Here is a 72,089-nt window from a genome sequence, read left to right as displayed (position 1 = left end):
CAGAAATTACCTCAAAAGAGACAAGATCCTGGGAAGTGTTCAATACCTTGTACCATAGGCACCATGACCTTTAAGAAGGCTCTGTGTGACTTAGGGTCAAGTGTAAACCTCATGCCTCTCTCTGTAATGGAGAAGCTAGGGATCTTTGAGGAACAAGCTGCAAGAATCTCACTAGAGATGGCAGACAATTCAAGAAAACAAGCTTATGGACTTGTAGAGGATGTTTTGGTGAAGATTGAAGACCATTACATCCCTGTTGATTTCATAGTCCTAGAGACTGGGAAGTGCATGGATGAATCCATCATCCTTGGCAGACCCTTCCTAGCCACAGCAAAGGCTATGATTAATGTGGACAGAGGAGAATTGATCATTCAAGTGAATGAAGAATCCTTTGTGTTTAAGGCTCAAGGATATCCCTCTGTCACCATGGAGAGGAAGCATGAAGAGCTTCTCTCAAAACAGAGCCAAACAGAGCCCCCACAGTCAAACTCTAAGTTTGGTGTTGGGAGGCCACAACCAAACTCTAAGTTTGGTGTTGAACCCCCACATTCAAACTCTAAGTTTGGTGTTGGGAGGTTCCAACATTGCTCTGAGAATCTGTGAGGCTCCATGAGGGCCCTCTGTCAAGCTACTAACATTAAAGAAGCGCTTGTTGGGAGGCAACCCAATGTTATATTTATCTATTTTCCTTTGTTATTTTATGTTTTCTGTAGGTTGATGATCATGAGAAGTCACAAAATCAATTGAAAAAGCAAAAACAGAATGAAAAATAGAAAGAAAAACAGCACACCCTGGAGGAGAGCTTGCTGGCGTTTAAACGCCAGTAAGGGTAGCAGTTGGGCGTTTAACGCCCAGTCTGGCACCATTCTGGGCATTTAACGCCAGAAAGGGCACCAGACTGGCGTTAAACACCAGGAAAGGGCAAGAAGCTGGCGTTAAACGCCAGAAATGGGCACCAGCCCGGCGTTTAACGCCAGAATTGGCACAAAGAGCAATTTTGCTCGCCACTTGGTGCAGGGATGACTTTTCCTTGACACCTCAGGATCTGTGGACCCCACAGGATCCCCACCTACCCCACCACCCTCTCTCTTCTTCACCTGTTCACCAATCACCTCAACACCTCTTCCCCAAAAACCCTTCACCTATCAAATCCCATCTTTCTTTTAACCACTCACATCCATCCTTCATAAAACCCCACCTACCCCACCATTCAAATTCAAACCACTTTTCCTCCCAAACCCACCCTCACATAACCGAACCCTACCACTCTCTCCACCCCTATATAAACCCATCTTCACTCCTTCATTTTCACACACCCTAAACATTACTTCTCCCCCCTTTGGCCGAACCATAAGCCATCTCCATCTCCTCTATTTCTTCTTCTTCTACTCTCTTCTTTCTTCTTTTGCTCGAGGACGAGCAAACCTTTTAAGTTTGGTGTGGTAAAAGCATTGATTTTTGTTTTTCCATAACTATTTATGGCATCCAAGGCTGGAGAAACCTCTAGAAAGAGGAAAGGGAAGGCAAAAGCTTCCACCTCCGAGTCATGGGAGATGGAGAGATTCATCTCAAGGGTGCATCAAGACCACTTTTATGAAGTTGTGGCCTTGAAAAAGTTGATCCCCGAGGTCCCTTTCAAACTCAAAAAGAGTGAATATCCGGAGATCCGACATGAGATCCGAAGAAGAGGTTGGGAAGTTCTTACCAACCCTATTCAACAAGTCGGGATCTTAATGGTTCAAGAGTTCTATGCCAATGCATGGATCACCAAGAACCATGATCAAAGTGTGAACCCGGACCCAAAGAATTGGCTTACAATGGTTCGGGGGAAATACTTAGATTTTAGTCCGGAAAATGTAAGGTTGGCATTTAACTTGCCCATGACGCAAGGAGATGAACACCCTTACACTAGAAGGGTCAACTTTGATCAAAGGTTGGACCAAGTCCTCATAGACATTTGTGAAGAGGGCGCCCAATGGAAGAGAGATTCAAGAGGGAAGCCGGTTCAACTGAGAAGGCACGACCTCAAGCCCATGGCTAGGGGATGGTTGGAGTTTATCCAACGCTCAATCATTCCCACTAGCAACCGGTCCGAAGTTACTATAGACCGGGCCATCATGATTCATAGCATCATGATTGGAGAAGAAGTAGAAGTTCATGAGGTCATAGCCCAAGAACTTTATATGGTGGCGGACAAGTCCTCTACCTTGGCAAGGTTAGCCTTTCCTCATCTCATTTGTCACCTCTGTTATTCAGTTGGAGTGGACATAGAAGGAGACATCCTCGTTGATGAGGACAAGCCCATCACTAAGAAAAGGATGGAGCAAACAAGAGATCCCACTCACCATGAAATCCCTGAGATACCTCAAGGGATGCACTTTCCTCCACAAAACTATTGGGAGCAAATCAACACCTCCCTAGGAGAATTGAGTTCCAACATGGGACAACTAAGGGTGGAGCACCAAGAACATTCCATCCTCCTCCATGAAATTAAAGAAGATCAAAGAATCATGAGAGAGGAGCAACAAAGGCAAGGAAGAGACATTGAGGAGCTCAAGCACTCCATAAGATCTTCAAGAGGAAGAACAAGCCGCCATCACTAAGGTGGACCCGTTCTTTAATTTCCTTGTTCTTTATTTTTTTGTTTTTCGAAAATTTTATGCTTATGTTTATCTATGTTTGTGTCTTATGATCATTAGTATCTTAGTGTCTATGCCTTAAAGTTATGAATGTCCTATGAATCCATCACCTTTCTTAAATTAAAAATGTTCTTAATTGAAAAAGAGAAGAATTGCATGAATTTCAGATTTTATAACAGATTCATTAATTTGATGTGGTGGCAACACTTTTGTTTTCTGAATGTATGCTTAAACAGTGCATATGTCTTTTGAATTTGTTGTTCATGAATGTTAAAATTGTTGGCTCTTGAAAGAATGATGAAAAAGGAGACATGTTACTGAGGATCTGAAAAATCATAAAAATGATTCTTGAAGCAAGAAAAAGCAGTGAATACAAAAAAAAAGAGAAAAAAGAAGCGAAAAAACCGAAAAAAGAAAGAGAAAAAGAAAGAAAAAGAAAGAAATAAAGTTGTGATCCAAGGCAAAAAGAGTGTGCTTAAGAACCCTGGATACCTCTAATTGGGGACTCTAGCAAAGCTGAGTCACAATCTGAAAAGGTTCACCCAATTATGTGTCTGTGGCATGTATGTATCCGGTGGTAATACTGGAAGACAAAGTGCTTTGGGCCACGGCCAAGACTCATAAAGTAGCTGTGTTCAAGAATCATCATACTTAACTAGGAGAATCAATGACACTATATGGATTCTGAGTTCCTATAGAAGCCAATCATTCTGAATTTCAAAGGATAGAGTGAGATGCCAAAACTGTTCAGAGGCAAAAAGCTAAAGCCCCGCTCATCTAATTAATACTGATCTTCATAGATGTTTTTGGAAGTTCATTGCATATTCTCTTCTTTTTATCTTATTTGATTTTTAGTTGCTTGGGGACAAGCAACAATTTAAGTTTGATGTTGTGATGAGCGGATAATTTATACGCTTTTTGGCATTGTTTTTAGTATGTTTTTAGTAGATTTAGTTAGTTTTTAGTATACTTTTTATTAGTTTTTAGTTAAAATTCACTTTTCTGGACTTTACTATGAGTTTTTGTGTTTTTCTGTGATTTCAGGTATTTTCTGGCTGAAATTGAGGGACCTGAGCAAAAATCTGATTCAGAGACTGAAAAGGACTGCAGATGCTGTTGGATTCTGACCTCCCTACATTCGAAGTGGATTTTCTGGAGCTACACAAGCCCAATTGGCGCGGTCTCAACGGCGTTGGAAAGTAGACATTCTGGGCTTTCCAGAAATATATAATAGTCCATACTTTGCCCAAGATTTGATGGCCCAAACCGGCGTTCAAAGTCACCTTCAGAATTTCCAGCGTTAAACGCCGGAACTGGCACCAAAGTGGGAGTTAAACGCCCAAACTGGCACAAAAGCTGGCGTTTAACTCCAAGAAGAGTCTCTACACGAAAATGCTTCAATGCTCAGCCCAAGCACACACCAAGTGGGTCCGGAAGTGGATTTTTATGTCATTTACTCATCTTTGTAATTCTTAAGCTACTAGTTCTCTATAAATAGGACCTTTTACTATTGTATTTTTATCTTTGGATCTTAGATCATCTTTTGATCATGTTTTTATGATTGAACCCTCTTTGGGAGGCTGGCCTCACGGCCATGCCTAGACCTTGTTCTTATGTATTTTCAACGGTGGAGTTTCTACACACCATAGATTAAGGTGTGGAGCTCTGCTGTACCTCGAGTATTAATGCAATTACTATTGTTCTTCTATTCAATTCAGCTTGTTCTTATTCCAAGATATTCATTCGCACTCAAGAACTTGATGAATGTGATGATTATGTGACGCTCATCATCATTCTCACTTATGAACAAGTGACTGACAACCACTTTTGTTCTACAAGCAAACAAGGCTCTAATGTTTATCTCTTGGGTTCTTTAACCGGAATCTTCGTGGTATAAGCTAGACTTGATGGCGGCATTCAAGAGAATCCGGAAGGTCTAAACCTTGTTTGTGGTATTCTGAGTAGGATTCAATGATTGAATGACTGTGACGAGCTTCAAACTCGCGATTGTGGGGCGTTAGTGACAGACGCAAAAGAATCACTGGATTCTATTCCGACATGATCGAGAATCGACAGCTGGATAGCCGTGCCGTGACAGGGTGCGTTGAACATTTCCACTGAGAGGATGGGAGGTAGCCACTGACAACGGTGAAACCCTTGCATACAGCTTGCCATGGAAATGAGTAAGAAGGATTGGATGAAGACAGTAGGAAAGCAGGAGATGGAAGGGACAAAGCATCTCCATTCGCTTATCTGAAGTTCTCACCAATGAATTGCATAAGTATCTCTATCTTTATCTTTATGTTTTATTCATATATCATCCATAACCATTTGAGTCTGCCTGACTAAGATTTACAAGGTGACCATAGCTTGCTTCATACCAACAATCTCCGTGGGATCGACCCTTACTCGCGTAAGGTTTATTACTTGGACGACCCAGTGCACTTGCTGGTTAATTGTGTGAAGTTGTGTTTATGCCATGGTATTGAGCACCAAGTTTTTGGACTCATTACTAGGGATTATTTGAGTTGTGAAAAGTAGTGATCACAATTTCGCGCACCAGGGCCGAAGCCAATGATCACTTTTGTTCTTATGTATTTTCAACGGTGGAGTCTCTACACACCATAGATTAAGGTGTGGAGCTCTGCTGTACCTCGAGTATTAATGCAATTACTATTGTTCTTCTATTCAATTCAGCTTGTTCTTATTCCAAGATATTCATTCGTACTCAAGAACATGATGAATGTGATGATTATGTGACGCTCATCATCATTCTCACTTATGAACGCGTGCCTGACAACCACTCCCGTTCTACAAGCAAACAAGGCTTGAATGTTTATCTCTTGGATTCCTTAATCGGAATCTTCGTGGTATAAGCTAGAATTGATGGCAGTATTCAAGAGAATCCGGAAGGTCTAAACCTTGTCTGTGGTATTCTGAGTAGGATTCAATGATTGAATGACTGTGACGAGCTTCAAACTCCTGAAGGCTGGGCGTTAGTGACAGACGCAAAAGAATCAATGGATTCTATTCCAACCTGATTGAGAACCGACAGATGATTAGTCGTGCCGTGACAGGGTGCGTTGAACATTTTCACTGAGAGGACGGGACTGTAGCCATTGACAACGGTGATGCCCAACATACAGCTTGCCATGGAAAGGAGTAAGAAGGATTGGATGAAGACATTAGGAAAGCAGAGAGACGGAAGGGACAAAGTATCTCCATTCGCTTATCTGAAATTCTCACCAATGAATTACATAAGTATCTCTATCTTTATGCTTTATTCATATATCATTCATAACCATTTGAATCTGCCTGACTAAGATTTACAAGATGACCATAGCTTGCTTCATACCAACAATCTCCGTGGGATCGACCCTTACTCGCGTAAGGTTTATTACTTGGATGACCCAGTGCACTTGCTGGTTAGTTGTGCGAAGTTGTGAAATTATGTTTAGACCATGGTATTGAGCACCAAGTTTTTGGAGCCATTACCGGGGACTATTTGAGTTATGAAAAGTTGAGATCACAATTTCGTGCACCACCAAGATCAGAAAGAGAAAATGGGAAGAGCTCACCTCACCAATCACCAGGATTAATGCAAACATCATAAGGGAGTTTTATGCTAACACCCCAAGGCTTAATGTGACTGAAGTTCCAACTTACAAGAGCTATGTATGGGGAGTGGAAGTGGATTTTAGTTCGAAGGCTATCACGAAAATCTTAGGACTAAGGACAGCCCACTTTGATGAGCCAGGGTACCACCAAAGAGTAAATAGAAACCCAGATTATGATGAAATCTCTAGTGATATTTGTGTGGTGAATGCAGATTGGGAAAGAGATGAACACGGAAGGCACAAATACTTGAAAAGATGAGATCTAACCCTTGAAGCAAAAGGGTGGTATGAGCTCATGAAGAGGTCAATCCTGGGCACAGTGAACACTTCAGAAGTCAACAAGCAAAGAGCTATCATGCTACACTGTATAATGATGGAGGGAGAAGTGAAGTTTCATGAAATCATTGCGAATGATATTCAAAAGATTGCAGAGAAGAGTTCAGTTGACGCTTGGCTATATTACCCAAGTACCATTATGCGATTGTGCATGAGGGCCAAAGTGCCAATGGAAGATGCAAATCCAACATGGTTGTATCCAGGCATGCCTATAACCTTCGAAAGGATGATGATTGTCATAGGGGCACAACAAAGTCGAATGCCACAAAGAAGGAGAAGAAGAGAAGAACCAAGGGAGGAAGAAGAACCACAGGAAGAACAAGGAGGACAACAACAATTTCAACCACAAAACAATATGGACATGGTTCGGATGCAAGAAGCAATTGAAAGGTTATCAGAACAATACATGGGGATTCAGGAGAAGCAGAAAGAATTCCATTCACAGTACATGAGAGCTCAACAAAGACAAGAGGAGCTTTAGTTGAGGATGATGAGTTAACAAAGAGACTGTGAGTCAAGATCTTTGGTTATGCAACAGGAACAAGCTTCACAAATTCAAGAGTCATTCAACCAGTTGGCCCAACTACAGCTTGAGAACATGAGAGCTTTCAAGGAATTCACAACCTTTCAGGATGCAAGGTATGGAGTTCAAGCTGATTATAACATAAATGGCCAAGTCAAGTTAAGCTACATTGCGGAACATCTACATAACATGGAACCAGCATTTCCAACTTATGATGAATACTTCAAAGTAAGAAGTGAAAGAGAAGTAGACAAAGCAATACGCCTAGAGAACAGGGTAGAAGAGACACTAAAGAAAGCTAGATTTTGGCAAAGGTTAAAAGGCAAGGGCAAGGGAGAAACTAGTAAGCAAGCAAGTGAGAAGAAAAAGAAAGACAAAAAGGAAGACAAATAAAAGGTGGACCTACTCCTTGCTTATCACATCCAATAAAGAAAAAAAATGTTTGTTTAGTTGGTAGTAACTTTTAGTTTAAGTCATTTTGCATCTTGAGTATTCTAGTTGAAATAAGTATGCTAGCTTAAGTGTGTGCTTGTGTGTGTTCACTTTCACTTAATTAAATGCTTGTTTTGTCACCTAAGTTTTTCCAATTAAATAAAAGAAATATTTGAACAAAAAGTGGGATAGTTCCTTGTTAGCAAGGTTTGAAATAATGGTAAGTGGTGGTATGTGTGCTTGATTATGTGGTAGCTCACTCATAATGAATAAAAGGATAGACTGTTCTCTTTCTAAGTAAAAATTAGCGTACTGTCTATGAATCTTAGCAAATAAAAGTTCTTGGTTGAAAGAAAAACAAATGAAAAAAAAAGAGAAAAGAAAAGCCAAAAGTGGCAGCAAGAACAAAAGGAAGAAAGAATAAAGCTAGACACCAATAGCTTGAACCTCATGACATATGCCTGTGGTGTCTTTGCACTAAGATCTGCTTGGATGATTAGGTTCTATGGAGTGCTTTATCACTTGGTAACTTGGGTTAACTAACCCGGGATTATCAACCGAAAGTTCATTATCAAGAGCAACCTAATTGCAAGACATTTAGTGACCCAAAGAGGTGCTGGGCATCAATGTCCTAAGTAGAAATGTAATCCAAGTGTCTGTAGTGAATAATGTGTTAGCACAAATAAGTTGAGAAACTGCTGCACACATGACACTGAGCTAAAGCTTACAGGAAAAGAAAATGAAGAAAAGTAATTACCGAGGATAAGTAATAATAAGAGGTCATAGCAGTATGTTAATTGATGCTCAAGAGAGACATTCTATGCCTATATATCAATAAGAAGTGAGTTGTTGCATTGTCCGCAGAAAACCCCATGAGCTACTAATAATATCTTGCTTATATGAACACCCTCTTCCGTTTCATTCTTTCTTCTTAATAATTCAGTGCTTGCTTGGGGACAAGCAAGGTTTAAGTTTGGTGTTGTGATGCCAGAGCATCTTAGGCTAGTTTTACTAGCCTTTTTCTTTGTTTTCATTAGGTTTTATACACTTTCTTCAGTTATAAGTAAGCCATTTAGGTAGAAATACATGTATGTCTGTATTCATTCAACCATGAGTAATTTGATGCAATTTCATGAGGTTTTATGCTATGATTACTTATATGCTGAGAATAATAAGAAGTCTCACAATTTTAGCATAGCTTTGATGCATTTGTTGGTTGATAACAGGTAAAGAAAGGCATGGAGGAAGGTTGAAGAAAAGAGACTTGGAGAAGAGAAATAGAACATAAATTTGCTGAAGCTCACGTTTGGGATGGTGTTGGGGGTCCAACATTAATCCCAACATGGTGAGAAAATGATCAATTCTGGGCCAAAGAAATTTTGAGCTACGTGTATGCGTACAAGCCGCGTACGCGCACAAATAGCAGATTTTGGCATCCGCGCGGAAGCGTACAGCACGCGTAAGCACAAACGCGTATTTTTAGCTCATCTGCGCGGAGGCGCACGGTGTGCGTACGCGCAACAACTGGACGTTGGAGGTCAAACATTATTTCAAATGCTACCTCCAATGCCCGCGACGCCCAGCTCAGAATTAAAATTGGAAAAAGTGGAATCGACGCTTACGCACCAATGCCGCATACGCGTGCATGGAAAAAAATCAATGCACGCTTAAGAGCAGAGTAAGCTTACGCGCAATAGTGCCAACGTTGGAGGGAACGTTGGAGGTCCAATGCTGAAGCCAACGTCACCCTTCCCTGGTTTAAACTGGAAAATGGAATTCATGCATCCACGCGCAAGCGCACAGTGCGCGTACGCGTGGATGGGCATTTTTGGCAATCTGCGCGTAAGTGCACGGTACGCGTACGTGTGGATCGGCGGACATTGGCCCTCCAACGTTGGGTCAAACGCCAGTGACAGCTGTAGTTTCCTCTTTCTTCCGGTTATTTCTACAAGACTTTGAGTCAACGTTGGCCTTCAAACGTTGACTCAAACTTGAAGCACCAGCATCCAATTCTCACACAGATCTCTTCTCAAGATCAAGAGCAATCAATTGGAGCCATCTTCGACCCAATCTCAGCAAGGCCAAAAGCCCAATTCAAGGCTTGAAAATCAATAGAAGAGAGTGTATAAATAGCTTAGAATCCGAGTTAGGAAGGACTTTTTACTTTTGATTTTTTTGAACTTTTGGGGGAATTTCCTTTTGGTTTTAGTTCTTCTTTTGGTTCACTGTTAGTTTTGGAGTTTTTAGTTTGTTTTCATTTTGTCTTTGAATTTGGGAATTGGGATAGAGAATTGAGTTCTATTTCATTGTTCTTACTTCAACACTCTTCACTTTTTATTTTGAATCTTCGATTGAGAACTGAAAGAATTCTGTTTCATTCTTGATCTGAGATCTCTTTTGTTTACTTTCTGCATAATTTCAAGGAATTGTGATTTGGATCTGAGTTTTCTTTACTGCTTTCATTTACATTTCTTCTGCAAGTTCATTTTCTATTGGATCAAGGAAGGAATTGAGATCTAGACTTATTTTCTAGTTTTATTGATCCCTGAGATCCTCACTTGTTCTTTTAGATTTTGCAATTTCATCTTCTTGCTGTTCTCTGATTCATATTCTAGTACTATGATTGATTGCACCTTGAATTCTTTTGTTTAATTTGAAATCCCAGCCCCAATTCATTTTACTCTTCCTGCAATTTTACATTTCTTGCACTTTAAGTTTCAGCCATTTACATTTCTTGCAGTCTAAGTTTCAGTCATTTACATTACTTGTTCTTTAAGATTCGGCTCTTTATTTCTCCTGCACTTTAATTTACAGTCAATTACCCCTCTCCCTTTAAATTTCATTCAATTTAGCTTCTGTTGGATACAAATCACTCAAATCAACACTTGTTTGCTTGACTAAATCAACCACCTAACTAAAATTGCTCAATCCATCAATCCCTGTGGGATCGACCTCACTCATGTGAGTAATTACTACTTGATGCGACCTGGTACACTTGTCGGTGAGTTTTGTGTTGGATCATTTTCCACATCATCAACCAGTGAAGGAGTATCATCGAGCTCACAACGAGGCCTAGTCTCGTCCACCATTCATTGTGTGCAAGCTTGACTGAGAGAGATGGTATGGCTCCAGGTATTTCTACGGAGTCTATGCCATACTCTACAAGTTCAAGATGTAAACAAACCCAAATAGATTTTTCCTTGGCTACCCATTCTACAAAGTAATATAACATTGTCGTTGATTTAGATTGAATTGGTTTTGGTCATCTTTTTTTTTTCTACAGTTGAGGCTTCAATATCATTGCAAATTCTTTTGGATAATACTAGACAATCAATACTGTCTAGTATGAAGCCCACTAAAATTGAATTTTTACTGAGTTTAGATTTTGAATAATTCTTTTAATTGAGCTTTGGATGTTCTTGTTTAAGAATCTCAAAAAATTTTTTCTTATCTTAATATTGAATATACAATGTTGATTTCCAAAACATTCTCTATTCGTTTTTCTTATTTTTATCCTTTTTTATAACATTTTAAAAATATTTTTGTTGTTATAAAAAATGAAAGAAATTTTTTTCGATATCTCTATAAATTAGGAATGATTTTAGTAGTTTCTCCTCTGAATAAACTTATTTCTTCTAAAAATAAAACTTTCACTCCATCATTCTCCCTCTAAGATTATCCATTTTTTTAACAGAGAAAAGAGTAACTTTGCTCTGAAATGAGTGGTTTTCTTAAAAAAATAACATATAGATCCATGATCTTTTAAATCAAAGACAAATTCATTCCTCATGATTGGAAAATACAAAATCATCCGTCATCATTTCATACGTAAGACATTTGCGTCTTCCCATGCAATCTCCTTTACAAAATGTAATAGAAATAGGTGATGTGGCATTGATATGATTTTAACGGTGATATGTATCTATTACGGTGCCAAGATGTCAACTTTCTAGAATGTATGAGGACAAATAGGTCCCCGGAGCATAATGCGACACCATTTTCGGAGCTACCATAACTCTTCAAATTGAAGGCAAACTCCAAATGAAGCCATAGTAGTCGTTTGTTTAAGGGTTTCTTTGGGTGTTGCATTATTTTTCAAGGCCAATGAAGGAGTATCATCAAGCTCACAACGAGGCCTAGTGTCATCCACCATTTATTATGTGCAAGATTGACCGAGAGAGATGGCATTACTCTTAGGTGTTTCTACGGTGTCTATGCCATACTCTACTAGTTGAAGACATAGACAAATCCAAATAGATTGTTCCTTGGCTACCTATTCTACAAGGTAATATAAGATTGCCGTTGATTTCAATTTAATTGGTTTTGGCTATCAATTTTTGTTTTCTGCAGTTGAGACTTGAGTATTATTACAAATACTTTTGGGTAATGCTAGAGAATCAATATTATATCAGTTATTTTCAGTTAACATTATAACAGGTTACCTAACAAGTCTAGTATGGAACCCACTAAAATTCAATTTTTACTGAGTTTAGATTTTGAATGCTTCTTTTAATTGAATTTTGGATGTTCCTGTTTAAGAATTTCTAAATATTTTGTTTCCTTACGTTAATATTGACTGCAATATTGACTACAATGTTGATTTCCAAAACATTCTCTATTATTTTACTAATTTTATCACTATTTATTGCATTTTGAAAATATTTTTCTGGATATAAAAAATGAAAGATATTTTTGTTAATATCTCTATAAATTAGGGATGATTTTAGTAGTTTTTTTGTTGAACAAACTTATTTCTTCCAAAAACAAAACCTTCACTCCTTCTCTCTCCTTATAAGATGATGCATTTTTTCTTAATAGAGAAAAGAGTAACCCTACTCTAAAATAAGTGGTTCTTTTTAGGAAAAAGGACATACAGCTCTATAATTTTTTAAATTGAGGACAAATTCATCCCTTATGATTGAAAAATACAAAATCACCTGTCATCATTTCATACGCAAGACATTTGGGACTTCCCGTGAAATCTCTTTTGCAAAAGGTAAATGAAACAGCTGATGTGGCGTTGATATGACTCTAAAGGCGCTACATATCCGTTATGGTGCCAAGGTGTTAACTTTCTAGAATGTTTGAGGACAAATAGGTCCCTGGAGCACAATTCGACACCGTTTTTGGAGCTACCCTAACTCTTCAAATTGAAGGCAAACTTCATATAATGCCATAGTAGTCGTTTTCTGTGAGAATTTGTTTGGGGTGTTGATTATTTTCCACGGCTTGTGAAAGAGTATTATCGAGTTCACAACGAGTCCTTGTGTTGTCCACCATTCATTGTGTTCATGCTGGACCGAGAGAGATGGCATTGCTCCTAAGTGTTTCTACGGAGTCTATGTCATACTCTACAAGTCGAAGATGTAGACAAACCCAAATAGATTGTTCCTTGGCTACCCAATCTATAAGATAATATAATATTGTCATTGATTTCAATTAAATTGTTTTGGTCATCAATTCTTGTTTTCTACATTTGAGGCTTCAATATCATTGCAAATTCTTTTGGGTAATGCTGGAGTATGTGTCATCTATTTTCAGTCAACATTATAGTAGGTTACCAAACAAGTCTAGTATGAAGCCTAATAAAATTGAATTTTTACTGAGTTTAGATTTTCAATGTTTTTTTAATTGTGTTTTGGATGTTATTGTTTAAGAATTTCAAAATATTTTTTTCTTATGTTAACATTGAGTATGATATTGACAATACAATGTTGATTTCAAAAACTTTCTCTATTCTTTTTACTTATTTTTATCACCTTTTATAAAATTTTGAAAATATTTTTGTAGTTATAAAGACTGAAAGATATTTTTGTCAATATCTCTATAAATTAGGGATGATTTTAGTAGTTTTTCCTTTGAATAAAGTATTTCTTCCAATAACAAAACCTTCACTCCTTTTGTCTCCTCTACGATGATCCATTATCCCCAGCATTTGGGTTAAGTCCTATTTATGTTCCTAAAGTTTAAATCATTCTATTTATATCGCTAATGTTTGTAAAAGTGATCCAATATTATCTTGTTGTCAATTACACATCATGAGCTTTAGTTGGAGTTTTGAACATCTTTTCTTGAAGTTAGAATATAAATGTCTAGACAGAATCGATGATCCACTCTAGATAATAGCTCATCAAAAGCTGAAACTAATTCCTGCAACATTTATATAATTCACTTTTTTATGGACATAATTGAACCTTAACACAAATAGTGGGTACAATATTAAAATCGAACACATCCAACTGAGACCTAATACATACAAATGAGAATAATTGAAAAATATAATCTGATCTGTTAGTATAACTGATGGCAGAATATCAGTGAATCACTTTTATAAAAGTTGGGATACAGATAGGGTGATGTAAACGTTACGGACACAAATAACACTTACCCTAAATGCTGGGGAAAAAATGATACTTTACTCTTTTTTTTAATCGAGAAAACAGTAACTGGTATGAAATAAGTGGGAGTCTTTTTAGAGAAAAAGACATATAGGTTAATGATCTTTTAAATCAAAGACAAATTTATCCCTCAGGATTGGAAAATACAAAATCATGCATCATCATTTCATACGAAGGATATTTGGGTCTTTTTGTGCAATCTCCTTTACAAAACATAATGGAGACAGTTGATGTGGCATTGATATGACTTTAATGGTGCTATGTATCCATTACAGTGCCAAAGTGTCAACTTTCTAGAATGTTTGAGAACAAATAGGTCCGTGGAGCATAATGCGACACCATTTTCGGAGCTACCCTAACTCTTCAAATTGAAGGCAAACTCCATGTGACGTTGTAGTAATCGTTTCTGTAAGAGTTTGTTTGAGGTGTTGCATTATTTTCCTTGGCCAGTGAAAGAGTATCATCATGCTCATAATGAGGCCTAGTGTCATCCACCATTCATTGTGTGCAAGCTAGAACGAGAGAGATAACATTGCTCCAAGGTGCTTCTATGGGGTCTATGCCATACTGTACAAGTCGAAGACATAGACAAACCCAAATAGATAATTTTTTGGCTACCCTTTCTACAAGGTAATATAATATTATCGTTGATTTCGATTGAATTGGTTTTGGTAATCAATTTTTGTTTTCTACAGTTGAAGCTTCAATATCACTACAAATTCATCTTGCAAAAATTGGGATGCGTGAATAAGTTAGTGTATGATAATGACAGTGAAGATTTGGAAGAGGACTATGGAAAGAATTAAAGAGGATGGCTAATTTGGAGAAGAAGTTGAGTTATTTAAATAGCAAAAGAAAAAAAAACTATTAGTTTGTTGACCATTATGGCAGGTTTTATTGTTCTTTCTATTCTTGCTTTTTGTTATTAAGGATTGAAAAGTAGGAAATTAGAATTCGTATTTTATGTAAGTGAAACCATTGATGTACTGAATGATGCTATTTGGCTATTTACATAGCATGAATCTTGGACATCATCTATGTATAACACTAATTCGAATATGTGTAGCAAATAGTTAGATAAACATAGTCAATTTCATTTAAATTTTGGTATATTAAACATCCAAACAGAAGTAGATAATAACATTCAAATAATATCCTAACATCACCAAATTTGCCATTGTTAAGTTACGAAAAAACATTGATATGTTTTCCAAAAAAAAAACTAGGTTGAACAATAATCAAGATGGATGAAATATCAAAGCTTCCAAATAAAAGTCTGAGTCTTTTCATGCCTTGTTTTGCTGCCTCTGTTGTACTCTTTCTAGATTTCCAAATTAATACAATCTAGATCACACTGTTTTATTTATTTAGTAACATATTGTAAAGTATATGTAAGCATGATTTGCAAGGCAATTAGTGCTTAATTTTGTTGTCATCTTTGAATTCAGCGGGCTTTTGCAAATATGTTAATAAGTTATTTAGTTTGGTACAAAAAATGCAATTATAATGCCATTACTTTTGTTTATTATAATTATTTTTGTGGAATCCCTTTGGTTGTAATTCATTATTAAGGATTGAAGTTGGGCTTTTCTTTATTAACTGCACAAGAAAAATGGGTTTCATTTATTGGTGACTAGGCTTAAGTATGTGTTATAGTCACGGCTGAGAAAAATTTGAGATAAGATGGGAAGAATGTTATGGCCACAGATATAAATAAGAAAAGTTAATACAATAAGAGGTAGTATAATTATATTATTGCGTACCATTTCATTATTTTATTTATATATTTGGCTACAATTCACTTATTTTTATATTTATTATCCTAGGATTTAATGTAATTGTCTGTGTGTAATAGGCATGATTGGTATTATATATCATCACGGAAGAATGCAACCTTTTTTTCCTTTGAAATCACGTTGTTTTGGATGCTATAGATCTAGTTGTCTCGTTATCTTCGTAGGCTTGGTTTGGTAAAATCTTTCGAAAAGGTGCTTGTGCTTTTTAAAAGTACAAATTCCTCCTTTTGTGTTTGGTAAATAAAAAAATAATGTATTTGGGCAAATGATTCGATGGTCCCAGAATATTTGGACCATTAAATGGTCCCATAACAAAACATGTTTTTTAAGTTTTTTAATAACTGCTAAATAGTCTTTATCTAATTTTAATTACAAATCCTTTATAAATTATTTAATTATAAAATATATTTTTTATTTCATAAATTTTTATTTTATCATTCATTTATCATGTTTATTAATAATAAAAAATAAAAACAATAACAAATTAGATCTTCCATTAATCATAATAATCTTTTTGGCAATCTTAATCGATTAAAATTTTATCCTTAATCCGTTACATTTGTATAGGGTTGTGAAATTGTATTTCTTAGAAAATCAATCGATTGGATTCACAAAACAATCGATTGAATTTCAGGTTTCCCATAATTTAATCGATTGATTGGAATTGATACACAATCGATTAAATTTTGCAAGACATGTGGGTTTTTTCTTATTCAATCGATTGTTCGTATTACCCAATCGATTGAACTCATGTCTAGCAATGTGAGTTTTCACAATTCAATTGATTGGAATCATAATACAATCAATTGAAGTTTGTACGGATTAATGGTATTTTCATATTCAATCGATTGGTAATATAATACAATCGATTAAAATGTGACGTGAATAAGGTTTTTTTCTACATTCAATCGATTAATGTTATAATAAATTCGATTAAATTTCATCTGCCTTATATATTATGCCAGATGACTATCCGTGTTTAGCCTCCCTCCTTTTTTTTAAACATAACTCCATTTCTGGATAACCTCTCTTCTCTCTCTAAATCTAGAAAACTTCTCTCTTCATCTTCTCCAATCTCATCAACACCCATTTTGAACCACATACATATTATTAATCCTCATCCAAATTCTTACAAAACCCATCGAACCAATATTCCCAAAATGGCTAGAACTAAAAACGTAAAGAGAGCTAAGGTTGAGGTGAAAGTTTTGCATCCGCCAGACTAGTTGCATCATCCCATTACATGGCAAGGTGGTTGCGGTCTCTGAGAGCATTGAATAACTATGTAGAGAAGTTCGAGTCAAGAGCGATTGTTCCTCTCAGGTACGTAACAGCCGATTTCATTCGTGGTAGATATTATAATTTGGCCTGGAATGCTTTGCAAACACAACATTTGACTGAATTTGTACAAACTAAAAATGAATATTATCCCCACTTGGTTAGGGCAGTTTATAGTACTTTAAATTATGTTGTTCCTGAAAGTGATAAAGAGGATGAGGAAGTAATGTCACTGATTGAGTTTGATTTAGGGTCACAGCATTATAGAGTTACTATGGAATAATTAGCTGAACAATGGAATTTAGTTTATCACGGGGAAAAATTTACTGGAGGTATTGCGGCAAATAAGGAATGGGTCAATATGATAGATTGGTTGGTTTGAAGAGTCTACAGTTTGAGGATCCACACATGGATGCTAGAGGTAATATAAGTTACAGTGGTTTGGGTAATAAGCAGCGTATATTGATGTATTTATTTTCATACGTTTTGATTCCAAGAAAACATAATCACAGAATCTTGATTAATGAAGATATTCTAGTGCTTTGGGCTATGTTGACAGGAAAGGAGATAAAATGGCCTTATTTTATGGTTCATCATATGCTTGAAATGAAGAGCAAAAAATCAAGTGTTGGTTTGGGATATGCTTGCCAATGGATCAAGATTTTCAAATGGCTTGGAATTGACTTGAGTGAAGAGAAAAGTATCATCTTCAGTAATGTAGCCAAGACAGAACTCTAAGGCAAATGGGAAGAGATTCAGATACCCAAGAACCTCAGGCACAAGAACAACCACAAGACCTTGAGGTGCAAGCACAATCCTAGGAATCCTCACCACACTGCCTCCTTCGCCAACAATGCGAAATTTGAAGGATGAATTGCGAAGCCTAAGATTATACTTTGAGGGACAATTTGCTGATATGAGGCAGCATCAGGACAGGCAAACTGAAGCTATTAATCGTCAAGAAGAAGTAATTGATCTTCTATACACTAATCTAGGCATTACAAACCCAAGGGGCATCATTCTAAGGTGTGGAGATTGAAGGAAATGTGTGAAGAATGAAAAAAATCTGTTCCAAAGGCTTGAACATGTTTGAATTGTTCTTAAAATCAATTGAGATATGCAATCAATCGATTGAAGTAGGAAACCAATCTATTGAAGAATGCGTGAAATCCACTATGGTATGCATTCAATCGATCATTTTGTGCATGAAATCAATTGAAGTATTTTGAACTATGCATTCAATCGATTGGTTAAAGCTTGAACACATGTGTAGTGCTATTCAACTAGATTCCTCGAGTTTTCCTTGATAATTTCAATCGATTGTTTTGTTCCTATTTTTGTTTACCTATTAGTGAGTCGTCCATCATCATCATCATCATCATCATCATCATCATCATCATCATAGTTTAAGTATTTATCGACTTAAAATAATTATAGATAAGATATAATCATATTAATTTAAAACTCACTTGGTTAAATTTAAAATAAAAATCAAGATAAAATTTAATTTATATTTGATTTTAACTAAAGATAAGATAACATGGTGATTTTTAAGATTACTCACTTAGTTTAAAAATTAAAAAATAGATAGAATTGAAATTTAACTACTTTTATTAGGTGTATATATAGTCCCTTAGCTCACTCCGACTAACTTTTTATACTTTGATAAATTATTCCAAATATTGATCATTCAACTAATTTTACTCATACAATATTCTTCAGTTGATAACAATAATGGATATTCCTCCTAACAAGGATTTAGTGGCCAATGATGCATGTAATTCACAGAATGTCTCACTGGCTACAGACTGTGATCTTATCACAATTGGTCTAATTGATCAAATTGGAAGTATAATTCCCAAAGCCAAGGTAAGACTTAATGGCTTTTTATTTTTTATTGGATTTAACTATGAGTAATTTAATCTTTTATATTTTTTTATACAAGATGACCTAGCTATCAACGATGATGTTATTCAAAACAAGATTCTAGATAAAAGTGAAAAATTGTTCAATAAAGTGGAGGAGGTCCTCCTTAACATGCAAGTAATTTAAGTTGACAAATAGAAATGTAAATTATACTATGTAATATATTGTATGTATATCAATCCCATGAAAATAATCAACACATGATCAACATTCTTAGAGGCTCTTCTGACCATTCATATTATACAACATCAAATGGGTTGTTTTCATGCTCTTCATGTTTAATTCCTATCTTTTTTTTGCTATTAGCTGTGGTTAGAGAAACCATCACTCTTTTTGTATCTTTACGACAAAATTAAGAGCATTATCTTTTTTATTTTTACATTTATAGAGTTAATTTACTTAAAATTTTTGCAATCAATAAGAGTTGCAAACATGACTCGAGATAAAAAATTGATAAAATATTCAAATCTGTAAGTCGCATTGAGACAATGATGACACAACTAATTCGTAACAATGATTTCGAGACTCCAACCAAACTTTCTTCACAAAAGACACATCCATTCCCAAACAGATTGAAGGCTAAGGGCTCGGATATTGATATCCATACTGCTATATCGGATGATAAAGATCTTATTGACTTGGATAAGAGGTCTTTCACTCCCAATGATGCATTCAACATCGAAATCAATATGGACAAACCAGTATCCCCAACTATAACAGGTGCAAAGAGAAAGAAAAACATATCAAAGGTATAGGCATGTGCAGTAAAATTCATACATCATAATATTTTTTATTAGTATATTCTTAACAAGATAATAATTGTTTACTAATTTTTTTCTTAGGGAAAGACTATTATGGAAAAATAGAAAAAATTGCCTTTCATTCCCTCAGGCGGAATTAGAAAGCCAAATATTGAATCCAAATCATTCAACAAATCCAAGACATCTTTTGCACTGAGCCAACCCACAAAAGACTATAGAAGACCCATTTATTTCTTTACGATTACCAACGTAATTACCTCTTAGAAACCAATCTTTAATCATCTAGTTTGTTATAAGTAGTGCTAATTAACCATCTAGTTTACTATGAGTAATGCCAATTATTTTGTTTTAAAACTTGTAGTCAATGAAGTGTAAATTTATGCCAACTCCAACCATGCGTCTTTTGGAAGATCATATAAAGGCCTGTGCATATGCATTTTCAGCAGTGCTAGATTCATCGAAAGTTGAGCTGATATTATCGTGTTGTCGATCAATGAGGACCCATTTAATATGTTTTGGTATTTAATTGATACAGTGAAGAACTTGTGGTAAAAGACAAGATTAGAGCTACTAGATCAAACTTTGATCATTTCGTACTTGGCAGACCCATTACTGATAAGGTACAGAAACCATCTATTGATTAACTTGCATTTGATTTTTTGCATAATCTAGTAATATATTTGGATTATAGTTTAGATTCTTGAATTAGTGGCATTAAGAGTCACTGACGATCAATCTTATGTAAGTTTTAAGACAACTTGGCAACTTCCACCGCGATTTGTGGTATGCTCTATAACACCTAATAAAATAATTTTACTGATTATAAGTTGTAAATATAATGCTAATAAAGTTCCATGCTTTATCGTATACTAACAGTTACATTAACACATTAATATTTTTTAAGTAGATGTCTTCGGAAAGATAGATTTAAAGCACAAGATGCAACACTATATTTATAAATTCATGCAACCTACTGCTGACTTAAAATTTGTAAGATTTTTTTATCTATTTTTTGTTGAATATAGTTTTTTCTTATCAACATACATAACTTACGTTAAAACTTTATGGTCTATATATATGTTCCTATTCAAGAGGGTAATCACTGGTATCTAATGGTAATCTCGGTTGACGACCGAACAATCTATCACTTGGACACGCATTTTGAAGATTACAAAATTCACTACCGTGAACGTGTTATTAATACACTAATAAGGTTAATAAAACTTTTTTTAAGCTTATTTGCTAATATATTATTTTGAATCTTTAACTACGTAATTGAAATCAGGCAAACGTATTGGAGCAAATCATCATGTCGAACTTTTACAAGGATGATGGTATTCAATAGTATAATAAACAATTTCATGACTATAAAATCAAAAGGCCAGAAGATATACCTCAATGTAGTTCAAGCTGGAACTCTGCAACCTGGGCAATGAAGTGGATGGATATGACTTTTGAGTTTAAATCAAAGGGTAACAATAAAGTGAGCAGCCAAAATAAATCTCTAATATCTATAAATTCATTTTGTGGTACTAATTTATAATAATTAAATTGCAGCTTATGGATCATGATATTTGCATGATAACTGCTGTGCATTTACTCAGGAGTTGGATCAATCAGAAGAAGTCACAAATTATAACGTCGGCCAATGAATTTTGGAATATGCACACAAACCATTAGATGTAAAGATAACATTAGTAATCTAGATAAATTATAATACTTTAGTTATTGAGTATTTATTTGTTAGGTTTGATGGATGTACTTCTTTAGTTATTTTTTAATGACTTCTTAAATATATATTTTCTACTTTATAGCTTTACAATTTTATAAATAGTTCTATGCACTATATACATATCTTAGTTCATAAGAACTCATATTTTTATGACAAAGTAATGTCATTTTTATTTATTATTTCAACAATAATATCATACAAATAGTATGACTTGTGAATTATATTTTATGTTATACAATTAATTTGTTTTAAAGAAAAATAAGATTTTTTAAAAAATATATTTGTATAAAAAAAACAAGATAAAGGATCTTTCGAGCCATAATAATTTTTTTAAAACAAATCCTCTTATTTATATTTGTAAGGCGTATTTTAAACTTATTAAGATCCAAATTCAGAAGAGATTTCAACTAATAGGGATTAAACAAAATCTCTTTACCATAGCTATAATATTCTTGCTGCAATTGTGATTGAAATTGTTAAATGCAAACTAGAGGATTGAAATCTGATATTTATTACAATTGTTTATGTTAAATGGTCAAACATCCAAATATAGTTGCAAATTATAAGTTTACTTAGACAACTGGATTTAATCATCATACTCAAACAATTTTGTATTTCTTTCATTTAACATAACAAGCTTTGTACATCTTTTATTTCCATCTAAGAACTCCACCAATCTCCTCTTCTGCATTTTTGCAGCTTCATCCTCAGATTCTTCAAGTTGAGTAGTCCTATTCACCAATAAATAATAAAAAAAATTAAAATAAATATTATAAATTAAATGACTAGGCATACAAAATATATAGAGACAAATAAGAGGAAGCAATCAAAATTTTTATGCATGTCCTTTGCAATTTCAACTAATGTGAACTCCAAGTTTGAATTTTTGCACTCAAAATTTGACTAAACTTTTACACTTTAATGAATTAGTACATGCATCAAAACTAGATTTGTGTGACATTAATCCATAATTGATCATAATTCATTTTTTGGAATAGATTAGTACTACTATAATAGTCAAAAGATATCTGTCATCACTGTTGGAATTTGGAAAATATGCATGTCAATTATACAGAAAGAAGTCCCAAAACTATAATTTGAATTGCAAACTTATTTTGACCTATTAATGTTTGTAATAAGAAATTTACATATGTATGCATATATATTAGATATAAGTGACAAACTTATTTTGACCTATGCATATATATTTGACAAACACAAAATCGTTAGACAATTAATAGAAAAATATTCTTTTCTTTCTTTAGAATCTGGAGCTAAAAATTCAACCTCCAAAAGTTGCATATTCCTGAAGCTATGTAAAATCACTTGCTAAAAATGTAGCGTATATTACTTAAACTTCAAGAAAGTTATCCCCTAAAGCCATCACATTATACATATAATCCAAACTACATATATGTGTTGCTGCATTTGGTGAAACTAAATAAGATTTAACGATTAAGTTCCACAATCTACAAAAGTTGAGAGAGAGTACAATACAGTCATTTAATAACAATGTAGAGTAAGATGGCTCAAAGCTGTAAACACATCAATAATAACTGTTGGCAACTCTTGTTAAAACCACCAATTCTCAAATACTGGAATCCCAAACAGTTGAACACAGAAAAATCACAAATATTAAGTATTCTTCCAATGAAAGAGCATCAACATATAAGTGTTTCAGTTAAAGGGTGTATTTCTATATCAACTTTGCACAAATTATGATAGAGCCGAGAATCCCATCTTTATATCCAAGCCACCATGCAGCTAATGTCATTGTCAGCTTACTATACTCAGATATCCACAATAATAACCAAAATGAATTTGACAAACAACAAAATTTACTTCATAAGAAAAAGAAGGGGAGAAAAACCTGTTAGGAAATTTGGTTTATCTCGGCGTCAATTTCTGAACCATCTGATTGTTCAACGAAAGCACTTGTTACGTAAAATACCAAAAATAAGAAAGTAAGCAAGTTGATAAGGCTGGACATTTTATGAAAAGGAACGAGAAGGAAAACAATTTAACTAAACCAATAGCTAGTTAAGACTCACTGGTGTAGAGTTAGGACCAGTGAAATTTCCATTCTCAGAGACAGAGCCTCTAGGTGATGACCCTTCCTTAGAACCAAATGTCCTACTTCCTTCTTGAACTAGAAAATTCCAACAACACAAGTCTTATCAATTTACCGAATGAGGAAAGCAAATTATAGGAATTTATAACGGAAATGAGCATGATGAATTACCATTTCAGCAGTGATAATGGTAACATCACACGTAGATCGCGGCATGACAATTCCAGTGTTTGGATGAACACAATATTTCTTAGGATTGGTTGTTTTCACTTGAAAAATACGAATACACAAATTAAACTATGTAAATCTCACACGATACACTTGAGCATAGGTTCAATTGTGATTAGATCTAATAAATTTTATGAAATCATTCCTCAATTATAGACCATGTTTATTACTGGTAATGAAAGCACAAATTATAGCCTCAAAACAAAAGCAGAAAAAGTTATCATAGGAAAAACCATCAGTATTCAAGTAGAGTTCAACAAGTTTCATCTATCAAGAGAAAATGGAAGGGAAGAACAGAGAATTGGCTATAGATAAAGCTGGAATAAATGCTATGAAACCACCATAGAGATAAAAAAGTTTCCAAGTTTGACAAAGAAGCTGCGATTGGAGTGAATAGGGTTTGGAAAGCTCAAGAACGACGATGGCGCGATGGACGGTGATAGTGTCTCCTCCTTTTGGCTGATAAGCTAGGGTTTCATTTAGGGGAAGAGAAATTCGTTTGAAAGAGTGGGAGTTGAGAGGAGTTGGAGTGAAGAGAGGTTGGATAGTTCAAGAATGACAACAGCGCGATGGACGGCAGTAGTGTCTTCTTCCGTGCGGCAGCAATGGAGGCTATTGCTAGCATTTTTTTTTGGGAAAAGAGCTTCGTCTGAGAGAGTAAGAATTGAGAGGAGAATGAGGCTGCTGGCTTTCCCATTTTTCTTTTTATACAAAATATTTTTTTAAATTTTATGTAAAGATCATTATATAAATTTATAAATTTCAGGAATTAAATAAATTATTAATTTATTTATCGTCTAATCAAGAATTATATGACAATTATTTCATCCAAAAAACACAAACACGAATATTGAAAGTATACACAAAATTTCTTTAATAAAGTGAAAAAAATATAAACATAAATCTATGAGTGATTTTTTATGCAAAAACATTGAAGTTTATAAAGGTTGCTAATTATCACTGTCTAAATCAGCCGTCGGTTCGGTATACATATCACCATCATCTGAACCATTAGCTTCTTCTTCCATAATGTTGTTGTCTATGTCCTTTTACCAAGGACATGTTGTCTTCTTATGTCCTTCCAGTTGACAAACACTACAACGTTGCTGCTTCTTCTTAGATGGTTGTCTTGAGTCTATATTGGTTTGATGCACATTTGGATTGCTACTTTTAGCTACACCTGACTGAGGTTGCTTACTGCCTTCGTCTGCAGCCTTGTAAGATGAATACAATCCTATAATAATGTCACGTGTCTCTTGAAATCTTTCTGGGACTTTAGATGCAACAACGGCCAATTGTTTAGAAAACTCTATCAAGGCACTTTGACAACTAATAACAACATCATCCGTGGTGAATCCACTTGCATCATTGAGTGCTGATTTCACCTTCTTTGTCCATCTATCCAACACTAAAGACCTAGGAATCTCACAAATGTCTCTGTCAAGCAGAACTTTCATAATATGTTCGCAAGTAATTCCAAATGACTCTATTCTTAAATAAGAACACATGAAGATAATTTCTTCTTGACAAAATTCAACAGTCCACAGAAAATTGGGCCTCCCATGCTTATACACAATGTACTTTAAGCAATCATCGTAATTCTATATGTTTACCACCCGCATTGATCCAGCTCTAGAAAGAAATGGGTGAAAAGAAATATCTTATGAGTGTATACTTTAGCAGCAAATCTCTCTAGCAGCTCTATACAAGTCTGCATGACGGGCACCCCACGTGTAGATTCATAATCAGCATTAAATTCTTTAAAGCGCAAGTGTGCAACACACCTTTGAAAAATCTCTACAAAATTTGTCAAATCATATTGCGACTCCACATACCTTGCCACAGCTGAATGTAAACCTTTACATCTTGAGGTAGTTCTAAAGCCAGCAAAAAACTTACATCTTATATATGCATTAGCCCACATATGCTTCTCTTCATACATGTTGTTCACCCACGACTTATCCTCAAGACCAAATTCTTCAATAAGTTGAACCCACTTACGCTTAAACACGGGAATCTCGTAGTCTCCCGACATGATTTTCCTGAATTTAGATGTAGACGATGGATTTGTCCAGAATTAATGCAGCAATAAAAACAATTATTTGGTTGTGGTAGTTACGTGGCATCAAAAGTAATAACATCCCTGAAGAGTTGGTAGTCTAGTTGGCTAATCCCATCAAACCAAAATGATTGACGTAACAAACCTCTTGAATCGTGACATGCCTTAAAATATAATTATGGATCCTTCAACTGCATATCCTCTAACTTCTTCAACACTCGTGCTGCATCACCAGGAACTTGATGCCTTTCCCGAGCAATCTTATTGTACATATCTCTGGGACCATAGCCAACAAATTCATATCCGCCTGCTTGACTAGCTAGAAGACCAAATATCTGTGAAGTGCTAATCCCGGACTTTAGCATGTTCATCATTTGTATAATATCTGCCTCTGACATTTTTCTATGGGCAGGCCACATAGTACTGAATTATGTATCCAATAGATCATGGTTGTGTTCGTCAAAGAAATAAAAGATATGCCACCTTCCAGTTTCAAGTAAAAATTTAACATCCATTCGGGCTTCACACCCAATTTTTGTTTCCAATCTAGGCTCCTTCTTCCTTTTTTCTATCGTGTAATACTTTTTCTCCTTAAATCCTTGCCTATGACATACAAATTTTTGTTTGTAAACCTCGCCAAAACTATTCTTGAAAGTCTAACTCTTCCTTGCACTAAAGCCCTTTGACTTTGAGTACTTCAGATAAAAATCAAATGCAAGCTGCAAAGTAGAAAAGTGATATTTACCAATTTTCTCCACATAAATTTCACTGAAATTCAAAATTGTAGTGTCTTGCACGGAGTCCACCGCATAAGCAGCTTCAAGGGTATCTTCTGACGGATTAGATTCAGAAAAATACACTCCCTCAGTAAATTCATCTCTGAAATCTTGTTCGGATTCATTCTGTTCAGCCATCATATCTTGGTCACAAACTAGCTCTTCTTGTTGGTTAATGTCATTATCCTGCTGGTATTGCTCATCCATCTTAATATCCATAAATATATCTGATGATGACAAGTCATCTTAGCCTAGTTTCACTAGTCTTTTTCTTTTGTTTTCGCTTGAATTATGCACTTTCTTGAGCCTTAAGCAAGCCAATTTATGTAGATTTTCATGCTTCCTTTGATTGAATCAACCATAGATAAATTAATGCAATTTCATGAGGTTTGATGCCATAATTGGTGAATATTAGGATAGAATGATCATCTCATGATTTCAAGCATAGCTTTGATGTGTTTGGTTGATTTATGATAGGTGAAGAAAGCTTGGAAAAGAATTGAAGTGAGAAGGAATGGCTAGAAGCTAAGAGAAGCCAATGAAACAAGTGAAATTGAACCAGGAAGAATGAAGTTGGAGTTGAAGTTAGCCCTCAAACGTTGGCACAAACTTTTGGACTTGAAGTTAGCCTCAACGTTAGCCCCCTAACTTGGAGGCTAACGTTGGAAGTTGAAAATCACTCCCAGGGCTAGCCAACGTTTGCGCCAACGTTAGCCCCCTAACTTGGAGGCTAACGTTGGCATGAGAATGTCCTCCCAGGGTGCTTCACGTTTGCGCCAACGTTAGCCCCCTAACTTGGAGGCTAACGTTGGCATGAGAAATCTCCTCCAGGGTGTGCCAACGTTTGCGCCAACGTTAGCCCCCTAACTTGGAGGCTAACGTTGGCGCCACAAGCATACAAAGCAAGGCCAACGTTAGGGTCAAAGTTAGCCCCCTAACGTTGGCACCAACGTGAGTGGCAGGAAGTAATGCTTGCTGATATGAAAAGTTAGCTTCAAAGTTAGCCCCTTAACTTTGAGGCTAACTTTGAATCCAACTTTGCAAAACCCAAATCCAGTTCAATTGGTTCACTTGGGTTTCTCTCCAAACTTCAAGAGCAATCAACCAAGGCCTCTTTCAACCCAATTCCATCAAGAGCAAAGGCCCAACTCAAGGCTTGAAGATCAATTGAAGAAAGTGTATAAATAGGCTAAGATTCAAGTTAGTCGGGGAGCTCCTTTTTTTAGAGTTTTTAGAGAGTTTTCTTTTCTGTTTTGGGAGCCTGAGTGATCTTTATTTCCTTAGTTTAATTGCTTTCAATTTCAATTACACTTGTCTTGGATCTTGGGTTGGAGAATTGAAAGAATTCTGTTTCAATCTCACCTTAGATCTCTCTTTTGAATTTCACTGCAATTTAAATTTTCAATTCAGCTACTTGCTTCTTCATCTAATTCCTTTGCAATTTACAATTTCCTTGTTATTGTTCTTGTTGGATCTAGGAAGGCATTGAGATCTAGACTTGGTTTTCTAGTCTCTGGGTCCTGAGATCGCATTTTACCATTTCAATTTTCTGTTCTTGCTTTATTTGTTTATTTCGCTTGTCTGTTTGAATTAAGTCAAATCCCAATTCCCATTTACTCTTCTGTTTAATGCAAATTAATTTCTCTTGGTTTAATTCCTGCAAATCTAAGTCCCAATCCCCTTTACATTTCAAGCCATTTACATTTCTTGTCATTTAAGATTCTTGCAATTTACATTTCTTGCAATCTAAGTTTCTGCCATTTAATTTCTTGCTCTTTAAGATTCAGCACTTTAATTCTGGTTCTCTTTACTTTCAATGCAATTTAAATTCTGCAATTCAATCAACCAATTCTTGATTCGCTTGACTAATTCAACCACAAAACTAAAATTGCTCAATCCTTCAATCCCTGTGGGATCGACCTCACACCCGTGAGTTTTTATTACTTGATGCGACCCGGTGCACTTGCCGGTTAGATTGGTGTGTTTTTGGGAGAAATTCATTTTTCCACCAAAAAATTTCCCATCATCTGACATCTTAAAAATGTCCAATAAAAAAAATTCAGTACACTACGTCTTATAACATTAAAAAACATAAATAGCTTCCAATATTACACCAATGTCCTAAATCCAAAATGATTACATAAATGTGTCGTCTTGCCATATAACTATGTAAATCGAAGCAAACAAATTCGATTTACACTCATTCTATTTATTTTTTGGTATAAAATGAGATAATACATAAATTTTGAATAAAATATACTAATTATGTTATCTTTTTAATGATATTTTTATTAACAAATTTTTATTTTAATAATATATATATATAATACAAATGTTTTATATATGGTTACATATTAGTACATTTTTTTATTCTAAAAGAAAATTAAAAAATAAAAAACATTGAAAAATTGCTATTGTTTTATATTTTTTTTTTCTAAGAATCACAAATAAAGGTATCCAATGGAAGTGTTTGAATTCCTAGACTTGGTAGTTAAATATTTAATAATTTTTTCTCAAAGGTGAGTACCCATAATATAATTCGTAGCTAGTTTCTTCGTTTTAGAGATTTGATAAAATGCTAATTGATTTGATTTATTATGACGCTCAACCTATTCCATAAATCGAATTCATCTAATTCAATTTACCATGGAATATAAACTTCATTATAGTAGAAAATAATAAAATTTAAGTCCACATTTTAAGTTATATAAATTCTTTTAGTATAATAATCCAATAATACATTTTAAGTCCACACTTTTAAATATTGCAAGCTAATTAATAATAAAAAATAATAAAATTTATTTACTTTTTAGTACTTCTCATTGTCTGTGAATTACTAAAGGATAAAAAATATTTTTTCATTACATAATCAATTTCACGAATAAAGAATCGAAATGAAGAATTGCAAAATTAGAGATTCTATTCACTGGCCTCGATTTTATAATCAAAACAATGCATTGTTTTCTGAACGCTACAAGAAAGAAATTGATTGGATCTTTACTAATTACTGTGATTATCAATTAATGATTAACAAATATTAGATATTAAAGAGATGGATAAAAAATGAAGAAAAATTGGATATTAAGTAGATGGATAACTGAAACAAAAACAATGAAAATTTTGATAATCAAGGAGATTGATAAACAATTTCAATTGTAAGATTGAGTAATTGAAGATACATTATTCACCCATTTATAATCTTAATATTAAAGAAAATATAAGATTAAAGTATCTAAATAAAAATAAAAACTTAAAAATTGAAGATAAAATTTTAAAGATAAGATAGATGTAATAAAATAATAATTTATAAACATGAGCAGAAAAAATTGAGAATGGCGTAACATATAACGTAGTGCACAATTCAATCAATTGGATAATACAACCAATCGATTGAATTGTGAAAATCCATATTGCTTTGAAGACTTAAATCGATTGGGTAACACAACCAATCGATTGAATTGTGAGACCTCATATTGCTTTGAAGCCTTCAATCAATTGGGTAACATGAACAATCGATTGAATTAGAAAAAGCCCACATTCTAAACATCGTTCAATCGATTGTGTAAAAGTTACTATCGATTGATTTTTGAGAAAACCATACTATCGTCCAACATTCAATCGTTTGTTTTGTGGAAACCTGAATTCCAATCGATTGAATTATGGAAAACCTGAAATTCAATCAATTATTTTATGAATCCAATCGATTGATTTTTTAAGAAACATGATTTCACAACCTTATACGGATGTAACGGATCAACGATAAAATTTTAATTGATTAGAATTGCCAAAAAGATTATTACGATTAATGGAAAATCTAATTCGTTATTATTTTTGTTTTTTTTTATTAGAGTAAAGTATCATTTTTGTCCCTAACGTTTGGGGTAAGTTCCAAAGTTGTCCCTAACATTTCAATCATCCTATTTAAGTCCCTAACGTTTCAAAATTGACTCAATGTTGTCTTGCCATTAGGGATCCATTAACAGAATTAATAGCAGGACAAAATTGAGATGATTTTGAAACGTTAGGGACTTAAATAGGACAAAAACGTTGGAGACAAAAGCGATACATAAAAATAAATTTTAATTTACTTTTATCTTTTAATAATATCAATTGTTTACTGATGAGCGGATAATTTATACGCATTTTGGCATTGTTTTTAGGTAGTTTTTAGTAAGTTCAAGCTACTTTTAGGGATGTTTTCATTAGTTTTTATGTTAAATTCACATTTCTGGACTTTACTATGAGTTTGTGTGTTTTTCTATAATTTCAGGTAATTTTTGACTGAAATTGAGGGACCTGAGCAAAACTCTGAAAAAGGCTGACAAAAGGACTGCTGATGCTGTTGGAATCTGACCTTCCTGCACTCAAAATGGATTTTCTGGAGCTACAGAACTCCAAATGATGCGCTCTCAACGGCGTTGGAAAGTAGACATCCATAGCTTTCCAGCAATATATAATAGTCCATACTTTATTCGGAAATTGACGACTTAACTTGGCGTTGAACGCCAAGTACATGCTGCTGTCTGGAGTTAAACGCCAGAAACACGTCATGATCCGGAGTTGAACGCCCAAAACACGTTATAACTTGGAGTTCAACTCCAAGAAAAGCCTCAGCTCGTGGATAGATCAAGCTCAGCCCAAGCATACACCAAGTGGGCCCCGGAAGTGGATTTATGCATCAATTACTTACTCATGTAAACCCTAGTAGCTAGTCTAGTATAAATAGGATAAGTTACTATTGTATTAGACGTCTTATCTTTTGACAGTTTAATCTTTTGACTGTTTGGTCTATGATCATTCGGTCTTTAGATCATGGGGGCTGGCCTCTCGGCCATGCCTGAACCTTTCACTTATGTATTTTCAACGGTGGAGTTTCTACACACCATAGATTAAGGGTGTGGAGCTCTGCTGTACCTCAAGTTTCAATGCAATTACTATTATTTTCTATTCAATTCTCTTTTATTCTTATTCCAAGATATACGTTGTACAACACTTTGATGAATGTGATGATCCGTGACACTCATCATCATTCTCACCTATGAACGCGCGTGACTGACAACCACTTCCGTTCTACCTTAGGCCCGGCGCATATCTCTTAGATTCCCCAACAGAATCTTCGTGGTATAAGCTAGATAGATGGCGGCATTCATGGGGATCCAGAAAGTCTAACCTTGTCTGTGGTATTCCGAGTAGGATCCCGAGAATCCGGAAAGTCTAACCTTGTCTGTGGTATTCCGAGTAGGATTCTGGTATTGAATGACTGTGACGAGCTTCAAACTCCTGAAGGCTGGACGTGATGACAAACGCAAAAGAATCAAGGGATTCTACTCCAACCTGATTGAGAACCGAAAGATGATTAGCCGTGCTGTGACAGAGCATTTGGACCATTTTCACTGAGAGGATGGGATGTAGCTATCAACAAGGGTGATGCCTCCAGACGATTAGCCGTGCAGTGACAGCGCATAGGACCATTTTTCCGAGAGGATTAAAAGTAGCCATTGATGATAGTGATGCCCTACATACAGCTTACCATGGAAAGGAGTAAGAAGGATTGGATGAAAGCAATAAGAAAGTAGAGATTCGAAAGGATTCTAGCATCTCCACACGCCTATCTGAAATTCCCACTATTGATTTACATAAGTATTTCTATCCCTTTTTATTTTCTATTTATTATTAATTTTCGAAACCCATAACCATTTAATCTGCCTAACTGAGATTTACAAGGTGACCATAGCTTGCTTCATACCAACAATCTCTGTGGGATCGACCCTTACTCATGTAAGGTATTACTTGGATGACCCAGTACACTTGCTGGTTAGTTGTGCGAGGTTGTGAACCATGGTATTGGCACCAGTTTTTGGCGCCATTGCCAGGGAAAGAAAAAGCAATAAATTTTACAAAATGCAATAATATATGAATCACAATTTTGTCCACCAAGTTTTTGGCGCCGTTGCCGGGGATTGTTCGAGTTTGGACAACTGACGGTTCATCTTGTTGCTCAGATTAGGTAATTTTCTTTTCAAAATCTTTTTCAAAATTTTTCTTTTCTTTTTCGTTTTCCCAAACTTTATTTTCGAAAAAAATTAATAAAAATCCAAAAAAATTAATAAAATCATAAAAATAAAAAATATCTTGTGTTTCTTGTTTGAGTCTTGAGTCAACTTTTAAGTTTGGTGTCAATTGCGTGCTTTAAAAATGTTTCTTGCATTTTTTTGGAAATTTATGCATTCATAGTGTTCTTCATGATCTTCAAGTTGTTCTTGACAAGTCTTCTTGTTTGATCTTGATGATTTCTTGTTTTGTGTTGTTTGTTGTTTTTCATATGCATTTTTTGTTTGTTAGAGTCCATGCATTAAAGATTTCTAAGTTTGCTGTCTTGCATGTTTTCTTTGCATCAAAAAATTTTTCAAAAATTATGTTCTTGATGTTCATCATGATCTTCAAAGTGTTCTTGGTGTTCATCCTGACATTCATAGTGTTCTTGCATGCATCATGTGTTTTGATCTAAAATTTTTATGTTTTGGGTCATATTTGTGTTTTTCTCTTTCATCATAAAAAATTTCAAAAATAAAAAAATATCTTTTCCTTATTTCTCTCCAAATTTTTGAAATTTTGGGTTGACTTGGTCAAAAATTTTTAAAATTAGTTGTTTCTTAGAAGTCAAGTCAAATTTTCAATTTTAAAAATCTTATCTTTTCAAAATCTTTTTCAAAAATTATATCTTTTTCATTTTTTTTTATTTTTCGAAAAGTTCAAAAATCTTTTTCAAAATATTTTCAAAATCTTTTTCTTATCTTTATATCAAAATTTTCGAAAACTCACTAACAATTAATGTGAGTGATTCAAAAATTTGAAGTTTGTTACTTTCTTGTTAAGAAAGGTTCAATCTTTAAGTTCTAGAATCTTATCTTGTAGTTTCTTGTTAGTGAAGTAAGTAATTTTAAATTTTTGAATTAAATCTTTTTATGTTTTATCTTATCTTTTTCAAAAATTTTATCTTTTTCAAAATTTGATTTCAAAATATCTTATCTAATTTCTTATCTTCTAATCTTTTCAAATTTGATTTTAATATCTTTTTTTTCAACTAACTATTTGACTTTTTGTTTGTTTCTTATCTTTTTCAAAACCACCTAACTACTTTTCCCTCTCTAATTTTTGAAATTACCTCCCTCTTTTTCAAAAATTCTTTTTAATTAACTAATTATTTCAAATTTTAATTTTAATTTTAATTCTATCTTATCTTTTATGTTTGAAATTACTAACACATTTTTCAAAATTATTTTCGAAATTTCCCCTCTCTTTTCTTATTCTATTTAATTATTTATTTACTAACACTTCTCTTCACCTCTCTTCATCTAAAAATCCGAACCCACTCTTCTACATTCTTCTCCCCTTTCTTCTTCTACTAACATAAAGGAATCTCTATACTGTGACATAGAGGATTCCTCTTTTTTTCTTGTTTTCTTCTCTTTCATATGAGCAGGAACAAGGAAAAAGGCACTCTTGTTGAAATTGATCCAGAACTTGAAAGGACTCTGAAGAGAAAATTAAGAGAAGCTAAGTTACAACAATCTAAAGGTAGCCTTTCAGAAACATTAGAACAAGAGAAGGAGATGGCAGCCGAAAATAATAATAATGCAAGGAGAATGCTTGGTGACTTCACAAAGCCAACGTCCAAATTTGATGGAAGAAGCATCTCCATTCCTGCCATTGGAGCCAATAATTTTGAGCTTAAGCCTCAACTAGTTGCTTTAATGCAACAGAACTGCAAGTTTTATGGACTTCCATCTGAAGATCCTTACCAGTTTTTAACTGAGTTCTTGCAGATTTGTGAGACTGTTAAGACAAATGGAGTTGATCCTGAAGTCTACAGACTCATGCTTTTCCCTTTTGCTGTAAGAGACAGAGCTAGAATATGGTTGGATTCACAACCTAAGGATAGCCTGGACTCCTGGGATAAGCTGGTCACAGCCTTCTTGGATAAATTCTTTTCTCCTCAAAAGCTGAGCAAGCTGAGAGTGGATGTTCAAACCTTCAAACAAAAAGATGGTGAATCCCTCTATGAAGCTTGGGAAAGATACAAGCAGCTGACCAAAAGATGTCCATCTGACATGTTTTCAGAATGGACCATATTAGATATATTCTATTATGGTCTATCTGAATTTTCGAAAATGTCATTGGACCATTCTGCAGGTGGATCTATTCACCTAAAGAAAACGCCCGAAGAGGCTCAAGAACTCATTGACATGGTTGCAAACAACCAATTCATGTACACTTCTGAGAGGAATTCCGTGAATAATGGGATACCTCAGAAGAAAGGAGTTCTTGAAATTGATGCTCTGAATGCCATATTGGCTTAGAACAAAGTGTTGACTCAACAGGTCAACATGATCTCTCAAAATCTGAATGGATGGCAACATCCATCCAACAGTACTAAAGAGGCAGCTTCTGAAGAAGCTTATGATCCTGAGAACCCTGCCATGGCAGAGGTTAATTACATAGGTGAACCTTATGGAAACACCTATAACTCATCATGGAGAAATCATCCAAATTTCTCATGGAAGGATCAACAAAAGCCTCAACAAGGCTTTAACAATGGTGGACGCAATAGGCTGAGCAATAGCAAGCCTTTCCCATCATCTTCTCAGCAACAGACAGAGAATTCTGAACAAAACACTTCTAATTTAGCCAATCTAGTCTCTGATCTGTCAAAGGCCACTTTCAGTTTCATGAGTGAAACAAGATCCTCCATCAGAAATCTGGAGGCACAAGTAGGCCAGCTGAGTAAGAAAGTCATTGAAACTCCTCCCAGTATTCTCCCAAGCAATACAGAAGAGAATCCAAAAGGAGAGTGCAAGGCCATTGATATAATCAATATGGCCGAATGCACAAGGGAGGAGGAGGACGAAAATCCTAGTGAGGAAGACCTCCTGGGACGTCCCTCAAGCAAGAAGGAGTTTTCTATTAAGGATCCAAAGGAATCTGAAGCTCATATAGAGACCATTGAGATTCCATTAAATCTCCTTCTGCCATTCATGAGCTCTGAAGACTATTCATCCTCTGAAGAGGATGAAGATGTGACTGGAGAGCAAGTTGCTCAATATTTAGGCGCTATCATGAAGCTGAATGCCAAGTTGTTTGGTAATGAGACTTGGGAAAGTGAACCTCCTTTGCTCATTAGTGAACTGGATACCTGGATTCAGCAAATTTTACCTCAAAAGAGACAAGATCCTGGCAAGTTCTTAATACCTTGTACCATAGGCACCATGACCTTTGAAAAAGCTCTATGTGATCTAGGGTCAGGGATAAATCTTATGCCACTCTCTGTAATGGAGAAGCTGGGGATCATTGAGGTACAACTTGACTTGTTCTCATTACAATTGGCAGACAAGTCATTGAGACAAGCTTATGGAATAGTAGAGGACGTGTTAGTAAAGGTTGAAGACCTTTACATCCCTGCTGATTTTATAATCTTAGACACTAGGAAGGAAGAGGATGAATGCATAATCCTTGGAAGACCTTTCCTAGCCACAGCAGGAGCTGTGATAGATGTCAACAGAGGTGAATTAGTCCTTCAATTGAATGGGGACTACCTTGTGTTTAAGGCACATGGCCATCCCTCTGTAACAAAAGAGAGTAAGCATGAAGAGCTTCTCTCAGTTCAGAGTCAAGAAGAGCCCCCATAGTCAAGCTCTAAGTTTGGTGTTGGGAGGCCACAACCAAACTCTAAGTTTGGTGTTAAGACCCCATATCCAAACTCTAAGTTTGGTGTTGGGACTATACAACATTGACCTGATCACCTTATGGCTCCATGAGAGCCCACTGTCAAGCTATTGACATTAAAGAAGCGCTTGTTGGGAGGCAACCCAATTTTATTTATCTAAATTTTATTTTATTTTATTCTATTGTTATTTTGTGTTTTATTAGGTACATGATCATGTGGAGTCACAAAAAAAATATAAAAATTAAAAACAGAATCAAAAACAGCAAAAGAAAAATCACACCCTGGAGGAAACACAGACTGGCGTTCAACGCCAGTAAGAAGCATCTGGCTGGCGTTCAATGCCAGAACAGAGCATGAATCTGGCACTAAACGCCAGAAACAAGCAACATTCTGGCGTTTGAATGCCAGAAATGTGCCTAGAGGAAAAGCTGGCGCTGAACGCCAGTAACAAGCATGAAACTGACGTTCAACGCCAGAAACATGTTACATCTGGGCGTTGAACGCGCAGAACGTGCACCACTTAGCGTTTAAATGCCAGAATGGTGTGCAATGGCATTTTACATGCCTATTTGATGCAGGGATGGAATTCCTTGACACCTCAGGATCTGTGGACCCCACAGGATCACCTCAGGATCTGTGGACCCCACAGGATCCCCACCTAACATATTCCCACCTTACCTCCTAATCCTATTTTACTCTTCTCAATAAACACTCCTTCCCAAAACCCTTCACCAATCACCTCAATCTCTCTTCCCAATTACCATCTTCACTATTCACATCCATCCACTCTTCCCCATAAACCCCACCTACCTTCCAAATTCAAATTTTCTTTCCCACCCAATCCCACCCTATATGGCCGAAACTTCTCTCTCCCCTTTCCCTATATAAACCCCTCCATTCCACTTCATTTTCACACAACACAACCCTCTCTTCTTCCCCTTGGCCGAATACACATTCACTCTTCTCCTCCATATTTTCTTCTTCTTCTTCTTCTCTTCTTTCTTCTCTTGCTCAAGGGCGAGCAATATTCTAAGTTTGGTGTGGTAAAAGCATAAGCTTTTTGTTTTTTCATTACAATCAATGGCACCTAAGGCCGGAGAATCCTCTAGAAAAGGAAAAGGGAAGACAAAAGCTTCCACCTCCGAGTCATGGGAGATGGAAAGATTCATCTCCAAAAGCCATCAAGACCACTTCTATGATGTTGTGGCAAAGAAGAAGGTGATCCCTGAGGTCCCTTTCAAGCTCAAGAAAAATGAGTATCTGGAGATCCGACATGAGATCCGAAGAAGAGGGTGGGAAGTCCTAACCAACCCCATGCAACAAGTCGGAATCTTAATTGTTCAAGAGTTCTATGCCAATGCATGGATCACTAGGAACCATGATCAAAGTATGAACCCGAGTCCAAAGAATTATCTCACAATGGTTTGGGGGAAATACTTAGATTTTAGTCCGGAGAATGTGAGATTGGCGTTCCACTTGCCCATGATGCAAGGAGATGAACGCCCCTACACTAGAAGGGTCAACTTTAACCAAAGGTTGGACCAAGTCCTTATGGACATATGTGTGGAAGGAGCTCAATGGAAGAGAGACTCCAAAGGCAAGCCAGTCTAACTAAGAAGACTGGACCTCAAGCCTGTGGCTAGAGGATGGTTGGAGTTCATTCAACGCTCCATCATTCCCACTAGCAACCGAACTGAAGTTACTGTGGATCGGGCCATCATGATTCATAGCATCATGATTGGAGAGGAAGTAGAAGTTCATAAAGTCATCTCCAATGAATTCTACAAAATAGCCGAAAAGCCCTCCACCATGGCAAGGCTAGCTTTTCCTCACCTTATTTGCCATCTATGTTACTCAGCTGGAGTTATCATAGAAGGAGATATCTCCATTGAAGAGGATAAGCCCATCACCAAGAAGAGGATGGAACAAGCAAGAGAAACCCTCCACGGTTCTCAAGAAATGCATGAGGAAGCTCATCATCAAGAAATCCCAGAGATGCCTCAAGGGATGCACTTTCCTCCCAACAACTATTGGGAATAACTCAACACTTCCTTAGAAAATTTGAGCCACAATGTGGAACAATTAAGGGTGGAACATCATGAGCACTCCATCATTCTCCATGAAATAAGAGAAGATCAAAGAGCAATGAGGAAGGAGCAACAAAGGCAAGGAAGGGACATAGAAGAGCTTAAGGACATTGTTGGTCCTTCAAGAAGAAGACGCCACTAAGGTGGATTCATTCCTTGTTCTTATTTCTTTCTGTTTTTCGGTTTCTATGTTATGTTTATCTATGTTTTGTGTCTCTACTTCATGATCATTAGTATGTAGTAACTATGTCTTAAAGCAATGAATAAAATCCATTAATCCTTCACCTCTCTTAAATGAAATATGTTTTAATTCAAAAGAACAAGAAGTACATGAATTTCAAATTTATCCTTGAATTTAGTTTAATTATATTGATGTGGTGATAATACTTTTTATTTTCTGAATGAATGATTGAACAGTGCATATTTTTGATCTTGTTGTTTATGAATGTTAAAATTGTTGGCTCTTGAAAGAATGATGAACAAAGAGAAATGTTATTGATGATCTGAAAAATCATGAAATTGATTCTTGAAGCAAGAAAAAGCAGTGAAAAAGAAGAAGCTTGCGAAAAAAAATGGCAAAAAAAAATTATAGAAAGAAAAAGAAAAAGCAAGCAGAAAAAGCCAATAGCCCTTAAAACCAAAAGGCAAGGGTAAAAAAGGATCCAAAGCAGAAAGAGTGTGCTTAAGAGCTCTGGACACCACTAACTGGGGACTCTAGCAAAGCTGAGTCATAATCTGAAAAGGTTCACCCAGTTATGTGTCTGTGGCATTCATGTATCCGGTGGTAATACTGGAAAACAAAGTGCTTAGGGCCACGGCCAAGACTCATAAGTAGCTGTGTTCAAGAATCAACATGCTTAACTAGGAAATTCAATAACACTATCTGAACTCTGAATTCCTATAGACGCCAATCACTCTAAACTTCAAAGAAAAAAGTGAGATGCCAAAACTATTTAGAAGCAAAAAGCTACAAGTCCCGCTCATCCAATTAGAATTAATATTCATTGATATTTTGGAATTTATAGTATATTCTCTTCTTTTTATCCTATTTGATTTTCAGTTGCTTGGGGACAAGCAACAATTTAAGTTTGGTGTTGTGATGAGCGGATAATTTATACGCTTTTTGGCATTGTTTTTAGGTAGTTTTTAGTAAGTTCAAGCTACTTTTAGGGATGTTTTCATTAGTTTTTATGTTAAATTCACATTTCTGGACTTTACTATGAGTTTGTGTGTTTTTCTGTAATTTCAGGTAATTTCTGGCTGAAATTGAGGGACCTGAGCAAAACTCTGAAAAAGGCTGACAAAAGGACTGCTGATGCTGTTGGAATCTGACCTCCCTGCACTCAAAATGAATTTTCTGGAGCTACAGAACTCCAAATGGCGCGCTCTCAACGGGGTTGGAAAGTAGACATCCAGAGCTTTCAGCAATATATAATAGTCCATACTTTATTCAGAAATTGACGACGTAACTTGGCGTTGAACGCCAAGTACATGCTGCTGTCTGGAGTTAAACGCCAGAAACAAGTCATGATCCGGAGTTGAACGCCCAAAACACGTTATAACTTGGAGTTCAACTCCAAGAAAAGCCTCAGCTCGTGGATAGATCAAGCTCAGCCCAAGCATACACCAAGTGGGCCCCGGAAGTGGATTTATGCATCAATTACTTACTCATGTAAACCCTAGTAGCTAGTCTAGTATAAATAGGATAAGTTACTATTGTATTAGACGTCTTATCTTTTGATAGTTTAATCTTTTGACTGTTTGGTCTATGATCATTCGGTCTTTAGATCATGGGGGCTGGCCTCTTGGCCATGCCTGAACCTTTCACTTATGTATTTTCAACGGTGGAGTTTCTACACACCATAGATTAAGGGTGTGGAGCTCTGCTGTACCTCAAGTTTCAATACAATCACTATTATTTTCTATTCAATTCTCTTTTATTCTTATTCCAAGATATACGTTGCACAACACTTTGATGAATGTGATGATCCGTGACACTCATCATCATTCTCACCTATGAACGCGCGTGACTGACGACCACTTCCGTTCTACCTTAGGCCGGGCGCATATCTCTTAGATTCCCCAACAGAATCTCCGTGGTATAAGCTAGATAGATGGCGAAATTCATGGGGATCCGGAAAGTCTAACCTTGTCTGTGGTATTCCGAGTAGGATCCCGGGAATCCGGAAAGTCTAACCTTGTCTGTGGTATTCCGAGTAGGATTCCGGTATTGAATGACTGTGACGAGCTTCAAACTCTTGAAGGGTGGGCGTGATGACAAACGCAAAAGAATCAAGGGATTCTACTCCAACCTGATTGAGAACCGACAGATGATTAGCCGTGTTGTGACAGAGCATTTGGACCATTTTCACTGAGAGGATGGGATGTAGCTATCAACAAGGGTGATGCCTCCAGACGATTAGCCGTGCAGTGACAGCGCATAGGACCATTTTCCCGAGAGGATTAAAAGTAGCCATTGATGATAGTGATGCCCTACATACAGCTTGCCATGGAAAGGAGTAAGAAGGATTGGATGAAAGCAATAAGAAAGTAAAGATTCGAAAGGATTCTAGCATCTCCACATGCCTATCTGAAATTCCCACTATTGATTTACATAAGAATTTCTATCCCTTTTTATTTTCTATTTATTATTAATTTTCGAAACCCATAACCATTTAATCTGCCTAACTGAGATTTACAAGGTGACCATAGCTTACTTCATACCAACAATCTCTGTGGGATCGACCCTTACTCACGTAAGGTATTACTTGGATGACCCAGTACACTTGCTGGTTAGTTGTGCGAGGTTGTGAACCATGGTATTGGCACCAGTTTTTGGCGCCATTGCCAGGGAAAGAAAAAGCAATGAATTTTACAAAATGCAATAACATATGAATCACAATTTCGTTCACCATTTACTGTATATAGTATTCAATTATTTTTTAACTACATCTAAGTAAATTATACTTAATCACATTACTTTCATTTTAAATAAATTTTTTTTTTAAATTTTAAAAAATTTTGATACATTAGAGACCAAAAGTATAATTTATATTTTATTGTATATATATTATTTTTTTACTTTTTCGCAAGTTTATATACTAGTCATTCTACAAACATTTCATGATAACTAAAAATTTTAAAGAGTAAAATTATAAAAAAAATTAATTTATTTAGAATGAAAGTAATATGATTAAGTGTAATTTACTTAGATGTGATTAAAAAATAATTGAATACTATGTATAGTAAAAAATTGATATTATTGAAGGATAAAATTAAAATCGTCTCAATTTTGTCCCGCCATCAATTCTGTTAACGGATCCCTAACGGCAGGACAACATGGAGTCAATTTTGAAAGGTTAGGGATTTAAATAGGACGATTAAAATGTTAGGGATAACTTTGGGACTTATCCCAAACGTTGGGGACAAAAATGATACTTTACTCTTTTTTATTATGAATAAACATCATAGATGAATGTTAAAATAATAATTTATAAAATAAAAAATAGATTTTATAATTAAATAATATACAAAGAATTAATTTATAATTAAAATTAGATAAGGACTATTTACCAGTTATTAAAAAACATGTTTTGTTATGGGACTGTTTAACGGTCCAAATGTTTTGGGACCATCAAATTCGGTGCCATATGTTTGTGTTTGTAACTTTTAAAAAATCGGGATACTTTTGAAAGCAACTAAGGTAAAACTTTTCAGAATTAACTTGTACTTTTCAAAATTTAAAAGTGTAATATAACCTCATATATTAACTAATTTTTAAATTTAATACTTAAATTTATGTCTTTTATAATATTTTTAAATTTTAAAAATTAATTTATCAAACATAATTATTATTACTTTTGTTTACTAAAAATTTTTAATTTGATTTATCAAATACAAATATTACATTTCTTAAAAATTTATTTTTTAAAAATTAATTTTTATAAGCTATTTTCATAAAAAAAAATAAATTTTACCCGACTAAATCTTAGAATGACCACATGAGTTTGGTAACGGACACATCACCGATAGATAGACATTTTTTGTTACATTTTGTCAAAAAAATTGTACGGAAAAATTTAAATGTGACATATTTTAAATGATGGTGAATGATTTTGTATAAAAAATGAATTTGTTCTCGATTTAAAATGTGTGGATCTATATTTTTTTTCTAAGAAAAATATGATTTTACTAGTGTTAAACCTGTGCGATGCACGAGCTTATATTTAAATTTGATAAGTTAAATTAAAAATAATATTTTATAACCATATATTTTTTGAATTTAGTATAACACTATCATCGTCGTTATATAATAAACGTGTTAAATATGTTATTTTATCTTTATTCAAAGTAAAATATAAATAGAAGAGTTTGAAGTTTATAATATTCTTGAACCATAAGGAGAGAGACATGAAAAAAAATAAGAACATATATAACTGTAATAATAGCATGTTAATTTTATACTAAATTTTATATCAAAAAGTTAATAAAAATTTATCGGCAACCTAGTATCTTACTAACTTCATTAGAAAAGCAATTGGCATAGGGTGTTGTGCTCCTTGTTACACATTTCATTTCAAATCTGAAAAAAGAGTTATAGATAAATTAGTTATATCTATAGTAAATATTTGTACAAAAGTATAAATCATAACATGCTTTTAAAATGAAAATAATATTATTCTTACCTAAATATTATTAAAAACCTCTTTGAACACGACATTTGTTGTTGATGACTTTGGATTGCCGTCTTCGTCTAGAATTAAAACCCTGAGGCCACTGCGACTCTTAACTCTTGACAAAGCAACATAAAGTTGTCCATGTGTGAATACTAATTTTGGCAAATAAAGCCCTACATGTGATAATGATTGACCCTGACTCTTGTTAATGGTCATTGCAAAGCACACTGTTAATGAAAATTGTCTCCGTTGGAACTTAAATGGCAATCCTGAATCTGAAGGGATCAAGTTCATTCTTGGAATGTACACTTTATCTCCAATATTTCTACCGGTCACTACCGTCGCTTCAATTATGTTGCTGCCAAGTTCTTTAACTATTAATCTTGTCCCGTTGCATAAACCTGAAGTTTGGTCTATGTTTCGCAGTAGCATTACAGCGACTCCTTGCTTCAAAGTCAAATTGTGATTGGGTAGCCCTGAACATTTGATGTCATTTAGGAACTCTGGTGTGAACCACTCTTGTTGTACATCTTCATTCTCATCAGCTTGACATGTTGTGTCAGAGCTACAATACTCCTTTTCTATCCCTGGAAAGATTGTCAAGACAAAATCGTTTACCTTCTCGAGACTCTCAAGCGTGGGTGCAAGAATTGCCCTACTCTGAAAATACCTGTAATCTGACATGTTTTGCAACAAATTTGGGTATGCAAAGTCTACCAAATGAGAGAGAGGGTCATCAGTAGTTGTAATTAATAGATCATCTGGAATTTCAACTTCTGATTCATCACCAACAACAGAGCCAATATTTTCATTTCCAATATCAAGTATCCAATTAGCGAATCTCTTCATTTCACCTTCATCTTGATCCGAAGAAGACATTAGAAGCCTCATATTAGTATGCAGTTTCAGAACCTTACAAAACGATCACAGATGGAATGAGTTAATAGCGGATGCCAATATATCGTGTCTACTCCCTTTCGGAATCACCGGAAGTATCTGTCTGAAATCACCTCCTAGAACAACAACCTTACCACCAAATGGTTGATGTGTCTTATGTTAATCGGTAACTGACATAAGATCCCTGAGCGTCCGATCAAGTGCTTCAAAGCACATTTTATTGAGCATTGGAGCTTCATCCCAAATTATTAAGCTACTTTGGATGAGCAGCTCAGCCTTCAAACTGCCATGCTTGATGTTGCAAGTAGATTCATCAGTAATTGTAATGGGTATTGAAAATCTAGAATGAGCCGTTCTGCCACCAGGTAGGAGTAAAGAAATAATTCCACTGGATGCGACATTTAAAATGATCTTTCCTCTAGACCGAATAGCAGAAGAAAGTCCATTCCAAATAAATGTCTTACCACACCCACCATGCCCATAAACGAAGTAAAAACCACCAGAGTCTGTAATAACAGTATTGAGTATCTCATCAAATACTAACCTTTGTTCATGAGTCATCTTTTGTTCCGTATATAAGTTTGTATGAGTCAACTCATTTGTGTCATATGCTAACTCCTCTTTTATTAGCTTATTCTGAAAAAGGCGAACATCAGACATCGTAGGATATGCCATTGATTGATAGTATCTTGAAGATCTCGCATTGCTGTTGAGTATCTTCTCAATCTCAATAAGGCAGAGATTTTTCAATTCATCATCAGTCATGTTTAGTCCTAGCAAAAGCACATAGTGGTTTTATGAAATATTTAATAAGTAATTTTAAAATAAAATTATTAATATTATTAATAAAAATAAAGATAATAAGAGAATAAAATCTTGATATAAAAAAAAACATAGTAAAATACCTTGATTTTTCAAAGCTTTTCTCCTCTCATATAGTATTCCATCAGCTAATAATGTCCAAGTTGCATTCCAAACACGCTCTGGGTTGCTAATGCTATTAGATATCAGTAGCATCGCAAATAGTTTTCTCAATTGATGACCAGATACAAGTTCAGCTACCTCATTAATAGCTGCAATGAATTCCCTATCATCGCACAGTAGTCCCATAGAATAGCAAGCATCTTGGAAGCTAGAATATGTAATTCCATTAACTGTCCTAATAGACTCATATATTGTGCAACTTCTCTAAACAGCTAAGAAAATTCTCATATAATAAATATCACTTGTACCCGGTGGAACATAATTTAACCTTCCGATAGAATACCCTCTTTTGCGTGGATGCCATTCCCTTGATTCTCTATCATAAATAAATTGATTTAGAAACTCAACATACGTCAAAGTTTGACATGCTTCAAATTTTTTATTGGCCTCCATCCATGCTAAGAACATCGTACATTTTTCTTCCTCTTCTTCCACGATTTCTTCAAGATCGTCATCATCTTTAAAGATGATATTTTGCTCTCCAGGCAAATGAAAGGTTAATCTCATCATTGAAGGCCACCTTTGATGAATATCATACGCTAAGGTTCTCCACACAGTCTCACATGCAGACAAATATCTACAATCATAAAATTGTTTGATCTCATCAATAACCTGAGCATCCTCTCCACTGGAAGCTTCCTTTGTAACTCCAACTGCTATCCTGTCTGGACCTTTATTCATGTACTTGAACAAATATTTGATAGCATTTGACTTGTTGCAGTACTCAACATTAACATGCGCTTGATAAGACATCAGCAGATATGCATTGTATGGAACCACATTCCTATTATCCATATGGACTCCCTTCTTCTCAGTAACCGCCCCTGTGTCTCGTCTTCTATATGATGGGTATCTACTATCATCGATAACTGTGGTTCTACTGAATGTCTTGGGATAATATTTGGTGCAGTACCTATCTTTCATGCAGGGAAATTTTGAGAATGCTCTACCACATGGTCCATGAATCATATATGTAGATACAGCTCTAAACAATTTTGGGTACCGAACAGGATCTGGCAACACTGAAGATATTAACTAATCAATTTGAGTTGTCGTTGTTATCTTATGGTCTCCACTTAACCATAAAAGAATGTGAGCATGTGGTAGACTTCTTTTTTGGAATTCCACCATATACATTCCTTATACCAAAAAGACAAAAAAAATACATGTTATATTTAAACTATCTATTTTATGTATGTGATTTGATAAATTAAGGATGATAATAAAAATCAACAATATGTTAAGTAAGAAAATATTTTGCCATTTATTTTATAACAATCTAACGGAATATTTATCTAAAAATAAGGTTGGATGATGAGCAATACCTGCATCTAGCACTCCAAATGAAATTCCTTGCTTAAGATCCGAGATTATCATGTCAAGCTTAATTTTGAACACTCTATACGATATATCCGACCGGTCTTCAACCTTTAAATTCCTTGGATTGTTAACCCTTCCAATCTCTTGCCAACTCGAGTTACATGTCATTGTGATGAAGAGGTCTGGATATCCATATTTCTTACAAATTACCATAGCATCTTGATAATTATTAAACATGTATCTCATGCCACCAGTGAAGGACGCAGGTAGGATGATACGTTTACCTGCTTTGGAAGCACGTGTCTCACCCCTAACAACTGCATATTGAATCCCTTCGTATATATAACTCCCCATCTTGGTTAGGTTGTTTTGATAGTAGGTCAACCTTTGTGCTTCAATCATAGAAAAGCAATCAACCAAGAACTACTAAAATAATCTTCCACCATTGACAATGGTTGCATACTCGACCTTTCTCTCTTGTATTCTAAATGCTATGAACTCCCTTAAACTTACACGTTGTCTCTTTCTAATTTCATCAGCCCTATGAGATTCTTGCAAAGGAATGTCTTCTTGGTAGCCATATTCACCGTAAAGAAACATCATAGGGTGCTGAAGAGGAATAAATGCGGTGTGTGTCTCATGAATTCTTTGCAGATGTCCGGACTTTAATTGAACTATAATATCATGCCCTGCATCTCCAGAATCAAAATCTCCTACTATTAGGGCTGCGACCTCGTTAGAAGATGGTAAATTGTAGACTCTCGCGTCCTTTGATCTTTTCCGGTACAACCGTAGCCTTATATTTGCGATATCTCCTTGATTTAGGTAGTTTCTCACTATCCTAAATGTGTGAGCAAGAACATTATGTTGATCGATCATGTCCTTGAGGTCTAGAACTAAGAAATGGTCAATGTTGTTGTTGGTTGTTCTTGAACTGTATAAATTATCAATTGAAAAATATTAGTATACATAATTAACCAAAATCAAAGTACGAACTACCTGAATACATTTTTAATCAATTTGGAATGCATGATACAAACCTGAAAATCTCTATCTTGTTTGAGACCTCATTTTCTGTATCATAAATATATAACTGCGCGAATTTTGGTCTTTGTCCCTCAATTGGCACCAAGCTTCCAATTCTGCGGTAGTTTTGTCCACTCACAATGAACTGGGGAGGACATGTCCCATCATTGATGGAGGTCTCTATTTTACCTCCGAGGGACGTGAAGTAAAACATGCTATTATAAGTTCTTATATTATCCTTAAAGTGTTTGCTTCTCTGGTCTGCTCCAGATATTAAACCTTGCAAGAGCTGAGTTGGACGTTACAAAAACGGCAGTTGTACCTTCCCTCGCATACAACATATTGAGAACTCAATATTGGATCCTGTTTTGGACTTCTCTGATCTCTCCTCATACCACATCATGGCGTCGCAATGCCGACAAAGAAATTCTGGGTCACCAATATCTATCACATCTAATGATCACCAAAATAATAAATTATGTTTCAGTTATATCTGCAACAAATACTTTATATAAAAGTATACCTTTCTTTCACCATGTTAAGTATAAAAATAATATTTATAAAAGATTACCGAAGACTGCAATTTATGGATTAAAAAGATTAGATCATATAATACGATTTCATTGTGCCAGCCTCAAGATTTAAGTTTTACATGCACGCTAATCAAACAATAAGAATTACAATAAATCAATGTTCAAATACAAAAATTATAATATATAACCATATCTTAGTCTGAATTTTAAAAACTTGAACACTAAACAATATTTTTTTGTTTATAAAAAGCATAATAATAGTAAATAACAGAGTGCTGATATTGCTACTTCTTAGATTACCTGTATTCTCAGCAACATCGAATATGGCTGGGTATTCAATTTGCACAGAATCATCTAATATAGTCGTGTTTTCAGTAATATCCTCAACTTCTTCAAAAAATTTTGAAAGATTTATAGCCAATTCCTTCAAGAATGTTTTTCTTTGTCTCAGGTGTCTTCCTTTTTCAGCTATGCACACTTCTTCTAATTCTTTAGTATCTAAATTTGAATTAGATGTACTTGCTCCTGTAATCATTAGAGATAATACATCAGGTACTTTATATTATAAAAAAAGAAAAATGAATATATGTTAAATGTTTGAATTTATATTAATGATAAAAAAAGTAAAATTTTAGAGTGATCTAATTTTGAGAGAACAAACAAACAATTATTATCATGCTTATCTTACCATGTCTCTTTTGAAGTAGCATAGTCTTCCTATTCAGTCTTGCATCCCTTTGCAATCTAATTCGATTTGTGTACTCCAATGAATCTATAATAATTATTTAGCAGATACCAAAGATTATTTTTAATAGACTCATTGAAAAGTTAAATGTTTAATCTTTAAGTAATAAAAGCATAATAACATACGCTGGCATTGTAACTGGTCGATATTATTTGATGTTTGTTGAAGCTGTTGTTGACTTGTTTGATGACATGGGCTATCATATACTTCACATGTGATACCCGAATTACTAATATCACTAATATTGGAACATCGTTCTTTTTCGCCTACAAAGTGTAGATTAGTAGTTGGAGACCTTGATCGATATGGTATTGGGTTATTATCTAATAAAATAACTCGAGATATTAGTTTTGAACATATTTCTCATTAAAGATTATAATTGAATAAATAGTAGGAAAATCAAAATACATAAAGTGCATGTACATTCACATAAGTAAGTCCTAAAAAAAATCATCCAAAAATCAACCTGTATTGATGCTATTTGTAATGTTCAACAACACCGATTGAAAATGCACACCATTGGAACCATCACTCGAATTTCTTGTAATTTTTTCATAAACAAATTTAGTAACATATTACGAAAATAATGTAAATTAATAATTTATTACTTGTCAATAGCTAAATAATATATAGAAAATATTGTATTTTATAGGCTTTCATTCGGCCAAAATACTCATGACATGTTAGTTTTTTTGTATGAAATCTACCTTCAATTGTGCTTCGCTTTGTATTTTCTTTGTCTTTTAATATCAATTTTCTCTTCAATCTTGCTTCTCTTTGGACTTCTTGCATCTTTCAATATATACCTGAAAATATCAAATAAATAAATTTTTTAACCAATTAAAAATATATATACATTATACATAATACATTTTTATTATCAATCTTTTTATATTATTAAAAAAAAGTACACAGGAGTACACATATGGCAGCGTTTATTTTTGGTATACATGTCCATCAAAACATAGACACGGGAGTACACATGAGTACATGTATAGTATTTGTTTACTGAGACAAAAATGATAAAAAACATAGTCATACATAAACACCCATTAGTTTCAAATAAATATAAGTTTAATCTCACGATCAATAAATTTAACTTATTAAAATCTTTTTTTTATTTCCTTAAATAAAGAGATTGAAAAAGAGTAACTTATAAGTAAAGAGAGAGAAAAAAAGATAAAAGTACCTCTATGATTGTCTATGGTTGTGATGAGATAATGTAAAAAATAACAATGTAAACGAAGTAAACAGAAAAAATTGATAAATGAGACAAATAAAAAAAATTAAATTTAAAAATTAAAACGGTTAAGAAGTCACTTAATTAGGAATTAGTATTAGAATTTTAAATTTAAAATTTTTAAATAGGGTATCCTAATTAGCTAGTGCAAATAAAAAATTTTTAAATAAATTTTTTAATTAAGCGTTTATTGTTCATTAAGAACTAGTGTTAAACCCGTGCGATGCACGGGCTTATAATTAAATTTGATAAGTTAAATTAAAAATAATATTTTATAACCATATATTTTTTGAATTTAGTAAAACACTATCATCGTCGTTAGATAATAAACATGTTAAATATGTTGTTTTATCTTTATTCAAAGTAAAATATAAATAGAAGAGTTTGAAGTTTATAATATTCTTGAACCATAAGGAGGGAGACATGAAAAAGAAAATAAGAACATATATAACTATAATAATAGCATGTTAATTTTACACTAAATTTTATATCAAAAAGCTAATAAAAATTTATCGGCAACCTAGTATCTTATTAACTTCATTAGAAAAGCAATTGGCATAGGGTGTTGTGCTCCTTGTTACACATTTCATTTCAAATCTGAAAAAAGAGTTATAGATAAATTAGTTATATCTATAGTAAATATTTGTACAAAAGTATAAATCATAACATGCTATTAAAATGAAAATAATATTATTCTTACCTAAATATTATTAAAAGCCTCTTTGAACATGACATTTGTTGTTGATGACTTTGGATTGCCGTCTTCGTCTAGAATTAAAACCCTGAGGCCACTGCGACTCTTAACTCTTGACAAAGCAACATAAAGTTGTCCATGTGTGAATACTGATTTTGGCAAATAAAGCCCTACATGTGATAATGATTGACCCTGACTCTTGTTAATGGTCATTGCAAAGCACACTGTTAATGAAAATTATCTCCGTTGGAACTTAAATGGCAATCCTGAATCTGAAGGGATCAAGTTCATTCTTGGAATGTACACTTTATCTCCAATATATCTACCGGTCACTACCGTCGCTCCAATTACGTTGCTGCCAAGTTCGTTAACTATTAATCTTGTCCCGTTGCATAAACCTGAAGTCTGCTCTATGTTTCGCAGTAGCATTACAGCGACTCCTCGCTTCAAAGTCAACTTGTGATTGAGTAGTCCCGAACATTTGATGTCATTTAAGAACTCTGGTGTGAACCACTCTTGTTGTACATCTTCATTCTCATCAGCTTGACATGTTGTGTCAGAGCTCAAATACTCCTTTTCTATCCTTGGAAAGATTGTCAAGACAAAATCATTTACCTTCTCGACACTCTCAAGCGTGGGTGCAAGAATTGCCCTACTCTGAAAATACCTGTAATCTGACATGTTTTGCAACAAATTTGGATATGCAAAGCCTACCAAATGAGAGAGAGGGTCATCAGTAGTTGTAATTAATAGATCATCTGGAATTTCAACTTCTGATTCATCACCAACAACAGAGCCAATATTTCCATTTCCAATATCAAGTATCCAATTAGCGAATCTCTTCATTTCACCTTCATCTTGATCCGAGAAGACATTAGAAGTTTCATATTCATATGCAGTTTCAGAACCTTACAAAACGACCACAGATGGGATGAGTTAATAGCGGATGCCAATATATCGTGTCTACTCCCTTTCGGAATCACCGAAAGTATCTGTCTGAAATCACCTCCTAGAACAACAACCTTACCACCAAATGGTTGATGTGTCTTATGTTGATCGGTAACTGACATAAGATCCCTGAGCGTCTGATCAAGTGCTTCGAAGCACATTTTATTGAGCATTGGAGCTTCATCCCAAATTATTAAGCTACTTTAGATGAGCAGCTCAGCCTTCAAACTGCCATGCTTGATGTTGCAAGTAGATTCATCAGTAATTGTAATGGGTATTAAAAATCTAGAATGAGCCGTTCTGCCACAAGGTAGGAATAAAGAAGCAATTCCACTGGATGCGACATTTAAAACGATCTTTCCTCTAGACCGAATAGCAGAAGAAAGTCCATTCCAAATAAATATCTTACCACACCCACCATGCCTATAAACGAAGTAAAAACTACCAGAGTCTGTAATAACAGCATTGAGTATCTCATCAAATACTAACCTTTGTTCATGAGTCATCTTTTGTTCCGTATATAAGTTTGTATGAGTCAACTCATTTGTGTCATATGCTAACTTCTCTTCTATTAGCTTATTCTGAGAAAGGCAAACATTAGACATCGTAGGATATGCCATTGATTGATAGTCTCTTAAAGATCTCGCATTGCTGTTGAGTATCTTCTCAATCTCAATAAGGCAGAAGTTTTTCAATTCATCCTAGCAAAAGCACATGGTGGTTTTATGAAATATTTAATAAGTAATTTCAAAATAAAATTTTTAATATTATTAATAAAAATAAAGATAATAAGAGAATAAAATCTTGATATAAAAAAAAAGATATAGTAAAATACCTTGATTTTTCAAAGCTTTTCTCCTCTCATATAGTATTCCATCAGCTAATAATGTCCAAGTTGCATTCCAAACACGCTCTGGGTTGCTAATGCTATTAGATATCAGTAGCATCGCAAATAGTTTTCTCAATTGATGACCACATGCAAGTTCAGCTACCTCATTAATAGCTGCAATGAATTTCCTATCATCGCACAGTAGTCCCATAGAATAGCAAGCATCTTGGAAGCTAGAATATGTAATTCCATTAACTGTCCTAATAGACTCATATGTGGTGCAACCTCTCTGAACAGCTAACAAAATTCTCATATAATAAATATCACATGTACCCGGTGGAACATAATTTAACCTCCCGATAGAATACCCTCTTTTGCGTGGATGCCATTCCCTTGATTCTCTATCATAAACAAATTGATTTGGAAACTCAGCATATGTCAAAGATTGACCTGCTTCAAATTTTTTATTGGCCTCCATCCATGCTAAGAACATCGTACATTTTCCTTCCTCTTCTTCCACGATTTCTTCAAGATTGTCATCATCTTTAAAGATGATATTTTGCTCTCCAGGCAAATGAAAGGTTAATCTCATCACTAAAGGCCACCTTTGATGAATATCATACGCTAAGGTTCTCCACACAGCCTCACATGCAGACAAATATCTACAATCATAAAATTGTTTGATGTCATCAATAACCTGAGCATCCTCTCTACTGGAAGCTTCCTTTGTAACTCCAACTGCTACCCTGTCTGGACCTTTATTCACGTACTTGAACAAATATTTGATAGCATTCGGCTTGTTGCAGTACTCAACATAAACATGCGCTTGATAAGACATCAGCATATATGCATTGTATGGAACTACATTCCAATTATCCTTATGGACTCCCTTCTTCTCAGTAACCGCCCCTGTGTCTCGTCTTCTATATGATGGGTATCCACTATCATCGATAACTGTGGTTCTACTGAATGTCTTGGGATAATATTTGGTGCAGTACCCATCTTTCATGCAGGGAGATTTTGAGAATGCTCTGCCACATGGTCCATGAATCATATATGTAGATACAGCTCTAAACAATTTTGGGTACCGAACAGGATCTGGCAACTCTGAAGATATTAACTGATCAATTTGAGTTGTTGTTGTTATCTTATGGTCTCCACTTAACCATAAAAGAATGTGAGCATGTGGTAGACCTCTTTTTTGGAATTCCACCGTATATATTTCTTATACCAAAAAGACAAAAAAATACATGTTATATTTAAACTATCTATTTTATGTATGTGCTTTGATAAATTAAGGATGATAATAAAAATCAACAATATGCTAAGTAAGAAAATATTTTGCCATTTATTTTATAACAATCTAAAGGAATATTTATCTAAAAATAAGGTTGGATGATGAGCAATACCTACATCTAGCACTCCAAATGGAATTCCTTGCTTAAGATTCGAGATTATCATGTCAAGCTTAATTTTAAACACTCTGCACGATATATCCGGCCGGTCTTCAACCTTTAAATTCCTTGGATTGTTAACCCTTTCAATCTCTTGCCAACTCGAGTTACATGTCATTGTGATGAAGAGGTCTGGATATCCATATTTCTTACAAATTGCCATAGCATCTTGACAATTATTAAACATGTATCTCATGCCACCAGTGAAGGATGCAGGTAGGATGATACGTTTACCTGCTTTGAAAGCACGTGTCTCACCCCTAACAACTGCATCTTAAATCCCTTTGTATATATCACTCCTCACCTTGGTTTGGTTGTTTCGAAAGCAACTGAACCTTTGTGCTTCAAACATAGAAAAGCAATCAACCAAGAACTGCTAAAATAATCTTCCACCATTGACAATGGTTGCATACTCGACCTTTCTCTCTTGTATTCTAAATGCTATGAACTCCCTTAAACTCACACACTGTCTCTTTCTATTTTAATCAGCCCTATGAGATTCTCGCAAAGGAATGTCTTTTTGGTAGCCTTCTTCACCGTAAGGAAACATCATAGGGTACTGAAGAGGAATAAATGCCGTGTCTGTCTGATGAATTCTTTGCAGATGTCCGGACTTTAACTGAACTATAATATCACGCCTTGCATCTCCAGATTTAAAATCTCCTACTATTAGGGCTGCGACCTCGTTAGAAGATGGTAAATTGTAGACTCTCGCATCCTTTGATCTTTTCTGGTACAACCGTAGCCTTATATTTGTGATATCTCCTTGATTGAGGTAGTTTCTCACTATCCTAAATGTGTGAGCAAGAACATTATGTTGATCGATCATGTCCTTGAGGTCTAGAACTAAGGAATGGTCAATGTTTTTGTTGGTTGTTCTTGAATTGTATAAAATATCAATTGAAAAATATTAGTATTCATAATTAACCAAAATCAAAGTACGAACTACCTGAATACATTTTTAATCAATTTGGAATGCATGATACAAACCTGAAAATCTCTATCCTGTTTGAGACCTCATTTTCTGTATCATAAATATATAACTGCGCAAATTTTGGTCTTTGTCCCTCAATTGGCACCAAGCTTCCAATTCTGCGGTAGTTTTGTCCACTCACAATAAACTGGGGAGGACCTGTCCCATCATTAATGGAGGTCTCTATTTTACCTCCAAGGGACGTGAAGCAAAACATGCTATTATAAGTTCTTATATTATCCTTAAAGTGTTTGCTTCTCTGGTCTACTCCAGATATTAAACCTTGCAAGAGCTGAGGTGGATGTTGCAAAAACGGCAGTTGTACCTTCCCTCGCATACAATATATTGAGAACTCAATATTGGATCCTGTTTTGGACATCTTTGATCTCTCCTCATACCACATCATGGCGTCGCAATGCCGACAAAAAAATTTTGGGTCACCAATATCTATCACATCTAATGATCACCAAAATAATAAATTATGTTTCAGTTATATCTGCAACAAATACTTTATATAAAAATATACCTTTCTTTCACCATGTTAAGTATAAAAATAGTATTTATAAAAGATTACCGAAGACTGTAATTTATGGATTAAAAAGATTAGATCATATAATACGATTTCATTGTGCCAGCCTCAAGATTTAAGTTTTACATGCACGCTAATCAAACAATAAGAATTACAATAAATCAATGTTCAAATACAAAAATTATAATATATAACCGTATCTTAGTCTGAATTTTAAAAACTTGAACACTAAACAATATTTTTTTGTTTATAAAAAGCATAACAATAGTAAATAATAGAGTGCTGATATTGCTACTTCTTAGATTACCTGTATTCTCAGCAACATCGAATATGGCTGGGTATTCAATTTACACAGAATCATCTAATATAGTCGTGTTTTCAGTAATATCCTCAACTTCTTCAAAAAATTTTGAAAGATTTATAGCCAATTCCTTCAAGAATGTTTTTCTTTGTCTCAGGTGTCTTCCTTTTTCAGCTATGCACACTTCTTCTAATTCTTTAGTATCTAAATTTGAATTAGATGTACTTGCTCCTGTAATCATTAGAGATAATACATCAGGTACTTTATATTATAAAAAAAGAAAAATGAATATATGTTAAATGTTTGAATTTATATTAATGATAAAAAAAGTAAAATTTTAGAGTGATCTAATTTTGAGAGAACAAACAAACAATTATTATCATGCTTATCTTACCATGTCTCTTTTGAAGTAGCATAGTCTTCCTATTCAGTCTTGCATCCCTTTGCAATCTAATTCGATTTGTGTACTCCAATGAATCTATAATAATTTAGCAGATACCAAAGATTATTTTTAATAGACTCATTGAAAAGTTAAATGTTTAATCTTTAAGTAATAAAAGCATAATAACATACGCTGGCATTGTAACTGGTCGATATTATTTGATGTTTGTTGAAGCTGTTGTTGACTTGTTTGATGACATGGGCTATCATATACTTCACATGTGATACCCGAATTACTAATATCACTAATATTGGAACATCGTTCTTTTTCACCTACAGAGTGTAAATTAGTAGTTGGAGACCTTGATCGATATGGTGTTGGGTTATTATCTAATAAAATAACTCGATATATTAGTTTTGAACATATTTCTTATTAAAGATTATAATTGAATAAATAGTAGGAAAATCAAAATACATAAAGTGCACGTACATTCACATAAGTAAGTCCTAAAAAAATCATCCAAAAATCAACCTGTATTGATGCTATTTGTAATGTTCAACAACACCAATTGAAAATGCACACCATTGGAACCATCACTCGAATTTCTTGTAATTTTTTCATAAACAAATTTAGTAACATATTACGAAAATAATGTAAATTAATAATTTATTACTTGTCAATAGCTAAATAATATATAGAAAATATTGTATTTTATAGGCTTTCATTCGGCCAAAATACTCACATGTTAGTTTTTTTTGTATGAAATCTACCTTCAATTTTGCTTCGCTTTGTATTTTCTTTGTCTTTTAATATCAATTTTCTCTTCAATCTTGCTTCTCTTTGGACTTCTTGCATCTTTCAATATATACCTGAAAATATCAAATAAATAAATTTTTTAACCAATTAAAAATATATATAAATTATACATAATACATTTTTATTATCAAACTTTTTATATTATTAAAAAAAAGTACACAGGAGTACACATATGGCAGCGTTTGTTTTTGGTATACATGTCCATCAAAATATAGACACGAGAGTACACATGAGTACATGTATAGTATTTGTTTACTGAGACAAAAATGATAAAAAACATAGTCATACACAAACACCCATTAGTTTCAAATAAATATAAGTTTACTCTCACGATCAATAAATTTAACTTATAGTTAAAATCTTTTTTTTATTTTCTTAAATAAAGAGATTGAAAATGAGTAACTTATAAGTAAAGAGAGAGAGAAAAAGATAAAAGTACCTCTATGATTGTCTATGGTTGTGCTGAGATAATGTAAAAAATAACAATGTAAACGAAGTAAACAGAAAAAATTGATAAATGTGACAAATAAAAAAAAATAAATTTAAAAATCAAAACGGTTAAGAAGTCCCTTAATTAGGAATTAGTATTAGAATTTTAAATTTCAAATTTTTAAATAGAGTATCCTAATTAGCTAGTGCAAATAAAAAATTTTTAAATAAACTTTTTTAATTAAGCGTTTATTGTTCATTAAGAACTAGTGTTAAACCCGTGCGATGCACGGACTTATATTTAAATTTGATAAGTTAAATTAAAAATAATATTTTATAACCATATATTTTTTTAATTTAGTATAACACTATCATCGTCGTTATATAATAAACGTGTTAAATATGTTGTTTTATCTTTATTCAAAGTAAAATATAAATAGAAGAGTTTGAAGTTTATAATATTCTTGAACCATAAGGAGGGAGACATGAAAAAAAAAAATAAGAACATATATAACTGTAATAATAGCATGTTAATTTTACACTAAATTTTATATCAAAAAGCTAATAAAAATTTATCGGCAACCTAGTATCTTACTAACTTCATTAGAAAAGCAATTGGCATAGGGTGTTGTGCTCCTTGTTACACATTTCATTTCAAATCTGAAAAAAGAGTTATAGATAAATTAGTTATATCTATAGTAAATATTTGTACAAAAATATAAATCATAACATGCTATTAAAATGAAAATAATATTATTCTTACCTAAATATTATTAAAAGCCTCTTTGAACACGACATTTGTTGTTGATGACTTTGGATTGCCGTCTTCGTCTAGAATTAAAACCCTGAGGCCACTACGACTCTTAACTCTTGACAAAGCAACATAAAGTTGTCCATGTGTGAATACTAATTTTGGCAAATAAAGCCCTACATGTGATAATGATTGACCGTGACTCTTGTTAATGGTCATTGCAAAGCACACTGTTAATGGAAATTGTCTCTGTTGGAACTTAAATGGCAATCCTGAATCTGAAGGGATCAAGTTCATTCTTGGAATTTACACTTTATCTCCAATATATCTACCGGTCACTACCGTCGCTCCAATTACATTGCTGCCAAGTTCGTTAACTATTAATCTTGTCCCGTTGCATAAACCTAAAGTCTGGTCTATGTTTCGCAGTAGCATTACAGCGACTCCTCGCTTCAAAGTCAACTTGTGATTGAGTAGTCCCGAACATTTGATGTCATTTAAGAACTCTGGTGTGAACCACTCTTGTTGTACATCTTCATTCTCATCAGCTTGACATATTGTGTCAGAGCTCAAATACTCATTTTCTATCTGATAAGTGAATTTTTGCCGGTATAGAAATTATCAAGTAATCAATCGTAGTATAGTCTAAACCGACGCAAAATCCATCATCAAACAATTCTACAATCTATAACCGAGAGTATTAGTCCCGAGTCGTTCTTCCCTAGGAATGCTACAAGGATGCATGCTATTGGTTAAGTGATCTTTCGTGACTTGAAGAGTGTGGCATAAAAGTGCTAATAAAAGAAAACAACAATCAATCAGTATCAAAAGCCTTGGCCAAGGTTGAACATTGGAAGTTCCATCACTATAGCTTCCTTCAATTGTGATAACAAAGGAGTGTTACTTCACGTAGTTAACCCCTAATCATAGAAGAAAGTCAAGTAAAAGTAATTAACTCAAGTCCCAAGTCCTAGTCTTACCCTAGGGAAGTCTAGCTTTAGTGCACTCTAAGTCAATTAGCAATTCTCAATTCTTAATCAACAATTGACATCCATTATTCAAGTGTCTCCAATGACTCAACCACTAGGCCAAGTGAGGGAATGCTACTCCATATCTAAAGTTGGCATTTTCTCAAATATTTGGAGAGCAAGAATGAAAGACATAGTAAAATTGAGAAGAGGTTTAGAATCAAAGTGATTCAACACAAGAGATTAACAACAATCAACAATGAACAACAATGAAAATGAGATCTTCAATGAATTAATAGAATCCGAAACAACAAAGTTAAACCTAAGATCTATAAGAATTGAACAATTACAAACACTAATTGAGATTAGAGAAGAGGATCTACAACATGAACAAAGTAAATTGAGTGTTGGAATAGATCTCACCAAGGAATGGTTGTGAATTGAGAAAAATGAAGATGAATCCTAGAGAGAGGTTGGAGTCTCTCTCTCTACAAATGTAACTAACTAAAAATATCTAAAAAAACTTGTAAAATGAGTCTATGGATGTGAATGTGTCTCAATCCCCTTCAATCCTTGGTTCTTATATGCAATTTGGCGCCAAAGTTGGTTGCTAAAACCTTCCAAAATCGCAAGGCACGTGTTGCAATAACAAAATCACGTGCGGACTACGACGCGTGCGCGCACGGTACACGTGCGCGTCCCTGGCTTATTCCACAATGTGCGCGCGAGCGCCTTGTGCGCGTGCGCGTGCTTGGCCGAGATCAATTCTTTGGCTTTTTGTGCTTCTCTCCACTTGCATGCTTCCTTCCTTGCTCCTTTGATCCATGCCTAGCCTATTTCAACCTGAGATTACTAGCAAACACATCAAGACATCTTATGGAATCAAGGATGAATTAAAATTATCAAATTAAAGGCTTAAAAAGTATGTTTTTACACTTAAGCACAAATACGGGAGAGATTACAAAACCATGCTAATTCATAGGCCAAATGTGAGAAAAGGTCATCAAAATACTCTAAATTTAATGCAAGATAAACCCTAAAAATGGGGTTTATCACTATCCCTGGAAAGATTGTCAAGACAAAATCGTTTACCTTCTCGACACTCTCAAGCGTGGGTGCAAGAATTGCCCTACTCTGAAAATACCTGTAATCTGACATGTTTTGCAACAAATTTGTATATGCAAAGTCTACCAAATGAGAGAGAGAGTCATCAGTAGTTGTAATTAATAGATCATCTGGAATTTTAACTTCTGATTCATCACCAACAACAGAGCCAATATTTCCATTTCCAATATCAAGTATCCAATTAGCGAATCTCTTCATTTCACCTTCATCTTGATCCGAAGAAGACATTAGAAGCCTCATATTTGTATGCAGTTTTCGAACCTTACAAAACGACCACAGATGGGATGAGTTAATAGCGGATGCCAATATATCGTGTCTACTCCCTTTCGGAATCACCGGAAGTATCTGTCTAAAATCACCTCCTAGAACAACAACCTTACCCCCAAATGGTTGATGTGTCTTATGTTGATCGGTAACTGACATAAGATCCCTGAGCGTCCGATCAAGTGCTTCAAAGCACATTTTATTGAGCATTGGAGCTTCATCCCAAATTATTAAGCTACTTTGGATGAGCAGCTCAGCCTTCAAACTGCCATGCTTGATGTTGCAAGTAGATTCATCAGTAATTGTAATGGGTATTAAAAATCTAGAATGAGCCGTTCTGCCACTAGGTAGGAGTAAAGAAGCAATTCCACTGGATGCGACATTTAAAACGATCATTCCTCTAGACCGAATAGCAGAAGAAAGTCCATTCCAAATAAATGTCTTACCACACCCACCATGCCTATAAACGAAGTAAAAACCACCAGAGTCTGTAATAATAGCATTGAGTATCTCATCAAATACTAACCTTTGTTCATGAGTCATCTTTTGTTCCGTATATAAGTTTGTATGAGTCAACGCATTTGTGTCATATGTTAACTCCTCTTCTATTAGCTTATTCTGAAAAAGGCGAACATCAGACATCGTAGGATGTGCCATTGATTGATAGTCTCTTAAAGATCTCGCATTGCTGTTGAGTATCTTCTCAATCTCAATAAGGCAGAAGTTTTTCAATTCATCATCAGTCATGTTTAGTCATAGTAAAAGCACATGGTGGTTTTATGAAATATTTAATAAGTAATTTCAAAATAAAATTTTTAATATTATTAATAAAAATAAAGATAATAAGAGAATAAAATCTTGATATAAAAAAAATATAGTAAAATACCTTGATTTTTCAAAGCTTTTCTCCTCTCATATAGTATTCCATCAGCTAATAATGTCCAAGTTGCATTCCAAACACGCTCTAGGTTGCTGATGCTATTAGATATCAGTAGCATCGCAAATAGTTTTCTCAATTGATGACCACATGCAAGTTCAGCTACCTCATTAATAGCTGCAATGAATTCCCTATCATCGCACAGTAGTCCCATAGAATAGCAAGCATCTTGGAAGCTAGAATATGTAATTCCATTAACTGTCCTAATAGACTCATATGTTGTGCAACCTCTCTGAACAGCTAACAAAATTCTCATATAATAAATATCACCTGCACCCGGTGGAACATAATTTAACCTCCCGATAGAATACCCTCTTTTGTGTGGATGCCATTCCCTTGATTCTCTATCATAAACAAATTGATTTGGAAACTCAGCATACGTCAAAGTTTGACATGCTTCAAATTTTTTATTGGCCTCCATCCATGTTAAGAACATCATACATTTTCCTTCCTCTTCTTCCACGATTTCTTCAAGATCGTCATCATCTTTAAAGATGATATTTTGCTCTCCAGGCAAATGAAAGGTTAATCTCATCACTGAAGGCCACCTTTGATGAATATCATACGCTAAGGTTCTCCACACAGCCTCACATGCAGACAAATATCTACAATCATAAAATTGTTTGATCTCATCAATAACCTGAGCATCCTCTCCACTGGAAGCTTCCTTTGTAACTTCAACTGCTACCCTGTCTGGACCTTCATTCACGTACTTGAACAAATATTTGATAGCATTTGGCTTGTTGCAGTACTCAACATAAACATGCGCTTGATAAGACATCAGCAGATATGCTTTGTATGGAACTACATTCCTATTATCCATATGGACTCCCTTCTTCTCAATAACCGCACCTGTGTCTCGTCTTCTATATGATGGGTATCCACTATCATCGATAACTGTGGTTTTACTGAATGTCTTGGGATAATATTTGGTGCAGTACCCATCTTTCATGCAGGGAGATTTTGAGAATGCTCTACCACATGGTCCATGAATCATATATGTAGATACAGCTCTAAACAATTTTGAGTACCGAACAGGATCTGGCAACTCTGAAGATATTAACTGATCAATTTGAGTTGTCGTTGTTATCTTATGGTCTCCACTTAACCATAAAAGAATGTGAGCATGTGGTAGACATCTTTTTTGGAATTCCACCGTATACATTCCTTATACCAAAAAGACAAAAAAATACATGTTATATTTAAACTATCTATTTTATGTATGTGCTTTGATAAATTAAGGATGATAATAAAAATCAACAATATGCTAAGTAAGAAAATGTTTTGCCATTTATTTTATAACAATCTAAAGGAATATTTATCTAAAAATAAGGTTGGATGATGAGCAATACCTACATCTAGCACTCCAAATGGAATTCCTTGCTTAAGATCCGAGATTATCATGTCAAGCTTAATTTTAAACACTCTACACGATATATCCGGCCGGTCTTCAACCTTTAAATTCCTTGGATTGTTAACCCTTTCAATCTCTTGCCAACTCGAGTTACATGTCATTGTGATGAAGAGGTCTGAATATCCATATTTCTTACAAATTGCCATAGCATCTTGACAATTATTAAACATGTATCTCATGCCACCAGTGAAGGATGCAGGTAGGATGATACGTTTACCTGCTTTGGAAGCACGTGTCTCACCCCTAACAACTGCATCTTGAATCCCTTTGTATATATCACTCCTCACCTTTGTTTGGTTGTTTCGAAAGTAGGTCAACCTTTGTACTTCAATCATAGAAAAGTAATCAACCAAGAACTGCTGAAATAATCTTCCACTATTGACAGTGGTTGCATACTCGACCTTTCTCTCTTGTATTCTAAATGCTATGAACTCTCTTAAACTCACACACTGTCTCTTTCTATTTTCATCAGCCCTATGAGATTCTCGCAAAGGAATGTCTTCTTGGTAGCCATCTTCACCGTAAGGAAACATCATAGGGTACTGAAGAGGAATAAATGCCGTATGTGTCTCATGAATTCTTTGCAGATGTCCGGACTTTAATTGAACTATAATATCACGCCCTGCATCTCCAGAATTAAAATCTCCTACTATTAGGGCTGTGATCTCATTAGAAGATGGTAAATTGTAGACTCTCGCATCCTTTGATCTTTTCCGGTACAACCGTAGCCTTATATTTGTGATATCTCCTTGATTGAGGTAGTTTCTCACTATCCTAAATGTGTGAGCAAGAACATTATGTTGATCGATCATGTCCTTGAGGTCTAGAACTAAGGAATGGTCAATGTTGTTGTTGGTTGTTCTTGAGCTGTATAAAATATCAATTGAAAAATATTAGTATTCATAATTAACCAAAATCAAAGTACGAACTACCTGAATACATTTTTAATCAATTTGGAATGCATGATACAAACCTGAAAATCTCTATCCTATTTGAGACCTCATTTTCTGTATCATAAATATATAATTGCGCGAATTTTGGTCTTTGTCCCTCAATTGGCACCAAGCTTCCAATTCTGCGGTAGTTTATTCCACTCACAATGAACTGGGGAGGACCTGTCCCATCATTGATGGAGGTCTCTATTTTACCTCCAAGGGACGTGAAGCAAAACATGCTATTATAAGTTCTTATATTATCCTTAAAGTGTTTGCTTCTCTGGTCTGCTCCAGATATTAAACCTTGCAAGAGCTGAGGTGGACATTACAAAAACGGCAGTTGTACCTTCCCTCGCATACAACATATTGAGAACTCAATATTGGATCCTGTTTTGGACTTCTCTGATCTCTCCTCATACCACATCATGGCGTCGCAATGCCGACAAAAAAATTCTGGGTCACTAATATCTATCACATCTAATGATCACCAAAATAATAAATTATGTTTCAGTTATATCTGCAACAAATACTTTATATAAAAATATACCTTTCTTTCACCATGTTAAGTATAAAAATAATATTTATAAAAGATTACCGAAGACTACAATTTATGGATTAAAAATATTAGATCGTATAATACGATTTCATTGTGCCAGCCTCAAGATTTAAGTTTTACATGCACGCTAATCAAACAATAAGAATTACAATAAATCAATGTTCAAATACAAAAATTATAATATATAACCATATCTTAGTCTGAATTTTAAAAATTTGAACACTAAACAATATTTTTTTGTTTATAAAAAGCATAACAATAGTAAATAATAGAGTGCTGATATTGCTACTTTTTAGATTACATGTATTCTCAGCAACATCGAATATGGCTGGGTATTCAATTTGCACAGAATCATCTAATATAGTCGTGTTTTCAGTAATATCCTCAACTTCTTCAAAAATTTTTGAAAGATTTATAGCCAATTCCTTCAAGAATATTTTTCTTTGTCTCAGGTGTCTTCCTTTTTCAGCTATGCACACTTCTTCTAATTCTTTAGTATCTAAATTTGAATTAGATGTACTTGCTCCTATAGTCATTAGAGATAATACATCAGGTACTTTATATTATAAAAAAAGAAAAATGAATATATGTTAAATGTTTGAATTTATATTAAAGATAAAAGAAGTAAAATTTTAGAGTGATCTAATTTTGAGAGAACAAACAAACAATTATTATCATGCTTATCTTACCATGTCTCTTTTGAAGTAGCATAGTCTTCCTATTCAGTCTTGCATCCCTTTGCAATCTAATTCGATTTGTGTACTCCAATGAATCTATAATAATTATTTAGCAGATACCAAAGATTATTTTTAGTAGACTCGTTGAAAAGTTAAATGTTTAATCTTTAAGTAATAAAAGCATAATAACATACGCTAGCATTGTAACTGGTCGATATTATTTGATGTTTGTTGAAGCTGTTGTTGACTTGTTTGATAACATGGGCTATCATATACTTTACATGCGATACTCGAATTACTAATATCACTAATATTGGAACATCGTTCTTTTTTGCCTACAGAGTGTAGATTAGTAGTTGGAGACCTTGATCTATGGTGTTGAGTTATTATCTAATAAAATAACTCGAGATATTAGTTTTGAACATATTTCTTATTAAAGATTATAATTGAATAAATAGTAGGAAAATCAAAATACATAAAGTGCATGTACATTCACATAAGTAAGTCCTAAAAAAAATTATCCAAAAATCAACCTGTATTGATGCTATTTGTAATGTTCAACAACACCGATTGAAAATGCACACCATTGGAACCATCACTCGAATTTCTTGTAATTTTTTCATAAACAAATTTAGTAACATATTACGAAAATAATGTAAATTAATAATTTATTACTTGTCAATACCTAAATAATATATAGAAAATATTGTATTTTATAGGCTTTTATTCAGCCAAAATACTCATGACATGTTAGTTTTTTTTTTTGTATGAAATCTACCTTCAATTGTGCTTCGCTTTGTATTTTCTTTATATTTTAAATTTCAAATTTTTAAATAGAGTATCCTAATTAGCTAGTGCAAATAAAAAAATTTTAAATAAACTTTTTTAATTAAGCATTTATTGTTCATTAAGAATATAGGAATTTGTTAATTTAAAAATAATTGTTATTAGTTTCATCATAAATAGTATCAATCCTATTATTTATCGATAAAAAATAAATAAAATTAAATATAATCTAAAAATTAATAACCTTATAAATTACGTAAATTAAAAAAAATATTTAAAAAAAAAAAGAGAAAAAGATGAAAGTATTTCTATTGTGGAGAGACAATCTAAAAGATAATAATAAAAATTTATAAATGTGGCAAGTAAAAAAATTTAAATTTAAAAATCGAAATGGTTAAAAAATTATCTAATTAGAAATTAGTATTAGAAATTCAAATTTCAAAATTTTAAATAAAATTTTCTAATTAGCTAGTATAAATTTTAAATTTTTAAATAAAATTTTCTAATCAAACGTTCGTTGTCCATTAGGAATATAGAAATTTGTTAATTTAAAAATGATTTTTTTTACTTTTGTCATAAATAGTATTAACTTTATTATACTTTTTCTAAAATTTAAATAGTATTATATTTTTTTAAATAGTATAAATAACCTCACATCTTAATAAGACTGGTAATTCTAGTTACTTTATTATAATCCTTTGTAATTAGCATAGTAGCTTATAAATTATATAAATTTTTAAAAAAAATTCTCAAACCCAATTGCTTGCGTAAAAATTCAAAAAAAATATATTTGAATTTAAATTTAAAATTCTAAGCATAATACTTCAATTAAAAATTATAATTAGATTTTTTTAAAATAAATACATATTAAAAATTAATAACTAACTTAATTGTATCAACAATAATTCAAAAAAGAAATTTATACTTTATGACATTAAATATTAAATTAGAAATTATCATAATATCAACGGTGAAAATCAAATTAAAAATAAAACCATAAGTAATAACTAAATAACTTCAATTTATATTTTAAAAAATTCTAACTTCCAAACATAAAAATCGAAAAAAACCAAAAGAAAAATAACAACTCAAGAAAAGACAATGTTTCCACCAAAACAAACATATGTTTGGCATTATTCTATTAGACAGACTTTAAAAGGGATTCCAAAACATGTGCATCCAAATTCTCAAGTTTCTTTTTCAATCTTGATCTTCTTGCAAGTTGAGGTATCTCCTTCCACCTTCGATTCTTCCGACTCCGAAGAATGTCGCTTAGTTGGTGTAATAGCATTTTCCAACAATTCGGATTCATCATTGGCCGCAACTTCATTGGAGAATTCAAACAACAAATTCTGTACAAAATACCACGTTAAATTAAAGACTTCTTTCTAACCTTTAATTTTATCTCACTAATATTTTTTGAATAAAATTAAGATATAATTTTGAGAGAACAAAAAAAAAAAAATTTTTGTACAAATACCTTAGCACCTTCCACTTTTTTCCCTTCAATGATTGATGATGTTTTTGAAATTGGAAGCAAGCCTCCGGTGTAGTCAACATCCTAAAATTATAATTAATTATTATTTATTATTTATAAATTAGATACTACTAATGACTAAAAAATGAATTAATTTTTAATAAAAAGTACACTTATAATTATACTCAAAATTTGAATAGAGTGAGCCTCTTTGAATTTATTTATGAGGTCCACGTTATCAGTCATCTTCTTAACTTTATAAGAAGGTGAAAAATGTGGATAATCAGATATTTGAACTTCAACGATGAAGAGAAATGTCTTATCAATTAGATTGAGTAAAAGTATAGGTGTATCCGATAGATCTCCTTTCTGCAGGGTATTACATAATATATTAATAATAAATAATATAAAAATTACCAATAAAAATATCTTCACTAATGTTTTTACCAATAAAAATATTTTACTAATAGGAGTGGATCAAGTATCTCTATACAGCTCTTTCTTAAAACTTGTTTTGCCTTCTTGTCAAAGACGACAAAACATGCACAGTCAGAATTATCAATGACACCAAACTTTATTCGGTACCTGCTTAAAAAAGAAAATAACATAAAAAAAAGTTAAATATAGACTTATTCAATATCTAATCCAACGTGCATAGACTTTAATTTAAAAAATAAATAAATAACCTTAGAGTTATGGATAAAAGCAGACGGCCACAACTTGAACATTTAAAACATTTTGTAAAAGCATATGTGGACCTATTGCATTCACATTGGCCATATCACCAGTCTGGAGTATCCATAATATGACTTATAGTAGCCAAGACAACACAAACAACATTCTGAAAAAAAATTAATGATTTAAATTCCTTGAATTTGGTGAGTTTTTAAATAAATAAGATGAATAAACAAAAATAATCTATGTACAATGAATTTCAATTATTTTTTTCTCAACTTTTTTTCAAAATAGGAACTTACTGTATCTAATTCTTTTAACTGCTCAATGGTTTTGCCTTGATAAATTTTTAAGAATGCGGCCTCATTTGGAATTCCGCTGATGTTACCTCTAGGTTCTTCAAATCTTACAAAGCTAGATAAATAAAGCAAAAAAAACTATGTTAGATAACATACACATAGTATGAAACTAAATAATTAAAAAAAATACCCACCTATTTTTAAATTGGATGACACTTGCATCTTCAAGATTGAAGAACATCTTTGTGCCATACATGAAATTTTGTAAAACAATCTTTTCTGAAAAATTTAATTTAATAAAAAATGAGTAAAAATTCACATAAATACTTAGACGTCTTTAAATTTGAATTTTATTTTAAATCAATCTAAGGTGATTTTTTCAAAAAATTTAAATACTTAGACGTCTTTAAACGGTGCATTTGAATCTAAAAAATTTTAACTAAGTTTAATGTTAGTTAAGATATATTTGTTACTTATTAATAATATGAATAAAAATATTAATAATAAAATAAATTAAAATAATAATTTAAAAATATGAATTTATCAAAATTTTTATATTTATAAAAATAAATAGATAATTACCCATCATCAATCTCTAACTCGATAACAATATACTTGGTAGATTTACCATCCTTTTCAAGAGTTCTCTCATTCCCAATTCCAGCAAGATATCCAACAACATCTGAAATGATTTAAAATAAAAAATTGTTGAAAATAAATTTGTTAAAAAAAACACAGAATAAATTATCAATAAAATAAATCAACTTATACATAAATTAAATTTTTTCTAAAATAATAAACTTACCAACTAAATAGGTGCAATCATACCCAGGAGCATTGAGAGTGTCAAAATTCACAAACTTAAATCCATATCATGGGATCGACGATTCTGGAAGTCTGTGCACATCAGTACGTTGGTTTAAATTAACCACATACTCATGATGTGTAGTCTTGAAATAACCCTTGTTGAATCCAACACCAAAATATCTTATTTGGTAAGATATTCCTTCCTCCAGCAAATTCACAAATCGAGACACAAAAGCCCTCTTAACTGAGGCGTGTATTTTTCCTCCCTAGAATTAATGAACAAAAATAAAAAAATGATTAGATGGGAATAAATAAAGAAATTTAAAATATAAAATTGATAAATATTAGTAGAAAACTTACGTCTTCATCGAGCCAAACCATCTCAATTGAGTATGGCAATGGAGAATTTTTGTAACTTGGTAGTGTCCATAACCGTATCACTCGTATACGTACACACAAATTGTTAATTGTAGGATTGATGTCAGCAATTTTGTGAATACCAGCCATTAGAATAAGTAGAGAGATTTTGGATATATGGAAAGAAAGGGATTGATGTACTTTAAATTATGGTGCTTTACATCTCTCATAACTTATACTTTTATAGTTGCATCATAACTAAATTTTCTTAAATTTGGTTGGCTTTAATTTAAAATTTAAAAAATAACAAATTAAGTAAAACAATCCAAACTTAAAATTTGAAAATAACAATCTAAACGAACAATAATTTAAAAATTCTAAACTAACGTGAATCAACCGAAATATAATTAACACGTAATTTTTTTTAAAACTCTAAATTTTTTTAAAAGAATTTATGTAGCTGCAATTTAAAAAAATCAACAAAAGATTTTTTAAAAAATAGTGTTAAAATATAAAAAAGAACAATCTAAGTAAAATAATTTAAAATGTAAAAAATAACAACATAAGTACAACAATCTAAAATTTAAAAAATAATAACTTAAATAAAATAATTTAAAATTTGAAAAATAACAAACTAAGTAAAACAACTCAGACAAATAAAACAATTTAAAATTTAAAAAATAACAACTTAAGTAAAACAATCCAAACTTAAAATTTGAAAATAACAACCTAGGCAAAAAATAATTTATAATTTATAATTTATAAATAAAATTCTAAAAATTTCTAGTGACGACACGTAAGCAAATAAGCTTCCCGACTCAACGTATGAGCGCCACGTCAGCATATAGGCTCCCTATTTATATTACTATAAAGATTCTCAATTCTAGCAAGATATCCAACAACATCTGAAATGAGTTAAAATAAAAAAATTGTTGTAAATAAATTTGTTAAAAAAACACAGAATAAATTATCAATAAAATAAATCAATTTATACATAAATTAAATTTTTTCTAAAATAATAAACTTACCAACTAAATAGGTGCAATCATACCCAAGAGTATTGAGAGTGTCAAAACTCACAAACTTAAATCCATATCGTGGGATCGACGATTCTGGAAGTCTGTGCACATTAGTACGTTGGTTTAAATTAACCACATACTCATGATGTGTAGTCTTGAAGTAACCTTTGTTGAGTCCAACACCAAAATATCTTATTTGGTAAGATATTCCTTCCTCCAGCAAATTCACAAATCGAGACACAAAAGCCCTCTTAACTGAGGCGTGTATTTTTCCTCCCTAGAATTAATGAACAAAAATAAAAAAAATGATTAGATGGGAATAAACAAATAAATTTAAAATATAAAATAGATAAATATTAGTAGAAAACTTACGTCTTCATCGAGCCAAACCATCTAAATTGAGTATGGTAATGGAGAATTTTCGTAACTTGGTAGTGTCCATAACCGTATCACTCGTATACGTACACACAAATTGTTAATTGTAGGATTGATGTCAGCAATTTTGTGAATACCAGCCATTAGAATTAGTAGAGAGATTTTGTATATATGGAAAGAAAGGGATTGATGTACTTTAATTTGTGGTGCTTTACATCTCTCATAACTTATACTTTTATAGTTGCATCATAACTAAATTTTCTTAAATTTGGTTGACTTTAATTTAAAATTTAAAAAATAACAAACTAAGTAAAATAATCCAAACTAAAAATTTGAAAATAACAATCTAAACAAATAATAATTTAAAAACTCTAAACTACCGTGAATCAACCGAAGTATAATTAACACGTAAATTTTTTTTAAAATTCTAAATTTTTTTAAAAGAATTTATGTAGCTGCAATTTAAAAAAAATCAACAAAAGATTTTTTAAAAAATAGTGTTAAAATATAAAAAAGAATAATCTAAGTAAAATAATTTAAAATGTAAAAAAATAACAACCTAAGTACAATAATCTAAATTTTAAAAAATAATAACTTAAATAAAATAATTTAAAATTTGAAAAATAACAACTTAAGTAAAACAACTCAGACAAATAAAACAATTTAAAATTTAAAAAATAACAACTTAAGTAAAACAATCCAAACTTAAAATTTGAAAATAACAACCTAGGCAAAAAATAATTTATAATTTATAATTTATAAATACAATTCTAAAAATTTCTAGTGACGACACGTAAGCAAATAAGCTTCCCGACTCAACGTATGAGCACCATGTCAGCATATAGGCACCCCATTTATATTACTATAAAGATTCTCAATTCTAGCAAGATATCCAACAACATCTGAAATGATTTAAAATAAAAAATTGTTGTAAATAAATTTGTTAAAAAAAACACAGAATAAATTATCAATAAAATAAATCAACTTATACATAAATTAAATTTTTTCTAAATTAATAAACTTACTAACTAAATAGGTGCAATCATACCCAGGAGCATTGAGAGTGTCAAAACTCACAAACTTAAATCCATATCGTGGGATCGACGATTCTGGAAGTCTGTGCACATCAGCATGTTGGTTTAAATTAACCACATACTCATGATGTGTATTCTTGAAGTAACCCTTGTTGAGTCCAACACCAAAATATCTTATTTGGTAAGATATTCCTTCCTCCAGCAAATTCACGAATCGAGACACAAAAGCCCTCTTAACTGAGGCGTGTATTTTTCCTCCCTAGAATTAATGAACAAAAATAAAAAAATGATTAGATAAATAAATTTAAAATATAAAATAGATAAATATTAGTAGAAAACTTACGTCTTCATCGAGCCAAACCATCTCAATTGAGTATGGCAATGGAGAATTTTCGTAACTTGGTAGTGTCCATAACCGTATCACTCGTATACGTACACACAAATTGTTAATTGTAGGATTGATGTCAGCAATTT

The 72,089-nt window shown here is 33.5% G+C and overlaps 2 protein-coding genes and 3 pseudogenes across 2 annotated transcripts; all 5 read right to left on the bottom strand.

Annotated features, from left to right (window-relative positions):
* Window positions 1-25,346: 25,346 nt before the first annotated feature.
* LOC130949512 (protein FAR1-RELATED SEQUENCE 4-like) lies at window positions 25,347-25,772 on the bottom strand. Its single transcript, XM_057878206.1, has one exon. It carries the CDS (start codon window positions 25,770-25,772, stop codon window positions 25,347-25,349), a length of 426 nt encoding a protein of 141 aa, XP_057734189.1.
* Window positions 25,773-43,068: 17,296 nt separating this feature from the next.
* On the bottom strand, window positions 43,069-47,139 carry LOC130949510 (uncharacterized; annotated as a pseudogene).
* A 3,365-nt stretch (window positions 47,140-50,504) lies between these two features.
* On the bottom strand, window positions 50,505-51,607 carry LOC130949509 (uncharacterized; annotated as a pseudogene).
* Window positions 51,608-51,649: 42 nt separating this feature from the next.
* Window positions 51,650-53,892, bottom strand: LOC130949508 (uncharacterized). The gene is made up of 3 exons (XM_057878204.1): window positions 53,685-53,892; window positions 52,282-53,382; window positions 51,650-51,897 (listed from the first exon to the last, which is right to left on the bottom strand). Exons 1-3 carry the CDS (start codon window positions 53,890-53,892, stop codon window positions 51,650-51,652), a joined length of 1,557 nt encoding a protein of 518 aa, XP_057734187.1.
* A 4,030-nt stretch (window positions 53,893-57,922) lies between these two features.
* Window positions 57,923-63,430, bottom strand: LOC130947593 (uncharacterized; annotated as a pseudogene).
* Between the last annotated feature and the right edge of the window lie 8,659 nt (window positions 63,431-72,089).

This window comes from Arachis stenosperma, chromosome 9 (genome assembly GCF_014773155.1).
Source record: "Arachis stenosperma cultivar V10309 chromosome 9, arast.V10309.gnm1.PFL2, whole genome shotgun sequence".
In the NCBI taxonomy this organism is placed as follows: domain Eukaryota; kingdom Viridiplantae; phylum Streptophyta; class Magnoliopsida; order Fabales; family Fabaceae; genus Arachis; species Arachis stenosperma.
This window is presented reverse-complemented; position numbering and strand designations above follow the sequence as displayed.

What these genes read in the sequence shown, in the direction of transcription:
- LOC130949512 (XM_057878206.1), bottom strand. Translation starts at nt 25,772, where the DNA reads ATGTCGGGAGACTACGAGATTCCCGTGTTTAAGCGTAAGTGGGTTCAA.
- LOC130949508 (XM_057878204.1), bottom strand. Translation starts at nt 53,892, where the DNA reads ATGGCAATTTGTAAGAAATATGGATATCCAGACCTCTTCATCACAATG. An exon ending in ATTTGGAGTGCTAGATGTAG is followed by an intron (nt 53,383 to 53,684) that starts GTATTGCTCATC and finishes TAATATCTTCAG; the next exon opens with AGTTGCCAGATCCTGTTCGG. An exon ending in AAAAGCTTTGAAAAATCAAG is followed by an intron (nt 51,898 to 52,281) that starts GTATTTTACTAT and finishes CTGTTATTACAG; the next exon opens with ACTCTGGTAGTTTTTACTTC.